Source organism: Nicotiana tabacum, chromosome 9, assembly GCF_000715075.1.
Source record: "Nicotiana tabacum cultivar K326 chromosome 9, ASM71507v2, whole genome shotgun sequence".
Lineage (NCBI taxonomy): Eukaryota > Viridiplantae > Streptophyta > Magnoliopsida > Solanales > Solanaceae > Nicotiana > Nicotiana tabacum.
The window spans coordinates 47,599,017-47,671,105 of record NC_134088.1 but is presented as its reverse complement, the minus strand read 5'-3'; the positions used below and the strand labels follow the sequence as shown (position 1 = coordinate 47,671,105).

Here is a 72,089-nt window from a genome sequence, read left to right as displayed (position 1 = left end):
CTATTTTCCCCTCCTTTTATTTTTGATTTCACTCAATCTTGCTATTATCATCTTCTATGCGTCACTCTCCACTACCGATTTGAATTTGTGAAACCCTAGAGCCTTAAATGGCACTATAAAAGGGGCCTTTAATGTTCTCACCAAACACACGAAAAACACACACCTAACACTGAAGAAAAACAGCTTCACTATCCTCTAAAAATAATTCTGATTTTTGAAACCTAGGGTTTCTTATTGAATCATGTTCTTTGTTTCTGAGTATTATCGTTGCTTCGAGCTTGAAGCCTCTAAGGTCTAAAGCACTAAGAGAGATCCTCGGTTGGTCTGTTGCCCTCAAAAAGATCAGTATATTCCTCGTTTCTCTCTTTTGCTCATCTCCTTTAAATGCTATAAATGTGCTAGTTATCTTCTGAGAATTACAGTAGTTTATGATGTTTGTAATTAGTATGTGAACTCTTATGTTCTGATTATGATAGTATATTGTCTGCTTGTGATCATTGGTCATGCCTTTTGAGTCTTTAATAGATGATTGATCAAGTAATTAAGTGATTCTCGATGGTTTTTGTTTCTGAGTTCCAACAGTCTACATGTTTAAGTTGTAATGTGCCTTGAGTGACTGCTCATGTCTTACTTGAACTTCATAATCTTTCATTAATGATTCTATTGTGATCTTCACATCTGCGTATTGTTTTCCCTGTGTTCCGTTTGTCATATGATCGAGTATATGATTTAATAGTCCTAATTGAGATAAACTTGAAGGTTCCTGAGTTCATATCACCTACAATTTAACTTAAGCATGAAAATCTAAGTGTTTATATGCTCTTCCTCTCTATACTAGTATCTGTTAACTTTGAAAACAACTTCTGGGTTGTTACTATGGCATTCACATGACTATACCTAACTGTTGGATGCATTTGCATGAAACAATCTTGTTTGAGTTAAACTGTCTTCTTTTCATGAATCCCAATAGTGATATTGTATACATTTTGTTAAGATGGAGTTATCCTTTCTTCATAAAACAAGTCATGATCATGTTTTGTTATAAGTGATTGATAATTGTTGTACAACTAAACTTAGTTGTCTCATGATCAGTTAAAACCTGCAGTTACATGTTCAATTCAAAACCTACTTTGTGCAGTACTTCCTTGTCTTTAATCTCTTTAAACTACTGCTCACTTTGTGAAGCTTGCATGCATTTATCTTTAAGATTATCTTCCATAAAAGTAGGACTTAGTTATTCTGTTATAATCAAGTGATATTTTTTTTTAAAAAAAAGCTGAAGCATGACTACTTTACACTTAGATACGAAGATAGACTTATGTCTAAGTTAAACTTGTTTTGATACAATGCTTCCTTTATCTGTAACTCCCTCTCTTCATGACATGTTTAACTTAATCTTGTAATGTGCAAGGCTCCCCTGTCTATATGAAGTCATAACCTCACTTGAAGTGTTCATATAACTAACAGAATACCGTATGTTCCTGTTTGATTCCTGATATCATGCTCTGTCCCGAACCACTCTAGTCCTTTCCCTATTGTTAATTTGAAATTGAACCTGATTCTTAAAACTTATGAGGTCCTTTGTTGATACTGTCTGAACATGATGACTTGTTAAGGTTAATATTGTTAGGAGTATGACTCTGTTGAGTCCTTAGGGATTCCATGTTCAAATCTGTGAACTTCTAGTCATGTTGAGAGTTCAATCTTGTTTCTGATGTCTTCTGTAAAAGTGGCCAGTCATAACTATTTGTCTGAATCTTTATTCATGAACTTGAAAGTGCTAAGTAGTGTCGTCAACCCATGAATGTACTAGAAGCAAACCAATCAATTCACATTTGGTTTGCCAGGGACATGAGCATCTGTATCTTTGTGTTGTTGCCAATATGAACCCTGTATAGCTTGCCTTAACTTTGAGTGTGATCTTCCCTAATGTTAGTATGCTTGTGATGTGTCTGCCCCTCCCTTGTGTGTGTTTGAAAGTCAAACCTTTAAATTTGCTTGATATGTATTCCTTTATTTGGTATCAAATGTAGACTGTGTGTTCTTACGTTAGGAGGGAAGGTATATTTTTGGGGGTTAGTAATGCTATAGCATTTAATTTACATTGAAAGGGCCTCATTGGCATTTAAACCCATAGGGAAAATAAGTCATTAGTGGTTAAGGGTATTTGGGAGTGGAGTTTGACTCTGGGTTGGGTTGCCCTCCCCGGCACAAGCATTGCCCTGGGCCTTGAGTCCCTTGGGAACTTTGAAGTGTTGGGGGATTTAAAGGGGGCATCGACCTTGAGTAGAGCTTTCTTCTTAGCCCTTAGATCATTGACACTTTGGGTTCTTTAGGGGTTTAGTGTTTAATGACAACGAAAGGTTTTCGATGCAAATTATTTGCCATGTATAACCACCACATTGGTATATTTTCCCATAATATTTAAATATTGATAATTTGTTGTTCCAGTCATCTGTTTATATATGTTTCATGCATGTTTGAATATGTTGAAAATATGGAATATACATCTAATGACTTTCTTTCTTTTTGGGCATGTACACATTAGGGCCTGCTAAGTTCCTAAGGAACTCAGGCCCAAGCCAGCCTTGTTGCATTTTTTCTGGAGGGTCCAGTCAGCTGTAGTCGTATCTTTCAATTGTTGGGCCTTCCTTCTTGAGGCCCAACCATCAGAGTCCAGTCTTCTTTCCCTCCTTTCCTTCGTTATTATTTAGTGCTTCCTTAATCTAGTTTACTACTTCATTAATTTTACCTATTGCCTTATCGGTATATCATATTTTGTTATCAGGTATTTAACACTCATACTTTATCTTCATGCTTTAATATCATATGAAATATAGGCAAGTTTTAAATAATATTGGATTTAAAAGAAATTAGTTAGTAACTAATCCTCATTTCACTAATTATAATCTTCCCGTACCTTTTTAATCTCATCGCTCACTTGCCTCTCTAAAAAGATTTTTGAAGCCCAGATTTTAGTCATAAACAATGACCCCATTTTTTCAGAAAGAAAAATTAGAAAAGAATTGCCAATTTTACTAAACAAGGGGTAAAATAAGATTTTTATAAAAAAAACGGTGAAGTATTATCGCCCAAAATGGATTTCTAAAAGACCGCCTCTTTTCAGATTTTAAAATCAAGGTAAATTTATGTTCACTTTCTTACAAATATCTTTTAGAATTATATAAACACTCATTCCCTAAATCAACTGCTTTCACAACCTTAACCTTTTTTACAAGCCTTATAAAATATGGACTACTTTCAAAACTCTTTTAACCTATCCTTTAGATATATATAGTAAGCAACGCTTTTAATAGTAATTAAGCACAATATAAATAACTTATTCTTAAAATTCTTACATCCTTTTATATACCCTCCCTTAGATATATATAGTAATCCTTGTTTTAATAGTAATTAGGCATAGTATAAATAATTGATTCCTTAAAATTAGTCTAAGTCATATGGAGCTACCTGAGGTAGATTTCAAGGGGTGCCTAACACCTTCCCCGTAAAAGAATAAGAACGCTTGCCCATAATCTCACCGCTAGCAGACCAATAAAAATATAACTTAGTAATTAAATAAGTACCCTAGTATACCTTTAAATATTAGGTGGAGACTTTCTTTCATCAACAACAGAGAAATCACAAGTTGAAACATGTCTTGACTAGTGCAAAATAGGGTGCAACAACATGGCGACTCTACTGGGGATTCACACTTAGGTTCTGAATTTAGGAGACTTAGACTAATTTGGCATCAAGATTTATTTATACATTTCTTTAATTATAGATAAATTTGCAATTGCATGCTTACCTGCTTTATTTGTTCTTTATAGTTATTGCCTCTACACCCTTGTCTGTTACTGCTTTATATACAATGTCATTACATTTCTTCCTATCGAGTCTTGGTCGTACACTATCACACACAAGCCCCATTATCTCGCCGCATGTGCATCAATAAACATCACACTTATGTCGTCACATGTGCATCTCATTCACAACACAACAATCAACCTACAAACCACGCGCACATATGCCACAACATCGCCTAGACAACAATACCAAAGCCACAACAATATATAGCCCACAACTCAACAACAATATGTACAAGAATAACAATAATAATACAAGGGTACAGGGAATGAACAGCAATAAAATTGCTTCATGTAACAAACAAACTCCAAATCAAGGGATATTAATAGCCTGAGTTCTAATATGAACAATTGCCACATATACGCCCGTGTACATAGTCATCATCTTATGTACATATCGTTTCACATAGTACAAATAATGCAAATAGACCAAATCCTAAGGGGTACTTTTCCACACAAAGATAGGCAAGATACTTACTTCAATTAAGCCAATTCAATTCTCTAAAAATGTCTCTCCTTTAAAATTCACCTCTACTCGGTTCAAATCTAGCAAAAAATGACTTAATAATATTAAGCAATGCAAGAGTAACCAATTTCGATTAATAAAGTTAAGACCTTTACCCAATATTCCAAAAGTTAACCCTGGGCCCACCCGGTCAAAACTCGAGTCGAAGGGTAGATTTCGACAACCCATAATCCCACGAGTCCATTAATGTGTTTGATTTTCAAATCCGAGTCCGATTCGACTCTCAAATCTCAAATTTTCATTTTTTTCAAAACATAGTAAAACTTTCCCAAATTTACTCTTCAAATCTCCTGATTTAGATGTTAAAAATCATAAACAATCATGTTATATAATTGAGTCAAAATTACTTACCCAATAACTTTGTATGAATATATCCTCCTAAAATCGCCTCCCACCGAGTCCAGGACTCCAAAATATGATAAAATGAGATTAAGTCCCGAAATCTCATTCTTTTGTTCAGCTGCAGATGTTGCAAATATGACATGGGGAATGTGACCCCACACAAATGCATAAAAGGAATCGCAAAAGTGACGCCTGAGAAACCCTAAGAATGTCGCAAAAACGTCTATCTCTTCGCAAATGCGATGACAGACCCTTCGATAAAGCAACCGCTTGATTGCAATTGTGGACACTCCCTGCCCAGATGCCCCATCGCAAATTGCGATCCAAAAGTTTGCAAAAAGAGAACATACCAGCACCAGCCTACCTTACAAATACGAGGTCCACAAATGCGAACATGATCTCGCATTTGCGAGACCTGCAGCATCAGCCAAAAAACCAGCAAACTGAAAACATCACTCAAATGATTTGAAATACGTCTGAAATTCACCCAAGCCCCCGGGGCCCATACCAAACATCCACACAAGTCTAAAAATATCATAAGAACTTGTTCGCGAACTCAAAACGCTAAAATAATGTCCAAAACCACGAATGGGACACTAAAACACAAGAAAATTACAATGAAACTCAAGAATCGCTAAAATCACAATCAAGCGTCTGATTCCTATCAAACCAACTCAGAATGACACCAAACTTTACATACAAGTTCCAAATGACAAAAAGGACTCATTACAAGTCCCAAAACTAAAGTCCTAACCCGATAGCCATAAAGTCAAACCATGGTCAAACTTAAGAAATTTCTAAACCTTCAAATTGCCAACTTTCAACAAAAGAGCCAATTCAACCTAGGAACCTCCGAATCCAATTCTGAGCATACGCCTAAGTCCAAAATTACTATATAAACCTATTAGAACCACCAAAATACCGTTTCGAGGTTTTTTTCACAAAATTCAAACCTCGGTTAATACTTCCAACTTAAGCTTCTAAACTAAGAACCAATTGGTCCAAATCAATCCAAAAACTCTCAAAAATTAAACCAACCATCTCCGCAAGTAATAAACTATAAATGTGCATAAAAAAAGCTTTAAAAGAGGAAACAGAGCTCAAATACACAAAATAACCGATCGTGTCGTTACACATTGAAGCAAGAGGATAATTGTGTCGTGTATAAGTCAACAAAATGTGTGACTATGGTTGTCTGAATAATGGCGGGATCACAAGTCCAATTCACCATTGTATCAAAAAGCCCAAGGATATAATTTCTGCGACGTTGTTGAGTGGTGGAGATGTGGAAAAACATGTATAAACATCACCATCATTAATCCATTGTATTCTAGATATAAGCTTCTAGAAATACTCCTCATTTTTTAGAATAGTATGAAATTTAGTGAGCAGTTGATTTTTAAGATTGTAGTGAAAACTATTTTTGAGGTTCGAATCTATTTTTTGAAGGCCATGTAGTCGTGCTAAAGTAATTTTTTTTTTTTGTAAAAACTATTTTCTAAAGTATGTTTATTACAAAATTGTGCATGTGTGGTAAAAAGTTGTGGGGCTAAAAAGTAGTCATTGTTGTGGGACCAATTGGAGGCAACAACAGATTGGAATTTCAGATGATTAAGCCACATAGTTTCAAATTTAAAAATAGGTGGTAGTCTTGAGGTAGCCCTAGTGAGGTTAAGAAGAATGGGGCAGTGATCTCATAGAGTGCAGGGTAAGTGTAGCACACTGAAGTCGTGAAAAAGATCTAGTCTCATTAGCGTAAAAGTTGCCTAACTGTTCCAAGATTAATTTATGGGTTGCAGTATGTTTGTTAGTCCATGTAAAACGGGAGCCCGTAAAACCCAAATCAATCATATTAATATATGAATACATTTAAGGAAAGCATATATTCTAGTTGTTTTGATGGGTTTACCTCCAAACTTTTCTGCACTTGACAATATTTCATTAAAATCTCCACATAGGAACCAAGAAGCTTTATGTTTGTATGCAAAGTATTCTAGATTTTTTCATAAAGTTTTTCTAGATATATATGAAGTACTTGCATATACTAAAGAAATAAGCCAAGGTTGGTACCAGAATAGAAGCATGCAACTCCTAAGTAATGATGGCAATGGGATCAATAGTTAGCTCATGAGCTCGCCATAAAATGACAATGCCACCTGAGTATCCCTATGTTGCAACCTGGATAAGGTCAGTGAAGTAGAAAGCATCAAGGAGAGAAGTGTGATCATCCATCTTAGTCTTAGTGAGACATAGTACAGTTGGGTTGTTCCAGTTGAGGAAAAACTGTAGGTGTCGTTAGAATTCTAGACTGTTGGCCCTACGATAATTCCATAGCATGATCTTCGTGGATCTATTGGTGGTGGGGGGTGAGCTCCCTCCCGGAGCTAGTGACATGGCCAAGTGCATGGTGAGATGATGTTGAGGTATTTCCAGTAGTGGGCCTGGTTAAATCGTATGGATCAGGAGTATTACATATTTCAGGTCCACAAAGTAAGGGTCTAGGCGGATATTCAAGGAGGCCCCCTGTAGCGTTAGTGGAGCAAGTATTAGATATCGTCTTTCGATATTTTCGTGTATGGAAATGGTTAGTGGAGTTGTCAGAGTGAGCATTTCCATGAATGCCTCTTGGCGAGGTGGGTCATCCTCGATTATTGGGGCGTCGCCATCCAACGGTGGTGATGGTGGTAGGGGTATTTCTTGGTGCTCCATTGGTGGTGGAAAGGGTGGCAGTTGTTGTGATAGAGGAGGAAGAGGTTTTTTCAGCCGTTGAGTGTTGATACCCAATTTTGCCCACATATTTTCTAAAAAATATATATACCTTCAAAACATCATTTTTACATTATTATTTAGTTTGCAAATCTATACAATCATTTTTTTATAATTTTCTATAATTTTTAGAGCTTTAAAATTAATTTTTCTGTATTTAAATTGCTTGAATATTTATCAATTACTCCTTTAAATTATTTTATGATGACTTAACTACTTAAAGTTATTATTTTTGCATCTATAATACATGTTTCAAATATTTTACTTCATTTTATGTAATTATATTAATATTTTTAAGTTATTGGCGTAATTTTGCAGTAATAGCATATACCTGTACAGAAATGCTCTTTATTTATATTATTTATGTCAAAATAGCATTTTATATTTTTTATAATACAAAGTTATTATTTTTAAGCATTTCAGCGTATAAATAATATTTTTACTTATTTGTCGAGCATTTGTATAAATTATTTCGTGTATTTATATAATAGCCTAGTTTTAAACAAATTTTTGAACCAAATTGGCCCAATATCCTTAGCCCAATAGACCCCAAGCCCAAACCAGGCGACCCTTGTATAATACCCGGTCGGTACCCGTTTTTATGACCCGCCCCGTTCGTTTTTGAATCCCAGCCGTTGATCTCTCAAGATCAACAACCTTCGTTCACTCTCCTTCTTTAATTAACCAAACCCGCCCAAACCCTATCATTTTCTCTTAACCTGCCGCCCCTAAATCCTCTCTACTCTCTCTTCTTCTCTGAGAAACCCTAGCCGTTGTATCGCTCAACTTCTCCAAATCCGGCTCTAAAATAGAATCAATTACTGATTCACTTACCTTATTGGTCTCCTCTCACTACTGGTCGTCCGTTTGTGGTGTTACCTAAGTGCTTGCCTAAACATGGAAAGCAATAATCTCTAAAATCGAACAAAAAGGGGGTTCGAATCTTTTATTTTGAGCATTGTTTTGCCTACATACGTTCAACACTATATTATGTGGGTCCGATTTCGTTTGAATTTCTATAATTTACACTTTCCCTTAAAAAAACTACGGTTTACCGGATTTCTCTCCTAAATTGATTTCGAACGGATTTTGCATGCCTTCTTTCCTTATTCTATGATTGATTTATTTTGTTTCCTTGTTTGTTCGCTTAATTTTTACTGCTATATAAACCCCTCCCCATTCCCCTTTTAGGACAGACTTTGGAATCGATATACTTTCAGTAAAAAAAATAGAGCTTTGTTTTGTGATTCCCTCATTCTCTTGTTCTATACTTCATTTTGGTCGGCTGAAAGCCAAGGCCACTGAGATTCTGTTATTCGAACTTTCTCATGGTGCGAGCATTGCCCGGAGTTCTTTTGAAGCTCTTGGGAACTTTGACGCATTGCGATTCTGGGTTCTTGTGGAATTCTGCTCTTTACTATTCTTCGCTTAACTAGTAAGTTACTTGACTTTTGCAATTTCATCCCTATGTGTCTCTGATTGGCATGTGTTCTTACTTCTGAAATCAATGGCTTAATGTGTTTCTGGGTTACCTTTATGCACCACTCTGTTAACTTCACACGTATTTTAAGTATATTTAGCATTTAAATACTCCTAATGCTGCTAGTTTTGAGATTATCTATGTCTAACTTGGATAATCTGAACCTTCCTAAGCTCATTTAGCTAGTGTATTGACGCCTGAATGTTCATGACTATGCTTACCTGCTTGGCCCTGAATCTCTGTAACGAATGCCTCACATTTGTAATAACATGTGTTAAGACTTTCGTTGTTAATTATAACTTGTCTCTCTGCTATTGTGTCACTCAGCATGCTCACTCGATCCCATACCCCTTTAGTGATTGCTTGTGATTTAGAACATTTATCTCGGCTTGTTTCCCCTACCATGTTTGAATTATTGTTTCATGATATTAGGATGAATCCTTTGTATAACTTGGACCTTCTTTACTTAATTAGTCTACTGCATCAAAGCCTGAATGCCTACATTTGCTATTTGACATGAGTTTACTTTCCACTTTGTTCTGAATCTCTGTAATGATAGTCTTGCATATGTAATGTGTTTAATTTGTGTTGAGACCTTTCTATAGACTATGATCTTGCCTCTCTGCTAATATGTCCCTCAGTATGTCTTTGACTCACGTGATGCCCTATTCCTTCTGTGATTACTTGGCTCATCACAATGCGTGTTCCCCATCATGTCTAAATGTTGTCATGTTTCCTAATAATGACACTATGATGTATACTCAGCATAATTTGAACCTCTCAGGTTTCAACTTGTTTAGTATTGAGCATATGTGCATGATAATCTTTGTCAATCCTGCAAACTTGTTCTTTCCTTAACTCTTTCAATATGTGACTGTCTATGTGTTAAGTGTTGAACATGCTTCTAAGTCGTGTGACCTGTTTGATTAGTTGCTTTATATGCTCAACTTTGCTATGTCTATTTTAAGTTATAAGTGTATCCCTCAATTCTTGTCCCTCAACCATTGTCCACTCTCCCTCATTTGTTACCTATGTTATCTTGAACCTCTCATTCTTAGCCAGCTGAAAGCCAAGGCTGCCAAGGCTCTTACTACTGACCTCCCTAATGTGAGCACTGCTCGGGATTCATTTGAGACCCTTGTGAACTCTGACACACTAGGATTTGGGTTCTTAGTCATTCCGTAAAACTTAAACTACCCTCATTCAACCCCTTTCTTTCTATTATCTTTTGTACATCTAAGTCGGTTGGTTTAAATGATGCAATGCTTGGCAATATGGTTATATGAATTGACTTTGGTCCCTCTATGGATTCTAGGGTTGTGTTGATGAATACGGCTCCTTGTTAGAAGTCTGGGTATGCTGTGTGAGAATTGCTGAAGGCCCAAACAATGTTGGGTATTTCATTTGGGCCGGTTGTGGTCCTATTGTCATTATTTGTATAACATTTGTATCTTACTCATTAATGGGCATGTAATAACTTTGTATAAACAATTTGAGTGTTAATAAAGTGGGGAATGGGTAGATTTCTAATATTTGCACACCAAATGGGTAGATAATATGCCTATAGGACTTAGTGATTTACTTGTTATATATATGCTATTCCATCACTATGTGCACCTATAGAAATTATGCCATTAGTGGAAACACACACACATACACAGTCTGCTAGCAAACATGAATTCAAAGTGCTGCAATTATGCTTACTGCTACGTGCTACTAGAAAACTTGCCAATAGGAATAAATGTCATTGATTTCAATTCGCATCAGCATTCACTAGAAATCATGCCTACAGTATTCTGACTATTCCGTTTGCCATTGTCACCTAGAAAATATGCCTATAGGATTAAGGTATGACGATAAAATCAGCTCTAAGTGCTGAACGTTAGAGATCCTGCCTATAGGATATAATTACTTGCCATAATTTGTTAATGTTAAATCGCTCAAACATTATTTAACGTATGTTATTGTTAGAAAGCATGAATAATTCTGGGCTTTCCTCCAATAGATTTCATTGTCACTTAGTGATTCACACCTAGACACAGCATATATAGGTTAAATAACTAGAAATCTGCAATCTTAAATCAACATGCAACAATCGTATAATTATTTGGAGATAAGCATCGCCTAGACTTTGAAACCGCTTATATGTTTTAATGCATAGTCACATAGAAATCATGTTTATAGGGCTTAAGGTTCTTAATTCTGAAACTGCCTAACATGAAAACCTGTTTCGCGTGCATTTATTACTTAAGTGTGGAGGCTAACTTGAGCCCCTAACTACCATATTTGAAGTCCAATATGTGTTTTGTTTGTTGCCTAGTTTTGCATTTTTGAATAGCCTAGATAAGATCTAGAACCATCCAAATAGAGGTCCAAAACCTCTTGGACCATAGGTATGGGACGGGTAGTGCACGCGTAGGGTACGACTTAGAATTGAATTAGAACGCTCTTAGGTAAACAACTTTAACATAGTAATCGGGTAGCAGGAGATGATAGTTTGTGCCCGCTGGATAAATATGGGTAACACCCTATCTCAAGGGAGTTACGAAATATTATTTATGTTGCACGGGGTGATCCTTTAGGCTAAAAAACTTAGGACCCCCCCCCCTTTTTCTTTCTTTTCTATTAGAATGAAAAAATAGTTGCACCTCCCTATTCAAGATCTCTTTGTAATAAAATTCTTAGATTTTGTACTCTCTTTGCTTACTTGATCACATAGACTAATCCATATTATTTAAGTTCGGCTGGGACCCACAGTTGTGGACCTCGAGGAGTGCCTAACACCTTCTCTTTGAGGTAACTTGAGCCCTTACTCGATCTTTGGTAGCGTTGACTAGTTAAAACCGAGTTATTTGCAAATAGGTATCCTAACACACCTTAAAAATTGTTAGGTGGCGACTCTACTCTTTTAATACCTCCTTAAAAGAGTTGTCACATATCGAAACCCGATTTTGCGAGAAAAAGGGACGCGACAGCATGGCGACTCTGCTGGGGAAACTTAGGCTCTTACCATAATGAACTTGGCTTCTGTGGATTAGTTTTGTTTGTTATAAAATGCACATTCCTTTTCCATCTTTATTTGTTAAATTTTCCTATTACATGCACATCTCTTTCCTGTTCATTTTTACTTGTTTAAACCCGTTATAACATGCACATCCCTTCCCTTCTCCACCTTTATTTGCTTAAATTCGTTATAACATGCACATATCTTTCCCTATTCGCCCTTAGTTGCTCTAATTGCTCTTCATTAGCTATATCATGCCTCTCCCGTCCCTACTCCCTTGCTTACTTTATTACATTCCCTATATTCCACGGACTAACTTCTTCCTTTGTCTTTCTTTTATGTTTTTCATGTTTTATCTTAATACTGTATTTACCTCTTTTTACATATTTATCATGCAAATACTTGGCAATGTGTTATTATCTCTGCATAAAGCATGCTCCACATCATACTCCACTCGTGCCAATTATCCACATAGCGGCGCTTGATGAGTATCCGCGCTCTTTCAAAATTACCCTTCTAAATCGGAAAGGCTTATTTGCGGTAGACTAGTCGATCAACGGTGCAGTCGACGGTCCCGTGCCTTTCCCTCTCAAGTTGTCCACTTGGGAGTACCAGTCTAGGCCATTCTAGAAACCTCACTTCAACATTAAATGTACATGTATCATGTTAAACCTAGTACGGGTTAGAACATTGCTAACGTGATAGCCCGCTAAGATAAGCCTTGTCCAAAGTCCAGCGGGATTTCCATAATCTCAATGAACACCATCACGTTATGTGCATTACTTGGAGAAACCATGATGGTATGTTGATCATTAATGTGTAAATAGTTAGATCCAGAGGGGTAAAGGGCTAACTCTATTTGTTTGCAGAAAATAAAGCACAAAGTCCCCAGGTTTGGCATGGTTCAAAACATCCCACCTTTGCAGCTTGATTGGTGGAAGAACCTCTCACCTAGTGACAAGAATCGTGTGAGAAGGGTCCTTGGTAATTTGCCATCCTTGTTAGACATCCGACCGAATAGAGCATTGATTGAGGCCGCTACTATGTTTTGGGATGAGAAATGGGTCATCTTTCGCTTCGGTAACATAGAAATGACTCCTCTCTTAGAGGAAATAGGAGGTTTTGCTAAGCTGTCGTGGGATAGTCCAGGGTTATTAGTGCCAGAGAACCGCACCCCTCGCGGTTTTCTGAAAATGCTAAGTTTTAAGAAAAATGATGAATTGCTTTGTTTGAAGAAGTCATACATCCCATTTGAATTCCTTTACGAACGTTATGGGCATAGCAAGTCATATCGCCTTCATCGTGATGAACTTGCCATCACTTCCTTAGGTTGGACGCACCGCCGAGTTTTTGTGTTCATTATCTGTTTCTTGGGATTGCTGATATTTTCGATGAAATGGGGAAGTATCCACACTCGCTTAGCCATGGTCGCTAGGACTTTAATGGAAGGAATCGAGGGACAAACTTACACTATCATCCCCATGATCTTGGCCGAAATGTATCGCGCTTTAGATCGATGCAAGCAGGGGTATGGACACTTCGAGGGTTGTAATCTGTTGTTGTAGGTTTGGTTATTAGAACATTTCCAGAGAGGTGAATATCGCCAAGAGCTTCTGCGATGACCATTGAATGACTACATAGCTTACCATCATCCAAAGAGAATGACATTTATCCCAGATAGGTTTGCGCAACCTGGAAGTACTGTGAGCTGGGTGCGTTTCTTCATCAATCTGACTGACGAAAAGGTACATTGGATATTTAAATGGTTCCCTAGTAGTGATTTCATCATCAGATCAAGAGAAACTACTCATATAGTGTTGATCGGGTTAAGAGGGATCTATCCTTATGCTCCTATAAGGGTAATGAGGCAAGCGGGAAGAAAATAGGTTATACCTCGGGTTTCCAACATGGTCCAATACAAAGCAGATTTTAAAGGGAACATCATTCCGTTCAAGTTCGAGGCACAACATATGTGGAATTAAAAGGTCATTATGGAGAAAGATACTATCGAGCCAGACAGGTATCATCTCGGCCATGTGTACTTCTACCCATCATGGTTGGTAGATGATATAGCGGGGGATGTCAAGCCAGGAATTAATCTGAAAAATAGGGTTATAGATAACGCTGTTGAAGCACAAGTCAAGTATAGGATGCTGTGCAAGAGGGTCTTCGAGACTGAAGCTAGGCATTTGGAACAACACAAAGTGGATATGGAAGCGATCAACGAATGGAGAGAAATTACTACTAAATCAACAGAGAGATTGGAATATTTGGAGCAATATGGAACTTGAGGGAAAGATGAGAAAGAGACTCTCGGATTGTCAGAACACGGAAGGTAATGAAGGAGGGCATCTAGCAAGGGCTTACTTACTATTGGATATGCGCGACCTGGGGAATCTGATCGACGGATCTAAGAAGGCCAAGCATGAAGAAGGTCCTTCTGGGGCCAAATAGATTAGGAAACAATGTCTTTATTGCTTTCTAGATTCGTTCAAATTTTTTAATTGTAATAAGGCAAATGCCATTGGTGACTTTCTCATTATTGTCGTTTTGGTAAAGATTTGACTCATTTTCGCATTAATGAAATGACACAATTATTGGCATCAATTGTCTCCAAGTCTATGTGTCGCTTAGGACTACCTCGGGCACAATGAGGTCCCTCAAATTAGGACGTGAATTTATTAATTCTGCAATACATGTTCAATATCGCAAACATTCTTTTAATACTCCTTACTTACTTGGTTACCTTTTTGTTTTTTCTTTTCTTTAGTTTATACCCATTCCCCAAGGTTGGTTCGTGCATACTGCATCGTCAGCATATCATACTAGATCCAGAGGTCCTCCAACTCCTCCTCCACCAAGTGATCCCAATAACAAAGGAAAAGCGAAAATGGATGATATGAGTGGTATTAGAAAAGACAATGTTACCCACGCAGAGAACATTCAAACTTTAGACGGCCGGAGTATGCCAGCACAGAATGATTTGGTCCTACGTCTGGAACAGAAAATATTGGAGCTACAAGGGGAACTTGAGCAGGTTCGGAACTTGGCAAACCTTTCCCTCACCCTAAACGTCCCTGACACCAACCAACAAAACACAAACGCCCAAAACCCGGTACCTTCCCAAAACACACAAAACCAAAATCCGCAAAATCCTCCCGCACCTCATCAATACGCCACACCTCCTCAAAACCATAATCCTCCATCGATACCTACCACTCCACAACACCATCACCATCTGACTTAAAATCCATAAACCACCACTTATCACACTCCTCAGAATGCACCACAGCCTACCCCTGATCCCCAAAACTCAACCAATGACCACCATTATGCCCATATTCCCGGAGTCCATCAAAGCAATTCCATATATGTGGAAACTTTACCCCATACCCCACAACAGACCCTATATATACCCGAATTCATCGAGAAAGACCTGCTCATCAAGAACATGGCGGAAAAACTCAAGAAGCTTACTGGCAGAGTTCAAAGTGTCGAAGGTGGCAAAGGCATTGAGGGTTTGAATTATGAGGATTTGTGTATTCAGCCAGATGTAGAACTGCCAGAGGGTTACAAACCTCCTAAGTTCAAAATGTTCGACGGAACTGGTGATTCGAAGGTGCATTTGACAATGTATTGTGACAAACTTGTAGGGGTTGGCAAGGATGAACGAATCCGTATGAAGCTGTTCATGAGGAGCCTCACCGGAGACGCCTTGTCTTGGTACATCAGTCAAAACCTAAAAGAGTGGGTTAATTGGGTGAGCATGGCGTCAGATTTCATGGATCGGTTCAGGTTTAACACAGAAAACACACCAGACATTTTCTACATTCAGAATCTCAAGAAGAAACCAACGAAAACTTTTCACGAGTATGCTACTCGGTGGAGGTCTGAAGCCGCAAAAGTAAGGCCGGCACTTGAAGAAGAACAGATGAATAAGTTCTTTGTCAGAGCTCAGGACCCGCAATACTACGAAAGATTGATGGCTATTGAAAACCATAAATTTTCTGACATCATCAAGTTGGGAGAAAGAATATAAGAAGGAATCAAAAGCAGAATGGTGACAAACTTTCTAGCACTCCAAGCCACAAATAAAGCTTTGCAGTCATGAGGTATCTCCAAGAAGAAAGAAGTAGGTGCAGTAATGGTAGCCCAAGGTCCAAAGTCTCATCTCACATACCAAACACCTCCACCCACATATCAGCCTTCACCTCCCAGATACCAACAACCCGCCGCCACTTACCATATCTATAACACCCAAACCAACATACTACCACTCACCACCAGCCCGCCAAAATTACCAAAAACCAAGACCAAATTTCGACCGCAGACCACCCAGACAATACACTCCAATTGTTGAACCCATAGACCAACTATATGAGAGGCTAAAGGCTACCGGTTATGTCACTCTCATTCCCGATGTTGCTATGGAAAACTTTTCCCAGTGGATTAACCCAAATAAGACAAGTGCCTATCACTCAGGCATGAAGGGTTATATTATTGATGAGTGTCGTACTTTGAAGGATAAGATTCAGACATTAATTAAAACCAAAGTCATATAGGCAAAGGAGGCTGCACCTAATGTCCGTAACAATCCTCTCCCGGATCACAGGTGTGAAGGGGTAAACGTGATAGAGACCGATGAAGAATGGGAATTGGAAGGGTCAATTGGACTCATTCGAGAAGGGGATAATCCTAAAACATCTCCAGTCACTCTCACACCTATCGTGGTACAAACTCAGGCACCAATTGAAGTTGAGGTAGTCGTACCAACTCCGTTTGAGGTTGAAGTAACAACAACATTCACTGTGATGGTAACACCTACGCTGTCTTATAAGTCTAATGTTATACCATGGGATTATGTTGCGGAAGCAAGAAGGAAAGAAAAAGCAAAAATGGAAGAAACAGGTGCAGCGCAAGGCATGAACAGAACTGGTATGGTTTATACACTCGAGCATTTAGGAGGAACGAGCAAAGAAGCTGCATCTAAGCCGCCTGTCATTGAGACTAGCCCGGATGACCTTTGGAGAAAGGTGCAAGCAAGAGAATATTCTGTGGTTGATCATCTGAATAAAACCCCTGCTCAAATATCCATTTTATCACTGCTGCAAAACTCCGAGGCACATAGGAATGCCCTGATGAAAGTGTTGAATGAAGCCTATGTACCCAATAACATCACCAGTGGAGAAATGGCCAACATGGAAGGGCAAGTGTTGGAAAGCCACAAGATCACTTTTCATGAAGACGAGCTGCTACCGGAAGGATTAAGTCACAACAGGGCACCGCATATCACAGTGCAATTTGAGGACAAATTCATTGCCAGAGTCCTGATAGATGGGGGTTCGAGTCTCAACATATGTCCACTAACTACTCTAAAAAGATTGGGTAAAGGCCTGCACGAGATACGAGCAGGAAGTATGAATGTGAAAGCATTTGATGGGTCTCAAAGGGATACAATTGGGGAGACCAACCTCAGCCTACAGATGGGCCTAACCTGGTTTGATGTTGAGTTTCAAGTGTTGGACATATCTGCTACCTACAACCTATTGTTGGGACGACCTTGGATACATGCTGCTGGGGCCGTAGCTTCTACTCTACATCAGGCCGTGAAGTTTGAGTAGAACCATCAGGAAGTGATTATCCATGGAGACGGAAGTAATCCCATTTATACCAATCAGACTGTTCCGCTCGTCGAGAATAGAAGGAAGTTGGGTGGAGAAACATACCATCGCATCGAGCACGTTAATGCAATTGAGAAAGACAAATGGTGGAGCAGTAAGATAGAAAGCATATTGTCATGGACATGGTATGAACATGGCAAGGGTCTCGGCAAGAATCTTCATGGGATTACCAAACCGGTAAAGTTGAAGCATCATGGTACAACTTTTGGTCTTGGGTATGAATACACCTGGCAAGAGTGTTAGAATTGGTCGCCACCATGGCATGGTCCTTATTATCCGTTGGAATAACCGGTACCACATTTACACTAGACATTTCATCAAGCCGACATGATGTGGGGGTCTGAAGAAGATGAAGCTCTAGCTGGCATAAGAAAGTTATTTCTGGATGATGAAGACATAGACTGCAGTGTGATAGTTGAGGAGGAAGAGGAGGAAGGCCTTATTATTCAAACCGTGGAGAAGGGAGTTGTTCTCAAGAACTGGACTACTGTACCATCAAGGGCCCGTCGAGTTCCTGGGTAGCCTGGCAAATTAGCATGAATTACTTTTAAAATAATTTTGAGCATTTGAGACATTTTTCAGTATTCTGTTTTGAAATAATTACTCGAGCCATCAAGCCACACTTGTTGACGTTTTTAAGATTTTTTTTAATGCATTACTGCTTTTCGTATTTATTAATATTTTTACATTTTTCTTTTCAGCATTATTATTACCTATCCCGATGAACCTACGGCTGTGACATGAAATGAGAAAACGCAACATGAGGATAGTGATTCAATCAATCATCACCGACAATGCCGCCAACCTTAACAGTGATTTGATAAGATCCATGTGTGAAACCTTCAAGATCAAGCATAATAATTCCACAACATACAGGCCGCAAATGAATAGAGTTGTAGAAGCCGCCAATAAGAACATCAAGAAGATATTAAGGAAGATGGTAGATAATCATAAGCAATGGCACGAGAAGCTACCATTTTCCCTACTTGGATATCGTACCACGGTTCGCACATCAACCGGGGCAACTCCTTATTTGCTGGTCTATGGTACTTAAGTCGTTATTCCAGCCGAAGTAGAAATTCCTTCTTTGAGAATCATACAAGAGGCTGAACTCAGTGACGCAGAATGGATACGAAGTCGCTATGAACAACTGGCTCTCATTGATGGGGAAAGAATGAATGTGGTATGTCACAGTCAACTCTACCAGAACAGAATGTCCAGAGCTTTCAACAAAAGGGTCAGGCCTAGACAATTCACACTGGGCCAGTTGGTGCTAAAGCAGATCTTCCCGCATTAAGATGAAGCCAAAGGGAAATTTTCACCCAATTGGCAAGTGCCCTACATGGTTCATAGAGTACTAACAGGAGAAGCACTCATACTTGCAGAAATGGATGGAGAAATTTGGCCAAAACCTATCAACTTAGACGCAGCCAAGAGATACTATGTTTAGACTGTTTACATTTCTTCATCTGATATAACTGAACTATGCTTGACCTGATTCCCATTTAAGAGGGGATATGTAGGCAGTCATGTGGGTTCGGTCACATCTTAATAAAATCTTCATTTTTGCCATGGTCAGAAACTGGGGCCGAATTTTGAGGAGGACCCTCAAAATTCTAAAGCAAGGAGGTCGCAATGTCTCTAAAAATGTCACAGTCATTGGCTCATCTAGATTACTTAATATTGCATACTGCCATATTTCAAATAACTACACTCATCAAATGTACGCATATTTTTGGAAAAAACTTTATTTCTATAACAGCCAGATGTTGCCCAGGGTAACTCAAACAGGATCTCAAGACAGGAGCAAAAGCAAAGCAAGAAGGTGAAAGCATATACCAACCTTCCCCCACAAAACTCACAATCTTTCTTTGGATGTAGGCACAGTAAGACAACAATATCTGCAGACATATCAGGTCACTACCTTCAAGACAACAAATTATCTATCACAAGCATCTCCAGCTAAGAAATACTCTACTTTCTCACTATCACTCATCATTTTTTTTGCATGAGGCTAAACACTGCCTCCTTAACTGCATAATGCTAAGTACCAACTAAGCAGTGTCTCCTATTTGCATGAGGCTAAGCATTGCCCCCCTAATTGCATAAGGCTAATCATTGCCTTTTTTCCGCATGAGACTAAGCATTGTCTCCTATTTGCATGAGGCTAAGCATTGCTTCCTTAACTGCATAAGGCTAAGCATTGCCTTTTCTGCATGAGACTAAGTAGTGTCTCCTATTTGCATAAGGCTAAGCATTGCCTTTTCCTCATGAGACCAAGCAGTGTCTCCTATTTGCATGAGGCTAAGCATTGCCTCCCTAATTGCATAAGGCTAAGCATTGCTTTTTTCGCATGAGACTAAGCACTGTCTCTTATTTGCATGAGGCTAAGCATTGCCTCCTTAACTGCATAAGGCTAGACACTACCTTTCTTTGCATGAGACTAAGCATCATCTCCTATTTGCATGAGGCTAAGCACTGCCTCCTTAACTGCATAAGGCTAAGCACTGCCTTTCTTTGCATGCGACCAAGCATTGTCTCCTATTTGCTTGAGGCTAAGCCTTGCCTCCTTAATTGCATAAAGCTAAGCACTGCCTTTCCTGCATGAAGCTAAGCACCACTTCCCTTACTTGCATGAGACTAAGCATTGTCTCATATTCATGCATGAGGCTAAGCATTGCCTCCTTAATTCCACAAGGCTAAGCACTATCTTTTCCTCGTGATTAAATGTTATCTCCATTACGCCATCTAAGAACTAGCATTGTCCTCTACTCACTCATGGCTAAGCATTGCCCTCATCTTACCCAAGACTAAGCCTTGTCTTGTCTCATTTCGCATACGGCCAACATCATATTTTGCATTTCATGGGCTGAAATATCGCCATTTTGTCCAAAGGCGTCATGGTCTGAAGGCATCATCCTCATAACCGGAAGACACCGTTCCATGGCTCGAGGATCTCTTAAAAGTGCACATCATTATTCAAAGGCGTCATGGTTCGGAGGCACCATTCTAATGGCCCGAGGACATCATTTCATGGCCTGCGAATCCCTTATCACATGATCCATGGCCCGGGACATCATGGTCTAAGGACACCATCCTCACCGTCCAAAGACAACCCTTATGGTCCGGAGGGAATCTGCATCATGTTTAAATTCTCGCAATAATCTATATATACTTGCATGCATCGTGTTTTAAGTTTTGCAGGTAATCCAAGAAGTAACCGTTCTCCTAACGGGATCAATCTTCGCTCCAGTTTTCGTTCAATGTTCACATCCTGCAATTATTTCAAACGTAACTAACCACCATCAATTACCCCACCCTTTTACTCTATGACCGTTCAGATATTTGCTCAGTGATACATCCATAACGTTTCAAATTCGCATTTATGACTTTGCATAAATGCATCCAATACTGTCCTACCCAAAGGAACCCTTTCCGAAACATACGACCATTCCTATAACAACTCCATCGGTTCCGTTCACCGTTGGATCCAGAACTACACACGGCCTGATCCCCATAACATCAGGGATATGTAGGCAACTCAGGAACCAAGGTTCGGCCCTCACTTTTTCCAAATCACATCATCCCTCATTTAGTTCGGCCAAAATTGGTCATCATTTTCTTTGCCCGACAACACTTTCATCATTCCCGGGTAAAGAGGGGCAGCTCTTTCTCATATTTTTCTCAAAAATATATATACTTTCAAAACATCATTTTTACATCATTATTTAGTTTACAAATCTATACAATCATTTTTCTATAATTTCCTATAATTTTTAGAGCTTTAAAATTGATTTTTCTGTATTTAAATTGCTTGAATATTTATCAATTACTCCTTCAAATTATTTTATGATGACTTAACTACTTAAAGTTATTATTTTTGCACCTATAATACATGTTTCAAATATTTTACTTCATTTTATGTAATTACATTAATATTTTTAAGCTATTTGCGTAATTTTGCAGTAATAACCTATATTTGTATAAAAATGCTCTTTATTTATATTATTTATGTCAAAATAGCATTTTATATTTTTTTTATAGTACAAAGTTATTATTTTTAAGCATTTAAGTGTATAAATAATATTTTAACGTATTTGTCGAGCATTTTTATAAATTATTTTCGTGTATTTAAATAATAGCCTAGCTTTAAACTAATTTTTGAACGAAATTGGCCAAATATCCTTAGCCCAATAGACCCCAACCCAAACCAAGCGACCCTTGTATAATACCCGGTCGATACTCATTTTTATGACCCGCCCCGTTCATTTTTAAATCTCAGCCGTTGATCTTGAGAGATCAACGACCTTCGTTCACTCTCCTTCTTGAATTAACCAAACCCACCCAAACCCAATCATTTTCTCTTAACCCGCCGCCCCTAAATCCTCTATACTCTCTCTTCTTCTCTAAGAAAACCTAGTCGATGTATCGCTCAACTTCTCCAAATCCGGATCTAAAATGGAATCAATCACTGATTCACTTACCTTATTGGTCTCCTCTCACTACTGGTCGTCCGTTTGTGGTGTTACCTCAGTGCTTGCCTAAATATGGCAAGCAATAATCTCCGAAATGGAACAAAAAGGGGTTTGAATCTTTGATTTTGAGCATTGTTTTGTCTACATATGTTCAACACTGCCTCACATTTGTAATAACCTGTGTTAAGACTCTCGTTGTTAATTATAACTTATCTCTCTGCTATTGTGTCACTCAGCATGCTCACTCGATCCCATACCCCTTTAGTGATTGCTTGTGATTTAGAACATTTATCTCAGCTTGTTTTCCCTACCATGTTTGAATTATTGTTTCATGATATTAGGATGAATTCTTTGTATAACTTGGACCTTCTTTAGTTAATTAGTCTATTGTGTCAATGCCTAGATGCCTACATTTGCTATTTGACATGAGTTTACTTTCCACTATGTTCTGAATCTTTGTAATGATAGTCTTGCATATGTAATGTGTTTAATTTGTGTTGAGACCTTTCTATTGACTATGATCTTGCCTCTCTACTAATATGTCCCTCAGTATGTCTTTGACTCACGTGATGCCATGTTTCTTCTGTGATTACTTGGCTCGTCACAATGCGCGTTCCTCATCATGTCTAAATGTTGTCCTGTTTCCTAATAATGACACTATGATGTATACTCAGCATAATTTGAACCTCTCAGGTTTCAACTTGTTTAATATTGTGCATCTGTGCATGATAATCTTTGTCAATCCTGCAAACTTGTTCTTTCCTTAACTCTTTCAATATGTGATTGTCTATGTGTTAAGTGTTGAACCTGCTTCTAAGTCCTGTGACCTGTTTGATTAGCTGCTCTATATGCTCAACTTTGCTATGTCTATTTTAAGTTATAAGTGTATCCCTCAATTCCTGTACCTCAACCATTGTCCACTCTCCCTCATTTGTTACCTATGTTATCTTGAACCTCTCATTCTTAGCCAGCTGAAAGCCAAGGCTGCCAAGGCTCTTACTACTGACATCCCTAGTGTGAGCACTGCTCGGGATTTATTTGAGACCCTTGTGAACTCTGACACACTATGATTTAGGTTCTTAGTCATTCCGTGAAACTTAAACTACCCCCATTCAACCCCTTTCTTTCTATTATCTTTTGTACATCTAAGTCGGTTGGTTTAAATAATGCAATGCTTGGCAATATGGTTATATGAATTGACTTTGGGCTCCTCTATGGATTCTGGGGTTGTGTTGATGAATACAGCTCCTTGTTAGAAGTCTGGGTATGCTGTGTGAGAATTGCTGAAGGCCCAAACAGTGCTGGGTATTTCATTTGGGTGTGAATCTCCCGTGCTGCGATGTCTTGGAGATAGAGTATCTGCATGACATGATCCTGGTGTAGGTGATTTGATACGCCATCTTTAGATAAGAGTCGTTAGCAAATCGTTATTGTCTAGTATTGTTGTTGCATGCTGCTGCAGTAGTGGTAAGTTCCATGGAAGGTGGAATAGGGGGGATTGTGTTGGTGAGATAATGGTTGAAGGGTGTTGGTGATGGTGGAAGTAGGTGTTGTGGAGCAGTGGTTGACCCATGAGATAGGGTGCATATGGTAGGGGTTGGTGGAGTGGTTGTGGGAGTGGAAGAGCATAGTGGTTGATTTGTATGCTGTTTATAGTTCGCCTGCCTTGAGGGTGGTGATGATGAGGCAGATATATTGCGGTGCATAGGAGCTGGTGGACTGATTTCTGGTGATGGGAGAAGGTGATGTGAGGGATAAGGGTGAATGGGGGATAAGGGTGATAGGAGCTGGTGGACTGCCTTGGTAGTGATGTTGTGGACGTAAGGCATTTGTGAGTAGCCTGATATTCAGAGAGAGGGGGGTCATGATGATTCTATGTTTGGGGGAGTGGCATGGAATGGTTTTGTGGTTTTAGTATTGTAGTGTGTAATTGAGACAAATTATGAGCTGGTGTATTTGAAATTAAAGTGGGCTAGATAGGAGAAGTAGTAGGTGGTGGGGCCTTTTTGGTATTAAGGATTTTTGCGTGCGATGTAGTAAGGGTAGTGGGTGATGTAGGTAATTTGTGTGTAGTAGCAGTCGTTTAGAGATAAGGATGGGGATTTGATTTTGGAGATCTTTGATGGTACTTGAAGTGGAAGTGGCAGGGTGGACATGTGGGGTAGGGGAATGTTAGTAATCATTAGGTGTGGTGCCTGGGGTAATAGAGGGAAATGTGAAGCAGTTTGTTAGGGTAAGTAATGGTGTAGTGTATGTTGCTAGGTTATGGGGTGTTTGTGTAATAGTTAGTGTTTCTTGAAGGGTGAATTTGGGTGTTACAAATATAGGGGTTGTAGCTCTTGAATGAACCAAGGTTTTCCTAGAGTTTTTAGGGTAGACAACAGTGTGCCATTGTCAGCGGGGGGAGATGAAGAAGTGGACGACTTAGAAGAAATGTGCAAGGAACATGGGTGAGTTAAGGCAGCCACATGTTTTGCACAAGGAAGTGGTGTCTTCATAGTGGATGGGTTGTAGGTGGTTTCCTAATAAATTTTTAGTAGGAAGAGGTGTGCATGGAGCGGCAAGAATACATAATCATGCATATCACTCCCTAATAGCTTGACCGGTACAATTATCAATTTTAAGTAGGTGTCCGATGAAATTGTCAATTTTTTGTAGAATTTGTAAGTCATAAAATTCAGTGGTAATTATTGTACGCAGATCCAAATAGTAGAGAAGTTAATATGTGTTGCTGCTGGGTTAAACTTAGGTTCCCACTAACGAAGGGAAAGGTATTGGGCGCTAATGAACCATGGTCCTTGTTGCATTACTTTAGTGTAGTTTTCTCTTAGGGTAAATTTTATTAGGTAGTAGTCATGCCCAAGATCAATGAGAGTGAGCAGTTATGATGGTTTCCAAATGGTGTGTAGTTTAATTCTTAGGTGGCTGTAGGAAACCCTTTGTCCAAGGAGTTTGATAATAACTACTTGGGCCCAGGGGAGATATAAACGAGTTTTGTCCATTTTTGAAATGTGAATAAAGTAAGGGTGGTTTAAAGGGTTGTCGTTTTCATCACCAAGGCTTAGTTTATGGAAGAAGTCAGTTTCGTAGTCGATTGAATCAGAGGGAGGAGGGAGAATTGATTTGGCTCTATTACTTACTTGATCTGATATATCAGAGTTGGTGTTGGCGTCCTTGGGTTTATTGGTACTTCGTGCAAGTTGATCTTGTTCTTGATCAGTGAGCTCAACATCCAAGGGTGAAATTATTGATGATGGATAATAGATCTAGGAAGTTGTGATTTGGAGGTATATGTTGTGTATAAAATGAAACAGTAGTAGGTATTTTCTCCCTCTAAAAGTTAGAGAGAAGGCGGAGAAACATGAACACACTATGAAATAAGAAAGAAGCAAACGAATCAAACGCGGTTCATTTTACACCAAAGTTTAGTCAAGGTTTAGTATTTTCTTTAATTATAAATTAAATATTTTGATATACTAATTACTTTTCCACTCAAGTATCAATTCTCTCTTCATCTTTTTTTTATATGTAATATTTTTAAATTACACTTAATAATGAAAAGGAATAACACATCAAACATCTATAGTCTAATAATATTTATATGATTTTTGAAGTTTGATACTTATAGCTTGTTTGGATAGTTGTTATATATTGTATTGTATCGTATTGTTACTTTAAATACAATATTTATTTTGATTATTACTTAAATTTTATTATATATCGTATCATTACTTTACTTTTTTCCCTCATTTTGCCTTTTCTTATTATTAAATAAGTATATTTTATTCTTTACTCTATTTTTTTATATAGTAATTCTATTTTGTATTTTAATTTTTTTTAGTAATATTAAAAATTTATTATTCATATTGTTGGTGCGTTAGATCATGAAACGCAAATGATACATTAGTGAAATATACGAAGTGTACCCTTTTATTACCAAAAAAAAAAAGAAGAAAAAAGAAGTGTACCCTTTAACTAGTTAAATCAACGGAAGAAAAACAAAGAAAATAAGAAAGGAGAAAAAGAATAAGGACGAGTACTTGGGGCCTCCTTTCTTGTACGCACTGGGTCCGAGACACGCCGGTGTTAACACGACTCATTCGCTCGCTAGGGTTTATATTTGTTTTTTGCAGTCTCACTCTTCAATCTATCTCTTCTCAGCTTTACTGAATCTTCTTTCAGGTAAATTCTTTTTATCCATCTCCTATCCCTGCTCCAACTTATATTGTCAGTTTTTTTTCACATTCCCTACAAGTCCATAGTTGGTTACCAATTTGCTGATTTTGCAAATTTTGTTCCTTTTTTTTTTTCTTCTTTACAATAGTTTTAAGATCACCATCGATTCACTTTGGTGCAATTTTTGTTGTATCTGAATTGACGAGTTATATAAATTTTGTTTTTGACCTCTGTTTTTTAATTTATAAACTTTTTGTATAAAAAACAAATGTAAGAATGTCCACTATTGATTCCCGGGGGTGGGGTTGGGTTTGGGGGGGGGGTTGCCGTGTTGGTATAGTATGATGTAGGAGCCATATCGAATGAAGAAAAAGAGTTATAGTATGTTACTTTTTGAATATGTAAATTTTATTTTAAAACATTTGAGATGAATGTCCAAACTTACTCCAAAAATTAGATGATTTAACCCTTAATACTCCGAATCGTGTCCTTTTAGGTCGGAGGGAGGGTTGATATTTGCTTTTGCTAATCATGTATTTGTAATGTGCAGTTTTTTGTGGATAGTTATATATGTGCAGACATGGCCAGTAATCCTCCGCCATCTGGTCCACAGGTAATTTCTCTAGGTGTATTATCTTTGTTGTTGAAATATCTAGTATGCAACTTATTTTGCTAAAAAGAGTATGTATTGCTGCACATCATCTGGAAGGGAACTTTAATTTAGTGTTGCTGGCAAAACGAGTTACTTAAAGAACATGCCTAACAAAAAGCATGAGAATAGAATAATGAGAAGAATGTGGATGATTCTGCTAAAAGACGATTAAAGAAATGAAAGTGGAATACATATTTTTAACTTGAACATATTCAGCGGAATGTTGCAGAGTTGTGTCCTCAATTGTAAGCTTGAGAACAATTTTTGCCTGCCAAATTGTGGCTCACTAATTTTAAGTCTTATATTACCGTTTTAAGGTTATCTGGAATTCTGTGTTTACTGTAACATTTTTAGATGGTTGACATACCACTAAGAGGGTGTCAAACTGGCTAAGTTTATAAGCTGGTCAAACTAGCTTATAAGCACCTTTTGGCTTATCTACGCGTTTGGTAAACACTCAAAGTGCTTATAAGCCAAGTGCTTATAAGCTAAAATCAGCCACAAGTCATAAGCCGGTCACCCCCAACTTATGGCTTTTCAACTTATAAGCACTTTTAGTTTGACCAACACTTTTACTAGTTTATCCTTAATAATATTTTCTAATTCACAAAATACTTTTCCCAAAATAAATTTCTTAACTTTCTCTTCATTCCATATTCGTTATTAATTCTTTTCTTTACAAAGAAATTTTTAATTTATAATCTTTTGAAAAAGATTCAAGGGTATTTTAGTCATTTTAACAAAAGAATAGCTTATCAGCATTTTTTAATCAAACACATCATCTGCTTATTATCAGTTTCAGCACTTCTATCCAAACACGTAAATGCTTATTTTAAAAATCAGTTTCAGCATTTAAAAAAACTTTTCAGCACTACAAGCTTATCAGCTATTTACAATCAGCTAATCCAAACGGGCTCTAAATGCATATCATCCCTAACTTTTGTGATTAACATGCTAGTCATGCAGCTAAATGTTTATCATTTTTATTTGGAGGTCTTAATCTTCAAATCTTGGTATTTCATTTTACAGCCTCTTTGGCCTCCTTCAGTTGGATCCACACCACCTCAAGGTTTTGGTTCATCATTTCCCATGCAAGTATGCTATTGAACTTGCTTTGTGCAAATATTTTATCTGTTTCCTTGCAAGACTGTTATCCTAAGTGCATCACGAGTGTGTCTGATATCACAGTTTCGACCTGCTGTATCAACACAGCAAGGCCAGCCCTTTGCTTCATCAATTTCAGCCTCTCCACAATATCGCCCTATTGGACAAACACCAAATGCTGGAATGCCTCCTGGTCATGGTCAAATACCCCAGTTTTCTCAACCAATGCAGCAGTTTCCCCCAAGGCCCAGCCAGCCGGGCCATGGTATACTTTCATCTCAGGCAATTCAGATGCCATTTATCCAATCAAGTATGCCACAGCCTCAACAAGTCATTCCGCCTTTGAATAGTCACATGCCTGGTGTTAGTGGTGCTGGAAATCCATTCTCATCATCATATACGGTAAGAAATAGCACAAGGTTCCTTGAACTTATGGCTTGGCCTACTTTTGGCTTCTTTATATTGTTAGTGATTATTTTCAGTTTGCACCACCTCCTTTTGCCCAGGCACTAAGTGGCCTGAACATGCCCTCTCAGGTTCAATCGTCATCCCAAATGCATGTTCCTCCTTTCCCTTCGGGGGGACAACCTTGGCTGTCATCTGGAAGTCAAACCACACCAGTGGCTGCCCCTACTTTACTGACCAGTCAGCAATTGTCAGCTATAGCTCCATCCGTTCCGGTATGCTTGTTTCCCATAGCGATTTGATTTTTTTTTCAACATTACTCAATTAAGAACAAAAATTGGGGCCTCTGAATTACCATATTCTTGCAAAATGTCGCTGTTTGTCTGTTCTTTTCTTTCAAGTAAGCATAGGGTCTTGGCTATGTTTGTATGTTCGTTTATGATCTGTCATCTATATATTAGTATATCTTGTATATATTTGCAGCAAAAAGGTGTTGCCAGTTTGTGGATATCGATTGATTTACGTGGAAAATGTCTATGCAGCATCTTCATGCATGTTAAATGGTAGTATCATCTTTTTTCCGGAACAGTCTTGAACTTGTAGCCAAATCATCCAAAAATGCGCATGCTAATGTTTTTCCCCTTGTTAAACTTGCAATGGAGGAGTCTTCGTCTGCAATCTGATGGACACCTACTATCATTGATAACTTCTTTTAATAAGTCCTATTATCATCGATCATATTGTTATTAGTATCGCTGCTCAGTGATGTGTCAATTGCTGAATCTGAATAAGATGAGATCTTTGTGCATTCCTCCAGTGGTTACTTGATAGGAGATTTCAAAGTATGATTTCCTATTCAAAGTCAAGACTTAATACTTAAGAGGAAGGACAGCTAAGCAACTATGCTATTATTGGCAGCCTAAACTAAAAACTACTGCTGTATAACTGACTTTAGAGTTCCATTATGATCATAACTCATTTTTTGGGGAATTTTATTGACCTAGCATATAGCATGAGGAATCTTGTTAGAGTCGTATATAAGAATAGAAGAGTAAAATACCTAACTGGACAGTATTCTAGAGCAGATGCTTAGCAAGTGACAAGCTTAAGTAAATAAGTTTCTTTAGTTACTTAATTTTAGTGGTAAAGATGTTTTTGTTCTTCCGTTCCCCACCCTATAGCTTTCAAGATTAAGTTATTGAGATAGGTGAGAGGTGCAAGTATGTGAAGTGTGAAGTATCGTACTAAAGACAATGAAATTATTTAGATAATAAGAGATTTATAATAGATAAGTTAAGCACATTGTTGCAAAACAACCCTGAATGACAAGGATGAGATTTTTTCTTGAAGAAAGCTTCGTGCGCAATTGCATGCGTATCAATCGGAATGAAGCATTGCAGATGCTATCACTGGTTTTTTTTCCCTGTCCCATCTATTTGTATGTGGTTTGTATTGTCCTCATCTTTAGTAGGACTGAACTAATTCAGGCTGACATTGGCGGGAAAGCCATTGTTTATAACAAGAGGATTGCACCACTTGTGAAACAAATCTGACAAAAGTTGCCAAAAGGAGCAGAAACAATAGTTTCCAAAAATCCGTTTCTATGTCTAGTACATGCTCGACTTGGTTGGCAATTATCAATTAAATGGATGCAAACCTTCCGACCAGGGCTCAGATTCCAATAGAGAAAAACATTAGGTTGGCCTTGATACCGTCGTATTTTTTCTTATGTGTATAAGCCTTGGTGGGGACAGAGCTACTTAGTACCTACACGGGTAGGCAGGAGGTAGTTGGTACCTAGTGGAATAATTGTAGTGTTTTCAAGTTGGCTTGGATACCATCGTATTTAACAAAAAAAATATAACATGCTTGATACTAATGCTTATTTGAAAATTTTCTAGTATTGTGGGATATTAACATGTATAATCATTTGAAGACATGGAAACTAAATCACAACTATGAAAAAATAAAAAGCCCACGTTGTTATTGAACCACAATCAGTGAGTTTTGTGGCCGTGAAAATAATATGCTTCCAAAATTTAGCTTTGAGTATTTATCCCATTGGAAACAACCTCTTTACCTTCACGATAGGGTAAGGTTTGCCTACTTACTACCCTCCCCACACCCCACTTGTGAGATTATATTGGGTTTGTTGTTGTAATATTTATCCCATATTTTGTATTTTCTTATATGTACCCGTGACCCCTTCCTCAAAATAAGAGCATCAGGGGTGAAGGCTTGTAGTAGCATCTGAATCACTCATTTCCCCTTCCCACCTTTTCACCTTAAACTTACCTTTTCTATTCGTGCTGGCCATAGCCATCTACAATGTTGTTTCTAAATTTTTTGGTAAGATAATGGTATTTGTTAAAGCTGGCAAAAGTACATAAAGGGGTATTATATCGTCGACAAAATAACATTCAACTAATAGTTTATGTGAAAAGTAAAGGCACGGGAAAGTATTATTAAGATGCGTAATGCTTTTGTATTATATTGAGCCTTATTTATACCTATATTTTATACCGTACATAATACATCTTTTCCAATGTGGACACTAAGGCCTCATTTGTTTGCACTTAATGGAGGTTTGAATCTTAATCTTTCATATATCAGATATTAAGTGCGTTTATTTTTAAAGTCTGAATCTTAATCATTCAGATCTTACTGATTAAGTGTGTGTCTTTTTAATTCACAACCACTTAATGGGTCTGAAAAGGTATGTATGATTAAGATATATAACCAAGACTTAATTTCATTAAGATGCTATCATCCACATTCATTACTAACTGCTGCAACCGTCCTACCATTATCAACTACCGCCACTGCCACCACCACCACCACCACCATCCTCAATCATAGCCGCCACCACTACTCCCCCCACCCCCACCACCATCATCTTTAACCATAACCACACACTCATCCATCTCAACTACCACCACTAACCACTCCATCACCATCAATAATCATAGCCGGCACCGCCCACCATTATACTACCACTACCTACCATCACATTACTCAATCACAACCACCACCACCCCCACAATTATTAACTATCAACACCCACCTCCACCATCATCAACCATAAGCGCTATCGCTACCAATCACCACTAGCTACTGCCCAGAACCACCACTATCAACCAAAATCACCACCAACTGACTCTAGTCGGCACTCACAAGCACCTCTATAAGCCATTACCACCACCAACTACCATATTCGTTAGCCATCACCACCGACTACCATATATATATATATATATATATAGAATATTAGATTAATTAGTATTTTATTTGAATTTATGTTTATTAATTTTTAATGCTTTCCTGAGCCGAGAGTCTATTGGAAACAATCTATCTATCCTCACGGGTGAGGTCTGCGTACACACTACTCTCCCCATACCACACATTGTGGGATAATACTGGGTATGTTGTTATATTTATTAATTTTTAAATAAAGATACATTTTATATATTCAGATGTTTAAAAAATAGTCTTAATCATTTAGTATTCAGATTTTAAAACACATCTTAATATTCAAATGTGTATTCATTTAGATTAAGATGTCTTAATCTTAATGCACATCTTGATATTCAGATATGTATTCAGATTCAGACGTCTTAATCTTAAAAAAACAAATGAGGCCTAAGTCTTCTATATAGACATTAACTAACTAATACTCCCCCTCAAGCTGGTGCATATAAGTCATATGTACCAAGTTGTTACAAATGCAACTAATACAAGGACTAGTGAGGAACTTGGTGTAAATATTTGCAAGCTAATTATTTGACTTAACAAATTTTATAACAATATCTCCTGAGAGTATCTTTTTTCTAATAAAGTGATATTTAATCTCAATGTGCTTAGTCCTCTCATGGATTACCATATTTGACGCAATTTGAAGGGCCGCTTGATGATCACACATAAGTTCTATCTAATTGATTTCTTCAAAGTTTAATTCTTTGAGCCATTGTTTGATACAAACTAGCTCACAAGTTGCTATAGCCATTGCTCGATAATCTGCTTCTGCATTAGAGTGAGCAATCTTCCATTCCATCCCATCAAATTACCTCATACTAAAACACAATATCTAGAAGCAGAACATCTATTAGAAGGTGATTCCCCCAATCATCGTCCATATATTCAATGATCTACTCATAGCTCGATGCTCAAAGAGTAATTCTTTGCCTGAAGCTGATTTTAATTTAAACTATTGCATCTCAATGACTATTTCAAGGAGAATCCATAAATTGAATAACATTCGTAGGAAAATAAATGTCAGGTCTAGTCATTGTAAGGTAATTCGACTTAGCAATCAACCCCTTATATCTTGTAGGATCACTACGGGGTCATTTGGTTCAGAGATAAGTTATGCAGGGATTAGTTATGTAATTATTGGTTATGCAGGGATTTGTTATGTAGGGATTATTTCTTTTTGAATATTTGGTTTGTTGTATTAAAAAATAGTACACATCATATAAGTTAAAATATACTCCTTCCGTTCAAATTAGATGAGTACTTTCCTTTTTAGTCTGTTCCAAAATAAAGGATACATTTCTTATTATTATTTTTTTTAGAAATGTGTCCTTTATTTTGGAACAGACTAAAAAGGAAATAATTCAACTTTAAACTCTTCATTTTATCCATAATGAGAAACTTTTATAACCACATAAATGTCATGGCCCCACAATGCTTTTACCCCTTAAGCTTTTAAGACCACAAGTTTTAAAAATCTTCTTCTTTTTTCTTAAACTCCGTGCCGAGTCAAACTACCTCATCTAAATTGAAACAGAGGGAGTAGTAATTTTTTGTAAAAAATATTTGTTACTATTATACCCTTGACCATCTTTAGCTTTGTATAATTTCTTTGCAAAGCTTTATCTATTCTTTTGTGTTTGGAAAAAACTTTTAAGTTAATCTCACTTAAATTATTTTTGGGGTAATCAACAAGAAAAAACAAACAAACATTAAGCAAACAAGCAGATAAACCAAGATGGAAAATTTTGAGTGCAGAAAAGGTTAAAATGTTCGAGCATCCCAAATACACAATTAGTCGAAAATGCTAAACCTAGAAAGAAGCATATATTTGTTATATTCCTTACTAATAAACTATCGTGTCTAGAGTTCAGACAAAATAAGGAGTCCATTAGATTCATGATGAAAGAACGCATATCTGGAAGACAATGGGCATAAATAATTGACAACCCATCAGCTAAAATTGGCTAAAAAATTAGGTAACCACGAAATCAGATCAACAAATCCTGCACCTGCCAAAATTGTAAATTTATGAAAAGATAAGTTGTGACAAAAAGATTGACACTATTTTCTTATTAGTCCGTTTCAAAAAGATTAGCACTATTTTCTTATTAGTACGTTCCAAAAAGATTGGCACATTCTTATATTTCCTTAATTGGAAGCATTTATACCGTACAAATGCTATGACTAGTTTAAGACCACAAGTTTCAAAAGCTTTACAACCACACAAATGTTATGGCATGTTTAAGGTCATAAGTTTCAAAAGTCTTTTATCTTTATTAAACTTTGTGCCAAGTCAAACTAGGACAAACAAATTGAAACTGAGGGAGTAGTAGAAAACTAAGAACATTAGAAAAAAGGGTCCAGTAGCAGCATAAGCATACTAAGACTTTCAGAATTTTCTTTTACTGCTTTGCGTGGAGGTAAAAAAAGGTCTTGTCATTTTGGTCTACTCAGTGTTGTGAAAAACGCTCGCTTCAGCGTTTAAAGCGCGAAGCGAGACCTCGGGCGCTTCTGTGATGTGAAGCGTAGCAGGTTGAATAAAGCGAGCGCTTCTGCAAAAAAAAGCGAGAAGCGTAAAAGCGATAGAAGCGAGCGCTTCTACATATTAAGGGCTGCCAACGTTAAAAATTTAAAAAGTTTATCAAGTTCAAGCCCAGTTATGTGATTTCTTCCTATCCTCCTCCTCCTTTCACTGTTTCAGTCCCAAAATAGTAGCGAAGTGCTGACAATTTTTTTTTCCCTTCAGTTCTTTTTCTCTTTCATTTCATCTTCTTCTTTTTCTTTCACTATTTCAGTGATAAATTGCAGCGAAATGCTGCCCAATTTTTTTCGTTTCAGTTACTGCCATTTTTTCCGTATACTTGCTGCCATTTTTTTCGTTTCATTTAATCTTGTAGAAGAATAGGATGCTCATTTTGTGCTTTAATTGATGCTACTCTTTAGTTTTTACATTGAAGTATTGAACATTTGCTTACAGTTACCTGTGTTGTCTATGCAGTATTTATTTTATTTTTTTTTAAAAATTCCGCTTCGCTTCAAAAAAGCGAGCTCTTCGCTTCTCGCTTCTCGCTTTAAGCGAAAAGGAGCTTGTCGCCTTTCCTCGCTTCACGCTCTTCACAACACTGGGTCTACTCAAACATGGAGAGCATTTCTGTATCTTGGATATTGAGCAATGTAATGGTTGTTGGATGTATCGTTTCATCTTATTATCTCAAATAACGTAGTTTGCCATGAAAAAAGATTGTGCAAGGTTTTCTAATGCATTGCGAAGTTTGTTGTACCTTGTAATTGCAAATGGAGTTTCAATACCATAACTGGAAGTTAAACTATTCTCTTTCTAAGCACTTAACTTTGACCCTCTCTGTGGCTGACATCTGTACTGGCTTTAGTCTTCCTGTTGTTATTACCTTACCGATTGCACTGTGATTAGGCGGGCACAGCTTCACAGCAGAATGCGTCTGACTGGCAAGAGTATGAAGCTGCTGATGGGAGACGGTGAGTTGGATTTTTGGCATTCTTTTTTTAAGACTTTGCCGTTCATCAATTAAATCATTTTACCTAACCATCTCTCAGAAGTCAAATTGTGCTGCTTGCAGTGCTAAGATATAGCTCTTCGACGGTTCCATTTCTTCCCGGCTTATTTAGTTTGGGATTGAGATGTATAGTTGACTGATTGATTAATTTGTTGGCTTATTTAGATATTATTACAATAAAATTACAAAGCAATCAAGCTGGGAGAAGCCTTTGGAGCTGATGACAACTTTAGAGGTTAGTCGTACTCTTAATTGCTGTTTCTTTGATTATTGAAGTCTTACGCACAGTTCATTAGAGTGCGCTTTTCATTTGCTTCTCAAAATCTGCAATATTGTTTCCTTTTTGTGGATGTTAACAACTGCTGTAGAAGTTAACTAGTTCAAAATCGTTTTATGTGTATTCTACTTTTCTTTGCATGTTCTTCCACTGGTTTGTAGATGTCATGGCAAGTCATGGGCATATAAACAACTGCGATTAGTGCTCAAAGTGAAGGTGCTTTCACTTTCTCAAGGCAGGCAACAATTTGTTAGTCCATCTTATGTTGCAATTTATTAACTTGATATTATGTGGAATTGGTCATACATGTTGGTTGTTATAAATTTCCTGTCAAAACTGAAGCTCCATTTCTGTGTATTCACTGAGCAGGAAATTCTCAGACTTTTATCTTATCTTGTTGACATTCATTGATGTTTATTGAGGAATTTCACAGCAGAAGTTTGTTTTCCCCTCCTGTTCTTAGTAGCTTCTCCTAGTTTCTGTTGTCATAGATTGGATTTATCTATTTTTGTTTGGATAATTTAATTTGTGAAGAGGAGCACAGCAGATGAGCCTCAAGTAATAACCAGAATGCTTCTGCCCTTTCTGGCAAGTGAAAAACCAATTTGTGAAATGTGACTTAGCTTAACAACTGTTGACCCCTGTAAAAGGACCAGGCTCCGAAATGAAAAGGTTTGGTTCGAGATATCACTCTGCTGCGGAGATAAGGCAGCTATCTCTATGAAAGAACTTAAGCATCCAACCCAAAACCCTAAAACAGAGGCTGGACCAACGTAAGAGCTTTATAAAATCCTTTGGAAGCCCTCATGCATATCACGTGAGACAACTATTTAATCAACGCTCTCCCGCACGGTTACACGATTTTGGGTTTCTCACGTGAACTTCAACGTAAACTTACTAGTGTGATAATGATGTTACCAAATGTTGGCTCTGATACCATGTTGAATTATGTAACTCGCCTTATCTCAAAGCTTAAGTTGCTAGAGAGGATACATTTCTACTAATTAATTACTGTCTTAACAAGCCCTCACTTTTGGGTGGTCTGTTTCTGTTGAGCCAGGAACAGGGGTGTACTTTTTGGTAATGGGTGACAGTGAGACTTGAATTTAGGATCTTTGATATCATTTGGACAGATTTAAGTTCATTTTTCCTTTTTTCTTGTAAAATAAGCAAAAGTTTCTCTTCTTATTAGGCACCAAGAAGGTGCATTCATGTACAGAAGTGTTGTTGGACTCTTCTCCTCTAAAGATGGAAATATTCTAGGATGTTCAGTATGATATGCCATTTTTTGATAAGGTCAATGTTATGTCAACTCATTTACTGTTTGAGATCCACTCCAAAATAACAAAGCATTAACAGATCTAGCTTTCAGAAAAAGGAAAAATGGATTGCTTTCCATTCAAAGCATCTGTGGTTCCTCTCAAGCCATATTCTCCAGAAAATGCACATTGGAATGGTGCTCTAGGCCTTCCGCTATATTTCACCCTAATACTCAGTCCTTTTCTCATCCTAACCCTATGCTAACTTCTTAGATCCATTCCGGGGTTAGGGTAAGCTGTCCAGTGAATCCTGAGCAGGTTTTAATGTGTTCCATCTAATACATTGTTTACTATTGTCACCCTTCCGTTGAGCCATCTTATTAACTGAAAGAAGTTAAGCATCCAACCCAAAATTTTGAGGCAATGGGTTGAGCAAACAGGACCTCTATAAACCCTTCTGGTATCTGTTACACAATTCAAGGTTAACTATGTAAATTTCTTTTTGTAGAATCTTCCGTTATGGATTCCTTCTAATTTTGTACCCTTTCTTGTGTCTTAACCTCAATTCTCTGAATTTGGTTGTCCTTTGTCCTTTCTTGGCTCCTTTTCAATATTTTGATAATTGTCATGAACTTCTTTCCATTTTCCTGATCAGATCCAAAAATACACTTTGGACATCCCTAATTCCTTTATCTTCCTGACTTATGTCCCTCAGGAGATTTATTTGTCTCCATTCATATTAATGGACTTAATTAGGTAATTGGCTTCTCTTTCAAGTACTATTTTACTTCAATTTGCCAACCTGGTTGTTGGTTCTCCTCATCCAGCCATTTTCTTCACGAGTGGTATTGCCACTTTTGTGAACACCCCTGCTTGCTTGATTGACTTAAAAGCACTAGGAAAGTGAAGATTGCTGCTATGTGAGCCTCTCTTTGGTCTCCAATGCCTGTCTCTCCATGTGTTACCTTGCTCTTCTTTTGGTATCTAATCCTCTAAATTTTCTCTCTACTGTCTCTTCCAATTTGGAGGAGATTTTGATGCACACCTTTACCTCTCTAAAAAGTGTGTTAAGGTTGCCATCCAATTGAGGATAATTAAGAAGGCACAGGGGAGAGAGACGGCCCGGGGGGGGGGGGGGGTGACAAGGGGGAAGAAGGAGCGAGAGATGCTGACAGAGATTTTAGTTGTGTATATTAGATTTTTTTCCTAGTGCTTTCCTCTCCGTATGTGGAAAACTTTCCTTACCTAACAAATTCATCCGAGATAGAATTTGTCAGATCTGTAAGCTGGGAACAATTTAGTTTGATCATGATTTTTTTTGTCGAAGTTGGTTCAGATGCGTAAGTACTTCATTAACCTTTACTTCTTGATCTGAAATCTGATCATTGTTGATTATTACCATTCATAAAAAAAGGCCAATCCGGTGCACTAAGCTCCAGCTATGTGTGGGGTTCGGGGAAGGGCCGGACCGCAAGGGTCTATTGTACGCAACCTTACCCTACATTTCTGCAAGAGGCTGTTTCCACGGCTTGAACCCGTGACCTCCTAGTCACATGGCAACAACTTTACCAGTTACACAAGGTTTCCCTTCAATGAGCCAGTTTATTTCAGTTCTTTGTGATTTCACATCTTCTCTTGATGTTTATGACCTTTCTAGTTGACAGGTAGAACTACTGTTCTCATATCCTCTAGTAAACATATAATTTTACATGGAGTGAACGTGCTTTTGTCTTGGAATATTTTGCAATAATTTCCTTGTGTTTCTTTCATCTATCTTTACGGGTGTATGGCTTTCATTTAATGGTTAAAACACCCTTTTCTACTTGATAAGAAGTATCATCTTTTGATTGATACTAAACTGATTGCCACAACTGAAAAGTACAATTAATGGTTGAATTCATGTTAAAAAAAGGTGCGATTAACATAAAGTGCTAGAGTTGTAGCTGAACCAACCAGCTTGGAATTAGATGGTGATTTGTTTTTGCCAGATGATGTTGCTGTTTTAACATTACGTGCTACAGTTGTACTTTAAGCACCCCAGCAGTTTTCTTCAATTGAGTTTCAAAGTTGGCTGCTTCTTTGGATTTGTCATTTCTCCATTGACAGTACAGTTCTTTTGCTTATTTCATCCAATTTTTTTGAATTTGTGCCCTTTCTTTCCTCTGCTCAAAATGTCCTCTTTCTGCAACTAGTAAATATATTCCTCTAAATAATTGTTACAGAAGTTTTTTTTAATTTGTTTCTTGATAAAAAGGTTCGACAGAGAGTTGTCGTTGGTGAGATATTTGGGTATCTTTTATGTTGTTAGACCAAGTTCATTTGATTCTTTTCCTGATGAATCATTCAAAATTTGTGGCAAGGTATTTAAAAGCTGCATGCATTTGGCAGATTGTGATATCACACCTGGTAGCATTTACCTCACTAATTATCACGTAAATTTATATGCCTATGACAACTACCTTTTTTATGTCATTGTTTACACTATCATATAGGGCTGCCTTGCCTATTGCTAATTGAATTTTAAGTTCATTAGTACTGGGCTTGCTCATGTTTATTCGTTCATTAGTGCCTGGAACAAGAACGTTGGGAGACTTTTAATGCTATTCAGATGTTCATTATTGCCCTTTTAGTTTGAGATGTACATTTAAACTGTGCATATGTTTTGTGCTTTAACAGAGAGCTGATGCGTCGACGGTATGGAAAGAATTCACAACTGCAGATGGTCGAAAGTAAGATTTACCAGTACAAGCATTTTGGTTCTTCTTGGCTGCTGTGATATGCTTTTCAATTCTGTTTTAATGATTATGTATTGTTGGGATCTTCAGGTATTACTACAACAAAGAAACAAAGCAGTCTAAGTGGACAATACCTGAGGAACTAAAGGTTCGTGAAGGATATATTTCCTTTATCGGATACTTCTGTTTACACATTATATAGTAATCAAATTAATTATATGTTCCTTATTTATTCTTTATTAAATTAGCAAGTACTTTGTACTATATAATAAATTATTTGTTCCTTATTTTTTTAAATTAAATTAGCAAGTACTTAATACTATACAATTTATTTATTTACATCTTTTCCTTCTTTTTTAATAATAGTTTCCTTAAAAATATATAGATATTTAATTATTTTAATTTAAATTCAAATAGAGTAACCAAATTAATATTTGTTAGGCTAACTAATTTTGTCTTAAAACTACTACATGTCTTTCTACTAATATTTTAAATAATTATTATTTTGTGTTATATATATAATATACTTATCTTATGTATAAATATACTAATAATATCTTTATATTTTTGTATATTTCATTATGAAATTATAATTTTTATTTATTAACTAAAATTTCCTATATGAGAAATTTAATAAGTATATACATGTTTACCCTATCACTTGATTTTTTTTCATTCTTTCTTTATGACTACTTGTTTATTATAATTTTAGTTATGTGTATAGGTACGACTTTTCTCATCATAATTCTAATAATTATAAGTCTTATATTTTTATATTTTTCCAAAAAATTATATTTTTTTGTTTCTTGCTTATCTAATCGTATTATCCATTACTTAATATTATTAAATTTTCATCTGAATTTTTAGTAAATTACCAGTTTAATATAATTTAACAAATATAATTTTGTATTACTTTTGAAATTTAACTTCACTTTATCTTGTATGCCTTTCTCATAATTATTTCGATATTTAACTTATCAATAATGAAGGGGAGCCTTGGCGTAACTGGTAAAGTTGCTGCCATGTGACAAGGAGGTCGCGGGTTCGAGCCGTGGAAACAGCCTCTTGCAGAAATGCATGGTAAGGCTGCGTACGACAGACCCTTGTGGTCCGGCCCTTCCCTGGACCCCGCGCATAGCGGGAGTTTAGTGCACCGGGCTGCCCTTTTTATTTAAATTATCAATAATATTTTTGAGTATTATTTGTTCACTTAATTATATCAAATACATTTAAAATGTGGATAGAATCACATTATATCTATTCTCCTCTTTATACATTAGTTTTTGTTCTACAATATTTTAATTTTTTTCATTTAGGGTTTATCTACAATACAAATATTATTATATTATTCTTCAAAGGTTCAAAGGTTAAACAAAGAAGTTCTATTATTATATGTTATAAATCTAGTAATATTAACTTCTTCCATAGAATGTTTTGTCAAAATGATTGAGCACCCTTGCTTTATAGCGCCAATTACACTTGCAATGCTATGCCGATTAAAATTGTCGAAGGCTTCAACAACCTTAGACTCGTTATTGTTCGACTTCAAAGTTGGCTACATAATTAAGTTTGACATCAGAAAAAAAAAAACTTTTAGCTTATTGTCCCATGATAGTGTTATGACTTATTAGTATCTTTTACTTTAATATGTAAATGAAAGTAAATCGTCCTTGCATAATTTTGTCACCACATGATTCAAAGTTCATTCTCACTGTCCAATTCCTACTTTGAGTTAAAAAACATGTAGATGATCAAGAATATATACATTTAAAAAAAAAGTGAAAAACAAAAGGGAGTATTGCACCTGAGATGCATAATTGCAGAATGATTCAGACGCTTAGCAATTTACTGATCGGCCATCTCTGACTTCTGCATTATGACATACTAATTGAACAATGAAAAATCACAGAGAATGATTTTGGGGTGCAATTTTCCCCGGCAAATTTTGCGATGAGAGTAAAAAGGGAACTGTACGTTTTTTTAATCTAATATGCAAGAGGAGAAATTCAGTTAGTTTTAAAACTGACCGTGAGGAGGGGGAATGGAGGAAGTGGGAGTAGTTGGCGGTTTCTAAGTCTTCTTTTATGTTTTTGGTTCACATTCAAAGAAAAGAACTGCCCATAAATAAAATTTAAAACTACCAGCAGATAAAATTTAAAAATATCAGTTATTTTTTTCAAAAAATTAAAAATTCTTTTTGAACTGAAAAAAAAGTGTCCTTTACAATTTTTAAAAATAAATTTGTAAATCCAACAAAGTTGGAGAATTGTCCAAAAAATTTACATGTGTCAATTTAATGTTATCCCACTTGTCATCATAACATTTCTTTGCCTACAACAACAACCCAGTATAATCCCACTAGTGGGGTCTGGGGAGGGTAGTGTGTACGCAGACCTTACCCCTACCCTGGGGTAGAGAGGCTGTTTCCGATAGACCCTCGGCTCCCTCCCTCCAAGAACTCCCCACCTTGCTCTTGGGGTGACTCGAACTCACAACCTCTTGGTTGGAAGTGGAGGGTGCTCACCACTAGAGCAACCCACTCTTGTCTCTTCTATTATATATAAATAGATTCTGTTTTAATGATTATGTATTATTGGGATCTTTCAGGTATTACTACAACAAAGAAACAAAGCAGTCTAAGTGGACAATACCTGAGGAACTAAAGGTTCGTGAAGGATATATTTCCTTTATCGGATACTTCTGTTTTTTCTCTATTTGTTATGGAACTAATTCATCAGCATGTACCATCAGTTGGCTCGTGAACTGGCGGAAATATCTGCTGATCAAGTAGTTCAGACCGGAGCAAGCACAATTTCTGGTGTGCAAGTCACTGCAGCTGTAACTTCAACAGAACAACCATCTGCTGTCACCCCGGCTAGCTCCACCCCTTCTTCAACGGTTTCTGGAGTAGCTTCAAGCCCTGTTCCAGTTACATCTGCTGTTTCTGATCATGCTTCTCCTCTGGTGGTTTCTGGATCATCAGCCATTCCGGCTGTGACCCCTGCGATGCCAAGTTCATCTGGTGTCTCTTCACCTGCTGTTTCAGGGAGTACAGGATCTGCTACTCTGGCTAATGCCAGTCAAAAACAAATGTATGGACCCCTTTCATTTTCTAACAGTGGCTTCACTTTGTCTGTCATGCCTTTATGTCTGACATTTCAAGATGACTCTTCAATAATTTCTAGGAGTGGCTTTGAAAATTTATCTCCTCAAGTTGCTAGTTCTTTAAGTGGAGCTTCCATTCAGGATATTGAGGTATGGCCGAGTCCTTCAGCAGCTCTAATTGAAATTCGATTGTGCTGGCAAATCCGTTTCAAAAGGACTTGCCCTTTCTTCCCCACCTGCCGCTGCCAGCAGGGGCAGAGAATATGCTCCCACCTCTTTTACATGAGCTCTGTCATACCTTGGAAATGCTCCTCCTCTCTGTCCAATTGTGGAATTCTTGTGCATAATAGATTGAAATAAATTATTTCTGTCTTGTTAAATTTATTGTTTAAAACGTGACTTATAGGAGGCAAAGAAGGGCATGGCAGTTGCTGGGAAGGTTAATGTGGTACCTGCAGAGGAGAAAACAACAGAAGAAGAACCTTTTCTATATGCGACCAAACAGGTAAAATGAAATTTTTAGGAGTACCAAGCAGGTAAAGTGATAGTATGTGTTTCTCTAATTATTTTTTTGCTTTGTGCTTAATATTCCACTATTACTTATTTTATATCTTTTAGGAGGCTAAAAATGCGTTCAAAGCGCTGCTAGAGTTTGCTAATGTTGAATCTGATTGGACATGGGAGCAGGTTAGTCGGACATGCTATTTTAGTTTAGAATCTATTTATAAACACGTGAGACTGATAGTGAACTATTATACCAGACAATGCGAGTAATAATCAACGATAAGCGATATGGCGCTCTGAAAACTCTTGGTGAGCGGAAACAGGCATTCAATGAGGTAACCACAGGGTTTTATAGTTGTTAAACTGTCCTCTTCCCTCCCCCGGTAGAAGTTTTGCTACTGCTGTTTCATGTGTTGGGATGTGATGTATGACATATCAATCATGATATTGTCAATCTGGAGTGTAAAAATTGAAAGGTATTACCAATCGGTTTTTGAGTGTTGATCTACTGCCCAACAGTACTTGATGCAAAGGAAGAAACAGGAGGCTGAGGAGAGGCGCCATAGACAAAGAAAGGCAAAAGAAGAATTCACAAAGATGTTAGAGGTAAAAAGTTCTCCTTAAAGGTCCTGATATGGTTTTCATGGCCGGTTCTGCTCTTACCTCTACTTTTATTGTTAGTAAACATGTACACAGAATACTTAAAAGGTTTCTTCGGACCGTACTGCCTGTAAAATAATCCTTCATCTTATGCTTGCTCTCAAGATAAAGTTTCTAATGGCTGAGTCCCATTTTACCTTATTAACAAAAAAAGTTGAATCCCATTTTATATCCTACATATAATTATTGATTATACAGTCAAACCTCTCTATAACAGCCTCGTTTGTTCCGAATACTTTTGGATGTTATAGCGAAGTGCTGTTATAGAGAACATATATTATAACATAACATAAAAATTGGTTCCGAAAAAGCTTGGCTTTTATAGAGAAGTGTTGTTATATAGGGATGCTGTTATAGAGAGGTCTGTATAGTATTGGAATGAAATGGGCCTCAATAGAACGGAAGGATATAGAGGATTTATGTAGCTAATCGTAACTTAAGGCCATAGTTTATCAATTAATTGAAGCATGTTAGTAGCAATTTCTTAAAACTCGCTATAATTCCTTTGCTCTAAAGAATCTTAATTAAGTGATAATTTTGCTATAAAGAAGAAAAGTTACCCCAAGAATTTGTTATCACTTGTGCATCTATCGTGACATGTCAGACATCATTTATTGTCTATAACTATGTGATAGAGTTTTAACCTGGTTTTACTTTAACTGTCTCAGGAGTCCAAGGAACTCATTTCTTCTACTAGATGGAGGTAGGTGACAGAAGCTCCTCTTCAATTTATACGTGCTAACTGAAGTAAGGGAAGCAGCTTTCCCCCCCTTTAACCATCTCCTGTGATATTGTAATAACCAGTAAGGCAGTAACCATGTTTGAGGATGATGAACGGTTCAAGGCCGTTGAACGAGAGGCTGATCGTGAAGATCTCTTCAGGAACTACTTGGTGGATCTTCAGAAAAAGGTAAGCTGTTGCAATTCTCACTTTTGTAAATGCACACAATATGCATCGCCCAGATTTTTGAAACAAGACATGAATCACATAAAATCTGTTCAAGTTGACAACTGTATTGTTGCTAAATAAGCGAATAAAAAATAAGCAACGGAAAGAGAAAAACCCTGTGTATTTCTTATCAAAAATTTGTGGTTTGGTTAAATGCGCCCAAGCTTGGCTGAGGAAGAGTTACGAGGGGTAAAACAAAAAAAATACGCTGATCGGACGTACTATGTGTTATGATTCCCTATTCACGATAAATAATAAATAAAAAAAGGAAAAGAAAAGCCATTCCATTTCGACAAAAGACGCTTCTGGTAAATCAAAAGGTAATCTTTCACACTTGGCTAGAGAAGAAATTAGAAAAGCGATAAACTCGATGGGTTGACGCCATTTATTCCAATTCCAAGAGCTCGGATCGAATCGGTGATATACCGATTCTATCCGAGCTCTCTTATTGAGAATGCTCATTCTTTTGTATTCATCTAAATCCTACCAAGTAGCACCGTGTTTCATGAGCGCAGTTCTATCTTTTGTCCTTACTTGATATGTTATTCCAGGAGAGGGCAAAGGCTCAAGAGGAGTATCGACATAATAGATTGGAGTACAGACAATTTTTGGAGACTTGTGGCTTTATCAAGGTATTTGTTACGCCCTCTGTTTCAATTTAAATGACACACTTTTCTTATTAGTCCGTTCCAAAAAGAATGACACATTTTTACAATTGAAAATAATTTAACTTTAAACTCTTCATTTTACCCATTTTATCCTTAACTAGTGTTAGAACCCACACGATGCGCGAATAATTTGACAGAATATTAATCTTATAAAATTATGATCTAATATATCATATTATTTGAATAAATGTTAGTAGTTATTATTTTATTATTTAATGTAGTGTACAGAAATATAACAAAATCTATACAAAATCAAAGGATACACATCATATAATAATCAAATAAATTGTTTATTCCTTGTTTATTCTTTATTAAATTAGCAAGTTCTTAGTACTATACATTTACTAATGTGACTTTTTACTAACAACTTGTTTGGATGGTTGTTACCTATTATATCGTATCGTATTGTTACTTTATACAATGTTTGTTTTGATTTATTTATATATTTTTAAACATATGTTATACTGTTCAAAATTCATCAATTGTCTAAATTTATCAATAATTTTCGTGAGTGTTATTTATTTATCTTTTATTTATTAATTAATTCAAGATATGAATATCATAAAATTATTTTTATCCCCCACTTTTCGTACATTCTTTTACCCCTTAAGCTTTTAAGACCACAAGTTTCAAAAGTCTGCTTTTTTTTTTTCTTATACTCCGTGCCGAGTCAAACTATCTCATCCAAATTGAAACGGAGGGAGTACTTTTAAAGCCTTTCTTCACCCCGCTCCCCCAAGTAGATCTGGTAGTTGTATCTTTCTATCACTTTCTCCCTTTTGTCCCTTTTATTTCCTAGGAGTTCGTTCTTACTTGGTTGCATTGGAGCCACAGGTAGATACCCAGTGGCGCAAAGTCCAAGATCTTCTGGAAGATGATGAAAGATGTTCGCGCCTTGAAAAAATTGATCGTTTAGATATTTTCCAGGTAAATTTTTTATGCAGGCAAGTTACTGGAATGGAGTGCAAAGTCTAGTCAGAAAGAAGTTAACTTTTTGAAATTTCTAAACAATATTCGGGGAAGTTACTGGAATGGAATGCGGAGTGTATTAAGAGAAACAGGGATAATTTATTCAAATTTGTAAAGGATAATCCACACAATTGACTTTGAATGTACACGTTTCTTTTAAAGTTCAACCAATTTATGCCGTAAAGTTTCTGTTGAGGTTTCCACTCTCTATCTTCTTGTCCTTTTTAAAAGAAAAAAAATACCATTTTTACTAGTAGATTATCCTGATATTTTTGTTCTCTGAAGGAATATATCCGTGACCTGGAGAAGGAGGACGAAGAACAGAGAAAATTGCAAAAGGTGCTTTCTGAGGCCTCCTTTTTTTATTTATCATGGGGTGCTGCGGGAGACAAAACTCCTCTTTGATGTTTCTTTCTAGGTGATCAACTTGTTTAAGTGTGTTTTTTTATCAAATTTAAGGAACAACTGAGGCGCACGGAGCGTAAGAACCGGGATGCATTTCGAAAGATGATGGAGGAGCAAATCGCTGCAGGCACGCTTACTGCGAAAACATCTTGGCGTGATTATTGTCAGATGGTATTCGACTTTGCTAACTTTAAAAAACGATAAAAATAGGCTCTTTATTTTAAGAAAATGTATTCTCAAATACCATATCATTTCATTATGCTTCTTGTTAATTCCACCTTTCTCGACCGTTGACTTGTGGTTGTGTGGAAATGTAGGTTAAGGAGTATGTGGCTTATCAGGCTGTTGCATCAAACACTTCTGGTTCGACACCAAAGGATTTGTTTGAAGATGTCGTTGAAGAGTTGGAAAAACAGGTCCCAATATGCTGTAGTCCCGCTATTTGCCTTCTTTTATGATTGATAGGTTACATAGCATTTTTTAATTTGCCTTCTTTTATGATTGATAGGTTACATAGCATTTTTTAATTATTAACCGGTAATTAATGACTTTGTTCTTCCTTCTAAAAAAAAATAAATGATTTCGTTCTTTCTTAAATGCTGTTGCTGGATGCATTAGATGTCAGAGACCACTGTCTGTCGTATGAAAAAATAGAAGTCTAATTGTTGCTTCGGCAGTTTGTTGCGTCACTTGATATTGGGTGAACACATCACACGTGTGGTGAGAAATAGTTACCTCATATGTTGCATTGAGCACTGTGTCTTCTGAGTTGGGTCTTGCATATATGCGATTTGTTTCTTGGAAGTATTTTTTTTGCGCTTTAATTTGAAGTGTGATAGTCATGCTCTTTCCACTAACTTTGTGTTTTGCTCATGTAATAGTACCATGAAGACAAGATTCGAGTAAAAGATGTAGTTAAGTCAGAAAAGGTGGGGTGTGTACTGTTATTTGCTTTTCCTCACAAATAGCTGCTGGTGTATGATTTTACGTCTTTTTGCTTTCACTATTTTCAGATCACGATCTCGTCAACATGGACATTCGAAGACTTTAAAGCTGCTATTTTGGAAGGAATTGGTTCCCCATCCATTCATGATGTTAATCTACAGGTATTAATTTGTGTGCCCCCAAACCTAAAAGGAAGTGGACGTTTTTTGCATGCTTATTTTCGTAGCCTAATGAACTGAAGGCAATCCCCTTTTCTAATTTATCATTCAAAACGTGTTATGTTCAGGATAGTTTAATAGGACGTACATTTGCTGTTTGTTTGTGGAGATAGAGATTTTGAGGTCCTTAGTTTTTGGTTGTGGGCAAGGCACTTTCAAATGATTTAATTTGGTGTTAAACTTGGAACTTGACTGCTTCGCAAGTATTCTGTTTTAGTTTTTATATTATGATATGTGGGATTATCATATATTTTGCAGGAGCCCAAACTAGTTTCTATTTTCTGTCCGTAACATGGAATATGCGTTCCTACGTTGTATGTAGAGCAGTTCAACTAAACTTTGAAAATCCACAACCTTCCAACCTTAAAGGTAGTCCTAGTGATTTTCCCCTTTACGCAGCATCCGAGCCTGTTGGACTGTCATCTCATTGTGGCAGGAATTCTATAGTTGTTAGGAATTGTGAATTTCAATGCATCATCCCCACACTACCTGTGCCTAAAAGATTGGCCCTATTCCCTTTCTCTACCCTAAGGAGTTGTTTGGTTTAAAGACAAGTTATGGAGGGATTAATAATGGAGAAATTATAATGTGGGGACTAGTAATACAGAGATTGTAGCACCCAAGGGTGTGGCCTAGTGGTCAATGAAGTGGGTGAGAACCATGAGGTCTCAGGTTCAAATCCCAGCGGAGACAAATACTAGGTGATTTTTTCCCATTTATCCAAACCTTGGTGGATAGAGTTACCTGGTACCTGTTGCTGGTGGGAGGTGGCAGGTATCCTGTGGAATTAGTCAAGGTGCGCGCAAGCTGGCCCGGACACCACGGTTATAAAAAAAAATAGTAATACAAAGATTGTAATATAAGGATTAATAATGTGGGGATTGTAATACAAGGATTAATAGCACATGAATTATAATGCAGGGATTAAAACATATGTTTTGCTTGCTTTTTAAAAAAGTTAGTTAATAAATAACTAAATAAGGAGTATTTTGGTCATTTTAGCTCTTTTAATCCCTGTATTACTTAGTAAAATTTTATCCTGCACCAAGAATACATAGATTCTCACATAACTTATGCAGATACTCCCTCCACATAACTTATTGGTCCAGTTGGTGGACACAAGATGTATGAGTCTTGATCTTGATGTTGAATCTTCTGCCTTGGCCCAAGTGAATATAGCTCCTAATATTGGAAGGCCAATAAGAAGATGGTTATCAATAAATTCGAGAACTCCTCCATGGTCCTTGACACTGTCCTACATCCCTATCTCTTCTGGTGGCACCAAATAGTATTGAAGTTGGCCATGCTATCACCTATGGGATCTCCTACTCCATCAAAGTATCTGCCATCTTCTCCCCCAAAACTCACCTTAGACCCCTTCCCCATTGGTTCATGTACACTCCCAAAACCCCCCTCCACCCTGTCCCCATGGTTTCTTAACCGAGTATCCACAATGAATTCTCCTTTCTTTATCTCCATTACTTCCAGTTTTCGGTCATCCCATTGAAGTAGAATTCCCAGTATTTCCATGAGCAGGAACTAGGTCATATTTCACCCACCTTCCACCCCCCACACTACTCGTAATGCCATCAGATACCACATTTTTTAAGCCTTTTGCGAAACTCAAGTTACTTTTTATAATAATGTAAATAATTTTATTAACAATGAAAACCAAAAGGTAAAGAATCTACAACATAATATGATTCTCGACGAATGACACCCTATCTTCTATACACACTGGAGCCTCATGAGTGCACGGAAAAAAAAACTAGAAATGAGAGGCTATTAGTCAAATATACATAGGCGATCTCTATCCCATCAAAAACTCTCCTATTCTTTCATTCCAAGGACCACACGTGTACAAGTGAGGCAACATCTCAGGCTCTTCGACATTGCTTCCTTATTCTAAATTTTCAACTGAGTGCCTCCCGCACTATGCCTGAAAGGCAACAGTTATTACCTTCACTGCGTAAGCTGGGGGGATGTTCAATTCACGAGTCCAGAAGGGTAAAAGATTTAACTGGTCATTTATAATGCCTCACTAGCAATTGCTTATCTATTATTGATTGATATATTAGTCTTCTATTATTGGAAGCAGGACACAATAAGGTTTGAAATCCGCAATTCTCTCTACTGGATCTAACTAGGGGATTAAGAATGGATTGAAGTTCATTATCTTGTGTTTGGTGTGTTTGTTCGTGCAAAGATGGTGGGTTCTGTAGGGGAGAGAGAGAGATGAAAGAGGAAGGGAGACAAATGAGGATGGGACTTGGCGCAATCATGAATAAGGGGCAACAAGGACATTTCTGATTTCACGGGCTTAATACCTAGTCTGCTTGTTTGGGATATCCTGAACATGTATAAAGCTGCCTAGTAAATTTTATCTGGGGATTATGCTTATCAAATGTCTCTGTCTTAAAGTCGCAGATCTATTTAGTTACTTGCGGGAAACTGAATGCTATTCCCATCTGTAGTGCGTTTCTGGTGTAGAGTCTGTATGATGTCTTAACAGTCACATAGTGACCAGAATATACAGCCACTTGTTCCAGCTGCTTCAACTATTAAATAACTATAAAGGAATAGCTTCTTTATGTCGGGGCAGACTATTTAATAGATCATATGCCTGTGAATTTCCCTCAGTTGACTAATTTAATTTTTTCCATAAAGGATGAGGTCTGTTTAATTTCCCTCTGTATGGTCGTCCTGGTAATATATTAGTGTGTGTATGTTTACAAAGTGAAGGAATTTGCTGATGTTATGCTGTTTGCCAAATATCTTTGTTGCTTGATTGCAGCTCATTTTTGAGGATATAATTGAGAGAGCAAAGGAGAAGGAAGAAAAAGAAAGTAAAAAGCGTCAAAGGCTTGCAAAAGATTTCACTGATAAGCTTAGTACCATTAAGGCATGTGGAATCTCTTGGCAAGGATTTACATCTTATATTCCAACTTCACCCTTGTATTTGTTGCTCACTTTGTGATCTGGGACCTTATAGGAAATAACTGCTTCCTCTAGTTGGGAGGAGTGCAAAGAACTTGTGGAGGACAGCTCAGAGTTCAGGTGACTTCTTTTCCCCCATCTTAGTTGCTTTATATGGGTGCTCTTTTTTGCAGTACTCCGTTTTTGGTTTCAGCTATATTGATCATAATACCTTTTGTTAATTTCTCTTCTTTCAGAGCTATTGGTGAAGAGACAATCTCAAGGGCAGTCTTTGAGGAATATGTTGCATGGTTGCAGGAGAAGGCAAAGGAAAAAGAACGCAGACGAGAGGAGGAAAAGGTAATTCATATAATAATGTACTCGATATCTGAATAATAGTATTGTGTAAGAATTAATGACATATCTAGTTGTTAATTAAAGAGTGTTTAAATAATGCCATCCATGAAGATGAAATCATATGTGCTTTCTTCGTCAATTTTAGCGTTCAGTCTATACCTTCATCATCTGTGCACCTAGTATTCTCAAGGGCATCTTTGGACTTGGTGCAATCTTGATCCTTGTTTATCTAGCTCATATTTACTGTATTAAATATAACGAAAAGAAAATACAGAGAATTAAAATTTCTCTGCGGTATTAGCGAATTTAGAAGGGAAAGTTACATTCATCTGGAGGTGCATGTGGAATAGAAGAAATTGGTGTAGCACTTGTAACTTAAGAGGAGTTGATCCATTCTATAGAAATTAATAAAGGTGAAAGTTGGAGTTCATGAATAGGAGGTAAGCTGTTTGAATCAATTGAGAGTGGAAATGTAGCTGGTAGGAGAAACAAACACATCTAAAGTGGGAGCTTGATGTAGAATGGCGTAAAGCATAAAACAAAACCCATGAGGAGGATCAATGTATATTGTTTTTAACATGATTTCTCAAGAAAATATCTCGAGGGCCTTGGACTTCATACTTGGAAGGAGTTTCTTCTTTGGGTATTGGATTTCTTTTCTGGGCGTTGTACACTTTTCACTATGGGTAATAAGTGTTTCACTTATCCAAAAAAAGGGGAAGGTTAGATAACAGATATCGAGGCTAGCCTGTAATGTGTCCAAAGTCTCCTTGTAAAACTTTTTAACTCATATTACCGGATAACATTCAGAAAGACTCTTGATTAATACTCAATCCTAAATACACTGTCCACCATGCCTTCACTGTCAAACTCAAAACAATGTTCACTTTTCCTGAAAGTATTAATACATTTTGTATAACACAAGCAATAGTAATACAAGACCTACGTTTACTATTTTCATCATAATTCTTTAATATATTCTTTGAAAACCAAAAGATAAACATATGACACTTTACGTTCTCCAGAGAACTAAGGTGCTTGGACTCTGGTGCGGATCTAACGTTCGGATCCTTCTTGATTAAATTTTAAGATTTGGGGGCACAGATCCAAATAAGGATACATGTGCATGGATTCGGCTAAAAATAATTCAAATATATAAAAATAGAGTAGCCCTCCCCTCACTGAAGAAAGCAAAATCTTTCTTATCCAATACCAATCCGGGAATACTAGGCTAAGCATGTAGCCTAGCCGCGTCACTCGGCAAAAACAGGCTTAGTTGAATGGTACTAACTAAGAATGCTATTGGATGAGGAAATTTTGACTCCGGAAGACCTGGAAAGACGGAACTACTTTCGGCGGGTCCTTCTATTATCTCCTTCACGCTACCCAATCCGAACTAATGAGTGCCTGTAGCAACACTGAGTGATCCCCTTCTCCGACACCGATACCCTAGGGATTACATATTGTGCCAACTCCCCTCTGCTGCCTCGCTCTACAACCGGATATTTTTCTTGGCACAAGTTGAATTACTTGGAACCCTAAGAAAAGATCGACTGTCTCTCGCTTTACCGGTAAAGCATTTCTTGCTAGATCGGATTGAGAGTGACTTCTTCCGCTGACTAAAGTGTTCCGTTTGTGCCTTTGCAACATTCGAAAGGAAAGCCGTCTCTCTTCCATTCGGAGCAAGCATAGTAATCGTACCGCTATAAAACAATCCATAGGAAGCGGAGTAAAGATATATCTAAATTATGAGACAATATGTGAAAAACTTAAAAGGTATTCTAAGAAGGAAAAATATTGATCAAGAGGAGAATCAGAGGAGATAAAAGGAAAAGGACTGACATAAAAATTTCTATATACAAGGTATTTTGTTTTCTTCAATTTGATTGTGAAAATCAATGTATCTGTTCCGAATTTCTCTGTCGATTTTGGTCAAAGTACCCAAAATCGGTTGACCAGATCCGGTACAGATTCCACACCTACACTCACGTCATGTCAAGACGGGTGCAGCACTGAAAGTGAAGAGTCCGAACAACTTAGCTAGAGAATACATATTACTCCTTCAATCCGAATTTATGTGATAGTATTTGACTGAACACAATTAAGAATGAAAGAAAGACTTTTGAAACTTTTTGTCTAAAACAATTTCAGTGGCTATAAATCATCACATTAACGGTAAAATGGGATGCTTAAAGTTGAATTGTTATTAAATATAGAAAGATGTCATTAAAGAGTTGATACCCTAAAATTCTCTTAAACTATCTAACTTTTGTTAGTTTCCTATTTAACTATTCGGTGTCCCCAAAACCTCCCAAAACTAAATCTTTATATTAAAAATCCCTCATTAACTATATGGCATAATGTGTGAAATAACTTGCAAAGGGCACATGACTGGTGAATAAAGACGTCAAAATGGCCCCACCTGACCGTGTGTAATGACTAATTAGCCTAACCCTTTTAAATTTTTTTTCTTCTTATTTTCTTTATATTGTAGGCTTTCTTCCTCCTTTTTTCACTTTTCTTATTTATTTTTCCACCTTTCTTTTTCATTTCTTCCGCTGGTTCCTCTGAAATTTTTCTCCATCTCATGTTTCTTATGAATTTATTTAACCCCTTGTTTTACTCTTCTTTCATTTCTTAACCATGTCCCTAAGGTGAAATCTCTTGGGTTGGTTGAATGATTTTGGTCATGCTCATGCACAATGTCCCTAAGATGAAATCTCTGTGATCGTTTCTTATTGGCCTCTAATGAGGATTTCTGTTTAATTTTTTTCTTTAATTGCAATTCTAAAATGCCCTTGTAATTTGCTAGTTGGGTTTGATACAACCCCTGTAACTGTTGTGTTCAAAATAAACTTAATGAAGTTGTCTTCCGTTCTTGCTATTCATTACTTTTACTCTAAGTTGCTCGGACTCTTCACTTTCAGTGCCGCACCTGTGTCGACACGACATGGGGGTGGGTATGGGTGTGGGATCCGTGTCGGATCTGGTCAACCGATTTTGGGTACTTTGACCAAAATCAACGGAGAAATTTGGGACAGATACAATGATTTTTGAAAACATATCAAAAGCTAGGGTGATATGGAAGAAAATGGAATACCTTGTATATATAAATTTCTGTGTCAGTCCTTTTCCTTTTATCTCCTTCTAAAATTCTACTCTTGTTCAATATTTTCTCCTTCTCGGAATACCTTGTAAGTTTTCTACATAATGTCTCATAATTTAGACATATTTTTATAACTCTATTTTTAAATAATTGAATTATTTTTAGCCGAATCCCCGCACCTGTATCCGTACCCCCAAATCTTTAAATTTAGATCATGAAGGATCTAACCTCCAGATCCGCACCCTTATCGGACACCCGCACCCGAGTCCGAGCAACTTAGCTTTTACTGACTTGAATGAAATTTTCTGTAATGTATTAGGTTTTTCCCAAAAAAGGAGTTTTTTTTCTTCTTTTTACAGATCTTGATTTATTCTTTGAAGTATTCACTTTTTCTTGAAAGAGTGATTTATGTGTAAGAGAAGAAAAGAAAATGGAAGAAAGGAGAAAACGTTGCTGGAAAAATCGTCTGCAAACTCATGTTCTTTGATGGGAAACATGACGTTAGAGTAGAAGAGAAAAGAAGAAAAGAAAAAAAAGGAAAAAGAAAAGAATAAAGAAAAACAATTAAACAGGTTTTTACATTAGGCTGATTTAAATAGCCACGTATCATGCCATATGACATTTTTTTATTAATTAAGAGCGTGTACCAAAATCCCAACGAGATAGTTTTAGTATGAAAATGAATACAGTTGAGGGGGGTTTTGGGGACACCAAATAGTTAAAGTAGGAAACTGACAATAGTTGGATAGTTTAAGGGGGTTTTAGGATATTAACTCTTTTTTTGGGATTGACCGAAAAGGACAGAGTGTCGCATATATCGGGACAGAGGGAGCAAATCATTTATATTTTCAACTTATCTTACACAACTGAAGAAAGTCATCTAGAGTGCCTCACGCCCAGGCTAGACATCTAGAGTGTGGACAATTTAATATGGGGGCCCAATTTCCGGAAACGAGAATTGGGATGGGTCTTGCTCTGATACCATGTTAAATGGACATTGGGCCTAACTCAACCCTAAAAGCTTAGCTCATGAGATGAGGATTGCCCAAGCCATATTTAGGAGACCACCAATCCTTTAAAGCACCAATGTGGGATTCGTTAATCACATTAAAGACTTCTGCTTTTCGCTTAGAACTCAAATAAGCCTTTTGGTGAAGTGACTACGTTCCTAGTCTTCCTATTCCCTTTAATCCCCAGCGGCTGCCTCTGTGGCCCAAGCACTGTTTTAAGTCTGAACAAATTATTGATTTAGATTTGAAATTCCTCTTTCGAGGTACCAAAAAAGTACGGTACAGAGGAGGTTGTCTTTATCTTTATTGTTAATTTATAGAAATATCATTTTGGTTCTAGAATAATGTTCAGGAACACTGTTGGTTGTACCACTTGAATGAATTTGTTTCTGAAATACAGTTCTGAGAACTTTTTTTCCCATCATTCAACTGATTTAGGTTGAAATGCGACCTTTATAACAATGCAAGTGTATAAGAGCCTTATATGTGCACTTCGTGAAGTGTCTGGACAATTGAGTTACTATAAGCGTGTCAAATGTAGTTGCATGGGCAAACCTTTATTTTCTCTTGATGTTCTCGTAAGTGCAAAAGCATTCAATGATTTATGTTGGATCTAAGTGTAGAACACATATTAACAATTTTCTAGCATTAGAGTAGTACCAAAGGGTAATCTCACAATTTTTATTTCTCCAAACTGAATAAAAATTGTATCAGAGATGTACTATGTTATAACCGTTCATTTTTTTGGGTGTGCTACTTTGCAGGCCAAAAAGGAGAAAGAAAAAGAGGAGAAAGAGAAGAGAAAGGATAAGGAGAGAAGGGAAAAAGAGAGAGAGAAGGAAAAAGAGCGTGAGAAGGAAAAAGAAAGGGGAAAAGAACGATCAACGAAAGATGAGGCAGATAGCGAGAGTATGGATGTAACAGATAACTATGAGCCCAAAGAAGAGAGAAAAAGAGAAAAAGACAAAGAGAGGAAACATCGGAAGCGACACCATATCTCTAACGATGAGGTGACTTCTGACAAGGATGAGAAAGTGGAACCTGAAAGAGACAAGGAAAGGAAACACCGGAAGCGACACCATAGCTCTAACGATGAGGTGGCATCTGACAAGGACGAGAAAGAGGAATCTAAAAGGTCCCGCCGACATAGCAGTGATCGTAAAAAGTCAAAGAAGGTTCTAATCTCTCCATTTAAATTTTGTTCTCTGTCCTGATTATGCTCTTTGGCGTTCTGCAATTTTGATATTCTTTTTCTCTTTCTGACAGCTTGCACACTCACCTGAATCCGATGGTGAAAGTCGGCATAAAAGACACAGAAGAGATCATAGGGATGGATCACGTCGAAATGGTGGTTATGAAGAGTTAGAAGATGGGGAGCTTGGTGAAGATGGAGAAAGTTGAGTACTCAAAAGTTTTACTAGCATACTGACTCCTGCATCTGACATCTCATAATGTTTTTGATGTTAAATATTTTACTGGGCAACAATGTTTATGTATCTAAAAGCACTGTTGTTAAAACTGCTGTAGCACTAAGTAGTTGCAATTGGAATCTGGAATGGTTATGGTGCTCCAAATTTTGGCAATTGCCCCTGAACTTGTATTGTCAGCTGCTGCTTTCATCTTTAGAAGATGAAAAAACAGGAAAGGGAAGATAAAGCCGGTTAGTAGTTGGGTATCTTCCCTTGCACTTGTACTCATCTTTGGACAGCAATTCCTTATTTACCCGACCTATAATAGCCTAGAAGAAATTTTGATGGTGGCAGTCTGCGGAGGACCCCCCTCCCCACCTCTCTCTCTCTCTCTCTCTCTCTCTCTCTCTCTCTCTCTCTCTCTCTCTCTCTCTCTTACGTATCTTTCAAGTTGGCAAATGTAGATATAAACTCTTCATTTGTCCGAGGCTAGATATTTGGTGTATGAACGTCATGGCCTTGTGTGGTGAGTCCGCTGTCATGAATTTAGGTTGTGTTTCTAGCTGTAACGTCAGCTTATTGTTGACTCTAAGAAAGAATAGTGAGTCGGAATTTTGTACAAACATCACGTAACTTTGCTGCATGCTCACAGTGAGTTGTCCATTGAGGTTTTTATTCTTCATTGCTGATTGGTGATCATGCTTCATTTTAGTCTTAAAAAGAATAAGCGGTCATTGCAAATATTTTCGGCTATAGAGCCCGAAGTTGAATCTCACAAAGAACTAAAGCTTACCTACAACTATTTAATCTCACTAAGAAGACAAATTTGGATAATTGTCGGCTTACAAAGATTGTGATTTTTATTATAAACTAATTGATTAGCAAATATTAAAAAGCAGAAAAATTATTAACTAAAGAGAATGAAGTTGGAATAGGAGTAAAAAGCCTAGGGTTGTGATTTCTCCAATATCAGGATGAATTTCTAATGTGTTTACTATAATCTCACTGAACTATTCTTTACTGATTGTGAGTTGTCTATTTATTGCAAATATAGTTTTTTTTTAGAATTATTCTCTCGAACTAACCCTAGTTGGCAATTCAAACAACTCACAAGGATCGCGTTAAATCCTTGTTATATCTAATATCACCTTTAAATCTAAGTAATTACACTCTTAACTTACTCAAAAGTGGCTCTATTCAATAACCTAATCATATAATCTCTCTCAAGCCATACAAGATATAACAATACAGATAATCGATGACCATTCAATTAATAACAAATAAAATATAGTTGAACAAATAGATTATAAAAACGGCTCTATTGTAGATATATTCTGTCAATAATTCATCCAATAATTAGTTCCATCAAAACCCTACATGGGAATTTAGCTACTGTCACGACCCATAATCCCCCCATGGTCGTGAAGGCACCTAACCTAACCCGCTAGGTATGCCTCACTTGAAAAAAGCCAAGTAAAATACATGCATGATATTCAACTGTCATAATATAAATAGAGCAAAAATAAGTCTAACATCATCACCAAAATACGGAAAAATACTACAGAGCCATGAGCTACTAAGATGAATACAATTGAATCTCAAAATACAAGAGTACTGTCTAAAATAAGATAAATGGTATGAAAGAAAGGAACTGAACTGCATAAGCTGCGAGTCTGCCATAACAGCTCACCACAGAGTCTCTAATAGTCAAATTACTAAGCACCCTCCTGGACAGCGCTGGGTCCAACACTAATATCTGCACAAAATATACAAAAGTATAGTATGAGTGTAAAAATCAATATATATTCAGTAACTATTAAGTTTAATCGCGAAGTAGTGATGAGATTTTGACAAAGATATGATTATCAACTTCATAATCTGAACAGTTCATAATAGTAAGAAATAATAGAAAATAACCAAGAACAACAGATATAATAATAAGGTGCATCGACCAGAGATAGGATAAGCATACTTTTCAAAACAAAATAACCAAAACATATTTCAATTTCCATGTCTGCATATAAAAATAATATGCACCATGTAGCACCAATATGAATGCTTTTACATGAGTCTAGGATATTTATGCATGTTCAAGACTCAATCATAACTAATATCCAGCACATCCCATGTGCTACAACATGATTTAACACATCCCACGTATTCCAATACGATATGCGTATCACCTGTGGTCACAGGGCCCAAAGTAACACGGGTAATCACCTGACTCCAGAGGGATGAATCTATTTCCAAGCGCCGCACAAAAAATCATTGCCATAACATATCAATCCGCTCATAATGCCCAATGTAACATAATCATATCAATCCATATCAAGATTTTCATCTCCAAGAATATATGCATATATTTAAGAGATAATAATAAACTGCACAATGACATAATAAATAGGGATGCAAATGAGTGTTCATGATATAAAGTATGACTACAACTAATTCAAGTATATCAATATCTTAAGAATAGACCATCATGCCCAAATGTAGTAACCACCCCCAAGTTCGATTGATATTTTTAGTGTGAGAAGCTATCACATCTCACTACGCATAGAATGGAGAATACAACCACACCAACCAACATACCCCTGGAACCACCAGACATTAACCCCATGCATGAAGATACTAACCCAGCGCATTCCTATAAGGAAATGCTATTAGACAAGAAAGACACAACCCAAACGGAATACTACGCAAATGAGCTTGGCATAACAGAAAGAGATGAAAAGGGTAAGGAAAGCCTAGGCCCAATCATCCTCTCTCAAGATGATAAAACCCACCTATATGAACCATAGAGTTTCTCAGTTATTATCAAAATCTTTGGTAGAAGAATGCCACATCATCTCCTTCAGTCCAAACTAATTGATCTATGGAACCCCTCCGAACAGTTAATCTTGATTGACTTAGGATGAGATTTCTTTATAGTCAAATTTGGAAAGGAGGAGAATCTGATAAAGGCATTACACTAAGGACCATGGTTCCTATCCGAAAACTTCCTCTCAGTCAGAAGGTGGGAACCAAAATTTGTCCCACAAGAGGCAACATTGTCCTTTACTGCTTTATGGGTGCGGTTGCCAAAATTACCAACTGAATTTTACGACAAAGAGAAATTTGAGAAGGTTGGAAGGAAGCTAGGGAAACTACTCAAAATTGATACGTGCACATCAACTACATTAAGGGGAAGATACGCGCGAATTTGTATACAAATACCACTGGAAACACCAGTCGAAACATCCATCACTATTGGGGACCATAAACAAGCGGTGGTATATGAAGGAGAAAGTATCTTATGCACATGCTGTGGAAGGATAGGACACACCCTACAATCGTGTACTCACAGACAAAAATTCCCTCCTCCAACCCAGGACCAACCTGAGTTTTTCTCTTCAAAAGTCAACCCTGATGAGGGAGAGTAATGGAAAACAATTATCTTCCCCAGAAGAAGGAAACAAAGACACCCCCACCATAGGACCAAACTACAACACCACAGGAAAAGAAGGAGAAAAACTCCACTCCAACTAGGGGTATCCAAGTCAGAAAGTTTGATGCAAGCTCTGGTAAGTTTCTTGAAATCAAGACATTCTAATACAACTCTAAGACTAATCCCATACAGGCAATTCTGAACTCCCTACCAACACAAATCACGGGCCAAGGAAGAATAATCCCCTCTCAAAGAGCCAGCACACCCGGGAACAGCCCATGTGGGAACAGGCCAACACAAGCACAAACAGGAAAGCGGGCCAAACAGGTGAAGACCCAACTCTTAGCAAAGAAAAGAGATCTACAAACTCAAAAAGTCAAGTCCAAATGCACCCCCAGAGAAAATAGAACAACAGACGCAAAGGGAAAGGGGTCTGTCAAATCAACAAAACACGACCCACCAAGATCCAATTACTCCTTCCATCACAGGGGCCCATACCCATTTGGAGAACCCCATTACCAATGATGCCCCCTACAGAGCTACATCACCCATACCAAATAATTCTGCAAAAAACAAAAACCACCTCCATGGATAGTCAAGTGCCATATCTAATAAACCACCAAAGTTCAGGTGATTTGGAACTTTCCGTCAACTCAACCGAATACACATTTAATTCAAAATCTTAAGTATTAGACACAGTTTATGAAACCCAAAACACGGGTGATGATTTAACCACGATACAAGTGATGACTACTGATTATCCCCAAAACCCCTTAATTAATACCAGCCCAAAAAAGGGAAAACCAAATAAACCCAAAAATTGACCAACCTACCAAACCCCCGGTCGTTTTGACTTCCACCCCGCCACCACCAGACCATACTCTGGCGTCTTGGCTGGAGGTGGCATTCCAAGGCCAGGGCCTGTGCTACAATTTTTAGATGGAAAATCAGCCAATCACCCTCATCATCCAAAACCCGATTGATCTAGCAAAGGTTACAACAGAGGCCTTAAATAGGTGTTTGGCAATATTTGGAACCCAACTCTAGCAATCGATGATTCTGTAGAGCAGCTTCAACCCACTGAAGCCAACCAACGATGCTCCATCAGTGCATAACCTTATGCAACAAATCTTCAACTCGATACCCTTCTTCCCAGACCCAACGGAGACACCACACTTCTCAGTGATAGAACAATGGCCTTAGCCGGACCCTTCATCTTCAGCACCGGAGAAACAAAAATCACCACCACTGGGGAATATCTTGAGCGAGATAACAAAAGCACTAGAGATACTCAATGGATAGGAAGCCAACAAGGAGGTGGAAAACCAGAACTCCTATTGTTCACTGAGGACAAACTCCCTATGGCTGGAGGCAGTAAGGGCAGTGGAATTCAGTGTGGACTACAGCGAGACCCTAATACTACTATGCCCCAAATACTTGCCAGATGTAGATTGAGCCTGAGTTCTCATCAGAGCCAGGGAGTGCTGAAACCACTGCTGACTGACTCCAATCATGAGATCACAAATACCAGTAGCAAGGAGGAAGGAAGTGATGCCTACCCAGGGGAAGGAAAAGGCACCGACAGTGGCTCCTTAAACAAACCACAACCCTCTAAAGAACTTTATCATATGAAATGTTAGAGGAACAAACATTGTGGGGTTCAGGAGACATTGCTCAGAGATGATCAAAATTCACAAGCCGGCCATGTTGGTGCTGCTCGAGACAAAGATGGCAGACCACAAGAAGCTTACAGATGAACTACAATATGACATGCATATCCATTTCCCAATAATTGGTCACTCTGGAGGCATCGTCATCATGTGGAAAGAAAATGTCCTCCAGGTAGATGAAGTATCAGTCACACCCCAAGGTATCCATGCAACGGTGAAGGTACTACCCTCTAAACCCTCTTGTTTATTCTTTGCTATTTATGCAAGTAACTATCTAGAGGATAGGAAAACCCTGTGGGGAAATCTGATAGATATTTCAAATAGCACAAATGGTAGTTAGTTAGTGGGTGGGGATTTTAATGAAGTTTTAAAAGCAAGAGACAAGTTTGGTGGAAATTGCATTAACACAAGCAGAAATAACTTATTCTGGAACTGCAACCAGTGTTGATTAGTTGACCTAAGCTACAAAGGTAGTAAATACACATGGACAAACAAGAGATATAGGAACAGGACTAACCTAATCCTAGAAAGAATTGATAGGTGTTTTGCTAATAACTGCCGGATCAATGAATTTCCTGAAGCCTATGTAACCCACTTACCTAGGACCCACTCTGATCACTGCCCCCTTCTAGTTAAGTTAAAAAATGGCCCCTAAAATGTTAATACAAGGCCTTTCAGATTCGAGTCTATGTGGTGCAGTCACCCTGCTTTCCCTAGGCTCATTCAGGACTCCTTCCCACCACACTCTACCTTACTTCCCTTATTTCAAATGTTCAAAACTAATGTCACTAATTGGAATAAACACACCTTTGTCAACATATTCCACAAAAAAAGAGACTGTTGGCCAGGATTGCTGGTATCCAAAAATCTCCAAACTACCAGTTTAGTCAATTCTTCCTGAATTTAGAAAACTTCTTAATCGAGGAATTAGACTCAATCATAAAAAATGAAGAGGATTTCTTGAAGTTGAAATCTAGAATTAACTGGCTTTCTAATGGTGATGCCAATACCAGATTTTTCCACACTTCTACTCTAAGTAGAAGGAGGAGAAATATGATCCTCTCGCTCAAAGATGAGGTTGGTAACTGGAAACATGAGCCCCATGAAATCAAAGAATCCATGACTAGATTCTTCAATGCTCTCTACACCTCTTCACACACCAGTCTCCCATCTCTACCTCTAGCCCAATCTCACAGAGTCATACACTATCCATAATTCAAAAGTCCAATCTGTCTCTATCTCTCAGAGACAGTGAGATCAAAAGAGCAATCTTCTCTTTCAAGCCCTTTAAAGCTCCAGGGCTTGATGGATTGCACCCCTTCTTTTACCAAAAATACTGGGACATTGTAAGGAAAGATGTTATCCAGTTCTGCAAAGATTGCTTCTCATCCAAAACAATGCACCCCAAAATGAATGAGACCCTCTTATGCCTCATACAAAAATGTCCCTAGGCCTCCATGCTAAAATATTTTTGGCCCATAGGTCTCTGTAACACTGTCTACAAAACTATGATAATAATTCTAGTGAATAGAATCAAGCCCTACCTGACTCATATAATTGGTCCCAGTTAGGCCAGCTTCATGTCCAATAGGAGAGCTTCTGACAATGCTATTATTGTATAGGAATATATCACCCACTTTGGATAAATGAGAGGAAAAAAACCTCATATGATCCTAAAGACTGACTTGAAAAAGGCTTTTGATAGGATTGAGTGGTCCTTTATCAGGGACACTCTCCATGCTTTCAACTTCCCCACTGACATTATCAATCTCATCTTGCCTTGTGTAAGCTCCTCCTCCATCTCAATTCTGGTTAATGGGGACCAAAGCCCTCCTTTCAAACCATCAAGAGGCATAAGACAAGGCGACCCTCTTTCCCCTCATCCGTTCATCATGTGTATGGAAAGACTTTCTAGGCTAATTGATGAAGCTGTTCAGACTAAGGAGTGGTGCCCAGTCAGCATCAACAGGTCTAGACCAAATATATCTGATATGTTCTTTGCTGATGACCTAACATTATTTGCCAGAGCTGACCAAAAAAACTGCTCCACAATCATCAATACTTTAAACTCCTTTAATCAGGCTTCTAGCAAAAAAATTAACCTTACAAAGTCAAGAGTCTTCTTCTCTGCCAACTGCCTACCCTACCAGATAAAGGCTAACTCTACCAACTTATCCATCCATGCCTCATCTACCTTTGGCAAATATCTAGAATTCCCCATCTTCCATAAAAGGCTAGTTAATAGTGACTTCCAGTTCATCATTGACAACATGCACTTCAAACTGGCTGGATGAAAAACAAGCTTCCTAAACATGACTGGGAGAACTACCCTAGCAAAAGCCTCTCTGAATAGCATACCAAACCATGTTATTCAATTCATCAAGCTCCCCTAAAAAACCACAAAAGTAATTGATAAAATTCAGAGGAACTTCATCTGCGATACTACACCCGATAAGAAGAAAATGCACCTAGTAGGCTGGGACACTATTACCAAGCCTAAAAACCAGGGAGGGTAGGGAATACAAAAAGTTGAGTGTAAAAATAAAGCTATTCACTCGGGCCTTGCATGGAGAGTGTTTCACAACACTTCCACTCCGTGGGCAAAGACCCTAATTGCCAAGCACTGTAACTGGGGTCACCCTCCCCACCAAAAAGCCAAATCCTCTACATGGCAGTGCATTCTAAAAGGTTGGGACACATGCAGGAAAGCTATAAGATGTGTGGTGCACAAAGGTGACAGAGTAAGCTTCATAAATGACTCCTGGATCCCCAACTACCCACCAATTAGGAACATGATTGAGGGTCCTCTCTCTCAAACTGACCTCTCAGCCAAAGTAGCTACCATTTATAACAATAGGGTTTGGGATACCTACTTCATATCCTTGAGCACCCCTCCTAATATCATTGACCTTCTCAACTAATTTCATCCCATCCAATCCCATAAAGGAGGACAAAATGATCTAGGGCAAAACTAGCAATTTTCTCTTCAACATTAAATCAGCCTATATCCTCCTTACTAACAAATCTCCCCAGAAGGTGGAAGAGGATAATAATAGCTATATGTGGATCTAGAAATTGAAAGTCCCTAACAAGATCAAAACCTTCATCTTATATCATGGAAGGCTTCCCATAAGGGCCTATCTCCACAAAATTAGGGTTCATTGTTACCCAATGTGCTGCTTCTGTGCTACTGCTATTGAGACCTCTGCCCATATCTTCTTTGACTGCCCTAATGCAAAATCACATCAGCTAACCTCACAAAGCACCACAGCAACCCAAAGTCAATCTCCTACATTCACTAGTAGATCCTGGTCTAACAGTTGCTTAACACTTAGAAGAAAACCATTCAACAACGTTCTTAGTTGGGAAGGCCTCTTTCCCTTTAGCTTCTGGCAGCTCTGGATTACTATGAATAACAACCTCTTCAAAAATAAAAAAGTTCCTATTTCTGTTGTATTGGCTAAGGCAACTGAGTATATCACTATCTCAGTTAACCAAATACCCATAAAAGAGAAGACCATCTGGGTCAAATGGGTTCCCCCATTAACATGTCATTACAAGCTCAACACCGACGAAGCTTCTTTAGGGAATCATGGGAAGGGTGGTACAGGAGGAGTTTTCAACGGCAACTTGGTGCTGGAATTTATGGGAAGTATGCCTCACACCACAAACACCCAAGCTGAATTACTTGCAGTGCTGCAGGGATTACAAATTGAAAAGCAAAGAGGTTTCACCCCCTTGAAATCAACACAGACTCAACAGAGGTAATAAGAATGCTTAACTCGGGTAACTATGTCTTTGACTCAATTATTTTTGAATGCAGGTCAATCATCCTAATATTAAGAGACGTGGTGGTGAAGCACAACTACATGAAGACGAACAAAGTAGCTAACCTAATGGCAAAGGAGGCTGCAAACAAAGACTTTTTTGGTAGAACAACAACTATGATAGTTCCTCCGGTGTTTGCAAATGAAGTTTTTTGGGCAGACATCTTAGGAACTATTTTTCCTAGGAAGATTTTGGATTGTAATATTAATACTCTTGATCACAGATCAGGGGTTAATTCATACCCCCTGAAAACAATGCACTTGTTTAGCAATAGTTGATATATTTTATATATATATATATATATATAATCATCTCGTTAACCCCAAAAAAAGACCATCATGCCCAAATAATATTTCATAAGCCTAAACAAGATCTTTAGCATGAATATATATGCTCACGTAGTCATACACAATCAAATAAAAGGTAAGTCAAGAAGAACATACAATCAAACAAGGCATAAAGAAGTCTAAAAATACCCCAAACACGGTATAACCTTAGTGTACATGTATATGCTCATCATCACTCATATGCGCCACCCCTAAATCACGTAAGATGTAACATATAAATCTAATTTTGAAGAAGGTTTCCCTCTTAGCAAGGTTAGACAAGAGTCTTACCTTCTTCCGAGATAACTTCAACCCTCAAATACCATTTTTCTATGAAATTCTCCTCCAAATATCCCAAATCTATCCAACAACACCTAAAGAAGTCAACGAATACTTTAGGAATCAGTTCCAATTCAAAAATCTTTAATTTTTAATGAATTTAGAAAAAGTCAATAAAAGTCAACCCGAATTTACATGCCCGGAACCCGAAATGGACCAAAATATGCGATTACCCATGACCTTATAAGTCCAAATATATATTTTGGTTCCAAATTCAACCTCAAATCGGTGTTCAAAACCCAAAAGAAAATAGTAACTCTTTATGCCAAAATTCTCTTTCTCTTTCTTCTAAATCCTTAGATTTAGATATGAAAATCTATGGGTATTCAATATCTTCAGTCAAATCCAAGTTAGAATTACCAACCTTTGAAGTTGAGGTAAACATCTCTTCAAACATCGCCTTATCCCGAAATCCAGGTCTCAAAAATGGTAAAAATATGAAAAATCCCGAAATCTACGACTTAAATATCCCTTGAGATTCATCCTTCTGCACGATCACGACAGGGCTCACGGAATCGCGAAGGCCAACTGGCATGACTCTTATGTGACCGCTATATCTTTCACATGACCGCTCCTATGTGCACAAGCTGACGACCCTACGCTATCACAAACTACCTCCATACGATCGTGAAGTGCAAATCTTACCCTAGTCCAATTCCTTATCGCGATCGCGATGCACTGCCGTGCATAAAAAAACCACCAGCAGCAATATATTCCAAAATACTCCGAAACCATCTCAAACTCACCCGTGCCCTCCGGGACCCTGTTCAATCATCCTAATAAGACTGTATATCCTATAAAAACTTATATAAAGACTCGAAGCTCTAAAACCATCATCAAAACCAAGAATCAAGCATCAAATCGAACACCTCAAACTTTCTTAAGTTCAAAATTCTAACTTTCGACTAAAAGTGCCGAATCAACCCCGGGTCACCCGAGACCCGATACAAATATACATACGAGTCCAAAATTATCATACGAATCTGCTAGAACCTTCAAATCATCAATCCAATCCCGTTAACCCAAAATATTGATCTTGGTAAACTCTTCTAACCTTAAGCTTCTAGTTAGGAACTAAGTCTTCTAAATTACTCCCAAACCCTTTGGGAGACGAATCAACCATACCCAAAAGTCATAAATTATCAAAGAAACCTACTGTAATGACCCGACCAATTTTTTTTGAGTATTAGACTTCCATTCGGTGGTTTAAGGTCTTGAATAGCTTCCTATGATTTATTATGACTTGCATGCATAGTTGGTTTTGATTTTTGGGAAGTTCAAGAATTGTTCAGAAGAGTGATTCTCAATTTGGAAGATTTAAGTTAGAAGAGTTGACCAAGGTTTTGACTTCTGAGCAAACGACCTCAGATTCGTGTTTTAATGGTTCCCATAGGTTCATATGGTGATTTGGGCGTATGTATGAATTTGGATTTGGAGGTCCCTAGGTTGATTTGGTTCTATTTGGCAAAAGTTGAAAATTTATAGGTTTGGAAGGTTCACAGGTTTGACCAAAAGTTGACTTCGATGTTATCGGGTTCAGATTATTGTTAGGGGAGTTGGAATAAGTTCGTTATGTCATTTAGAACTTGTGTGCAAAATCCGAGGTGATTCCGAGTTGGTTAGACGTGGTTCAACATGAGTTTTGAAAGTTGGAGGTTTGGTTAGTTCATTAAGCCTGAATCAAGGTGTGATTTGTAGTTTTGATGTTATTTTATTTGATTTGAGACTTTATGTAGGTGTGTGTTAGGTTTTGGGATTGATTGGTGTGCTTGGACGGGGTCCAGAGGACCTCGGGTGAGTTTCAGATCATTTGGGGGTTGATTGGCATGGCTTGTTCTGGTGTGGTCGCACTAGCGGCCTTATGTATGCATCTACGGTGTCGCATTTGCGACTTGAGCATCAGAGAAGTGATGTGGGAGGAGACCTCAGGAGAACCCCATCTGTAATCAGGTCCATCCCCTGTTGCCCTGACCAGGCCTAAAACAGCCCTGATAGCTGTGCACTAACTGAAGACTGAGCAAAGGACTAGGATGGACATGATGACCATCCCCTAAATGTCGACCTAGCACCACCATCATCACCACCAGAAGAACCACCAAAGTTGCCCCGGGACCGGGCCTTATTGCTACCCTCTCGCTCCATTCTATTCTCCAATTTGCGGGTCTCCGCGGCTTGAGAAAATGCCACAATCTTCCCATGGTTCATATCAAAATTCAAGGCAGCTGTAGAGGCCTCATTAATAACCAAGGGTCTGAGGCCCTGCACAAACCGGCGCACTCTAGCCTCCATTGTGGCAAAATGTAAATAGCATACTTGGATAGGCGCGCGAATCTCATATGGTACTACCACATGCTCAGGCTACCTTGTCTCAGGCTTTCAAACTCAGCGGCATGGGCTGCCTTAGTCTCGGCAGGCAAGAAATGATCAATGAAGGCATTGACAAACTCACTCCACCTTGCCGGAGGGCTCCCCTCCTCACAGGACTCCTCCCACAACTCAAACAAAGAATATGCCACCTCTTTCAGATGGTAGGAAGCCAACTCCACTGCTTCCGTCTTAGTAGCATGCATAACTCAGAGAGTTTTGTGCATTTCATCATTGAAGTCTTGGGGGTCCTCCTCAGGATTAGTACCCGTGAACACTGGAGGATCTAACTGAAGAAACATGTTCACCCTGGAACTAGCAAAATCCCCTGGCTGACTGGAAGAAGTAGGTGCAACATTCGATCTCTGGACCTAGGAAGCCACTATCTGAGCCAACATCTGTATGGATCCCCTAAGGTCCCCATCAGAAACATTGGGACCGGAAAATGAGGCTGGAGGTGGAACTGGAATATCAGCTGTAGGAATCGTTGTACGCTCAGTAGGTGTAGGAATTGGTGCAATTTGAGCAGGAGTAGTAGAATCATGTGGTGTAGTAATTGGGGGACTATCCTCACCCCTCGGGTGCTCACCCACATCGTCAGATATAGAATCAATTGCCACTCCTGGGGTGGAATTAGCTCCTCGGCCAGTTCTTGCCTTCTTCGTAGGCGCCATGTACTGAAAATTAGAGTAATGCACGAGTTAAAGGAGGATCAGTCTTACGATCAGCTCTATCGCATGACCTAGAACATCAAAGAAGGGTGTTATTCCTAAATTCCCAAGTAGCCTCCTAATTATAGATGTGGTCGAAAACACATCGATGAGAAGGACTCTACTAGACACGGTTCCAAGACATCCTAGGACACTTTAAAACCTTAGGCTCTGATATGAAGTTTGTCACGCCTCGACCTCGGGGAGCACGACAACCGAGATAACCCGGTCAAGCAAGCCTACTAGATGCTTTCTACCCGAACTTATCCATGAATAAATAATAAATCTAGCTAATTCTACATCGTTGGTACTTATTCCCAATCGTCGTTGGTGCACTATAAAGTCTTAAATCATTAGCTAATTCTACGGTACCTTGCATGTTATGACTTCAAGTCATGTTTCAAATGATAGTTATTATGCCATATTGTGGAAGAAAACTCAATGTGCTTAAGACTCTTAATTTCTCATATGTGTACTCAAGGTCTTGAATAGAAATTCTTTGTTGTTGATGATCCGTGATGATGTTTTAAAGTGAAAGAGGTGAGCATGAAATATGAGATACAATCAACATGCCAAGAATGATATTACATTTGGGGCTACTAGTGCCAATGAAACTAAGATACGTGTAAAATATGTTGAAATAAGCTGTAAATCCTTTAAATAATAAACACTTTGGGAGTATCGTTAGTCACCGAGGAAGGGTAGGTTGAAATAGCCTAACCCCGAAACTACACGTGCCGGTGTATGGGTAAATTGTGATTATTCCCCTTATTTAGGATGGGATTGAAGTGATGAGAATATTCCCCTTTATTGGGATGAGATGATTGCTAGAAAAGGGTGATGTCGATCCACACGACATTGTGGCGAGACGGCCTAGCCGATCGGGACGTGACCGAACGTCATGCCACACACATGGTGGTGATTGTGCTTGAGATTGTGATTGAGATAATAATTGAGATTTTGATAGTGTTTGTGATTGTGGTTGATGTCTTTGAGTGAGACGACATAGATGATCGGGCCATGATCGAACTCCGTGCTAAAATAATGGTGGTATATCGGTGCTAAAGATCTCCCAACCTATAATAATGGAAATTTACTTGAAAAACTATCTTGCTCCTAACTTGATGTTTTAGTATTGTTTGAGGCTTTCATTGATTTTATGACTGTTCTTCCTTGTATTTTTACATGTTCTAATGAGAGGGTGTTTAGTTATACATACTAGTACTATTCCATATGTACTAACATCCCTTTTTCTGGGGACGCTGCATCTTTAATGGATGCAAGTGGTACCACATCAGGCGGAGTTGATCTGTGATAGAGGTACACCTTCTTCCCAACTGACTTGGTGAGCCCCACTTCATTTCAGGGTCGTGTATCTTTTGTCCCATGTGTTATATTTTGAGGTATAGCCGGGGCCTTGTTGCCGGCACAATCATAGTACTCGTTCGTATCTTTTAGAGGCTTCCTACACATAGTGTGGGTGGTATGTTGGTGTTGTGAAGGTCAAACTAGTAATGTTGTATTTGTACCACTTTTTCCACTTCAAACTATGAAAGAGTATGTATTTTGAAACTTATAAACGATGTAACTAATTATAATGAATTGGTATTGTTCACCTGATCCCCATCATAGTCTAATTAATGAAATAGATTTAATCTTTATTCACGAGTGATATCGGGTAGAAGGTATTGTACATGCTTTCTCGGCCGGGTTATATCGGTTGAGCGCCGGTCGTGCTCTCCGAGCTCGGGGCATGACAAACTTGGTATCAGAGCCTAAGGTTTTAAAGTGTCCTAGGATGTCTCAGAGCCGTGCCTAGTAGAGTTCTTCTTATCGGTGTGTTGTCGCCCACATCTATAATTAGGAGGCTACTTGGGAATTTAGGAATAAATACCCTTCTTTGATGTTCTAGATCGTGCGATAGAGCTGATTGTAAGACCGTTCCTCCTCTAACTCGTGCAGTGCTCTAATTTTTAGTATATGGCACCTAGGAAGAAAGCAAGAATTGGACAAGGAGACAATGCCACCCTAGGAGTGGCAGATGATTCTTTACTTGATGATGCGGGTGAGCACCCGAGGGGTGAGAATATTCCCCTGGCTACTACACTGCCTGATTCTACTACTCCTAATCAGACTGCACCAGTTCCTGTACCTAGTGAGGGTGTAGCAATTCCTCTATCTGATATTCCAGTTCCATCTCCAGCCCCAACTTTTGGTCCGGGTGTTTCTGAGGGGGATCTTAGGGGATCCATATAGATGTTGGCTTAGATAGTGGCTTCTCAGGCCCAGAGATTGATTGTTGCGCCTACTTCTTCCAGTTAGTCAGGGGAATCTGCTAGTTCCAGGGTGAACTAGTTTCTTCAGTTAGATCCTCTAGTGTTCATGGGTACTAATCCCTAGGAGGACCCCCAGGACTTCATTGATGAGATGCACAAGACTCTTCGAGTTATGCATGCTATTAAGATGGAAGCAGTGGAGTTGGCTTCCTACCGCCTGAAAGAGGTGGCATATTCTCTGTTTGAACTGTGGGAGGAGTCCCGTGAGGAGGGGAGCCCTCCGGCAAGGTGGAATGAGTTTGCCGATGCTTTCATTGATCATTACTTGCCTACCGCGACTAAGGTAGCCCGTGCCACTGAGTTTGAGAGCTTACGACAAGGTAGCCCGAGTA

At 37.9% G+C, this 72,089-nt stretch overlaps 1 protein-coding gene across 5 annotated transcripts; it reads left to right on the top strand.

The window, feature by feature from the left end:
• The first annotated feature begins 26,143 nt into the window (after positions 1–26,143).
• LOC107826429 (pre-mRNA-processing protein 40A) lies at positions 26,144–57,102 on the top strand. Of its 5 annotated transcripts, none has more exons than XM_075221663.1 (29): positions 26,144–26,325; positions 26,870–26,932; positions 28,001–28,066; positions 28,184–28,477; positions 28,612–28,755; positions 35,163–35,227; positions 35,431–35,500; positions 39,478–39,530; positions 39,627–39,684; positions 42,288–42,628; positions 42,722–42,791; positions 43,048–43,146; positions 43,260–43,328; positions 43,403–43,480; positions 43,665–43,751; positions 44,474–44,508; positions 44,610–44,715; positions 45,306–45,386; positions 46,257–46,349; positions 46,677–46,730; positions 46,851–46,967; positions 47,114–47,212; positions 47,678–47,725; positions 47,810–47,902; positions 50,754–50,861; positions 50,952–51,016; positions 51,133–51,235; positions 56,113–56,523; positions 56,615–57,102. In XM_075221663.1, exons 2-29 carry the CDS (start codon positions 26,900–26,902, stop codon positions 56,747–56,749), a joined length of 3,075 nt encoding a protein of 1,024 aa, XP_075077764.1. In that variant the 5' UTR covers positions 26,144–26,325; positions 26,870–26,899; the 3' UTR covers positions 56,750–57,102. The 5 variants fall into 5 exon arrangements, with proteins under 5 accessions (XP_075077764.1, XP_075077763.1, XP_075077761.1 ...); XM_075221662.1 differs by having other exon boundaries at positions 28,160–28,477; XM_075221660.1 differs by having other exon boundaries at positions 28,160–28,477; positions 28,582–28,755.
• The last annotated feature ends 14,987 nt before the right edge of the window (positions 57,103–72,089 follow it).

Excerpts from the sequence above, each read along its gene's own strand:
- LOC107826429 (XM_075221659.1), top strand. The coding sequence starts at position 26,900 with ATGGCCAGTAATCCTCCGCCATCTGGTCCACAG. Across the intron at positions 28,478-28,557 it reads CATTCTCATCATCATATACG|TTTGCACCACCTCCTTTTGC; the intron begins GTAAGAAATAGC and ends GATTATTTTCAG. Across the intron at positions 50,862-50,951 it reads ATAAGCTTAGTACCATTAAG|GAAATAACTGCTTCCTCTAG; the intron begins GCATGTGGAATC and ends GGGACCTTATAG.